This window comes from Dipteris shenzhenensis, chromosome 8, assembly GCF_047967505.1.
Source record: "Dipteris shenzhenensis isolate YYH24624 ecotype China chromosome 8, Dip_SZ_1.0, whole genome shotgun sequence".
In the NCBI taxonomy this organism is placed as follows: domain Eukaryota; kingdom Viridiplantae; phylum Streptophyta; class Polypodiopsida; order Gleicheniales; family Dipteridaceae; genus Dipteris; species Dipteris shenzhenensis.
Genome location: NC_141603.1, coordinates 44,847,234 through 44,919,322, shown reverse-complemented (window position 1 = coordinate 44,919,322; position 72,089 = coordinate 44,847,234).

Below are 72,089 nucleotides of genomic sequence, written 5' to 3'. Positions count from 1 at the left end.
AGGTTAAACGGACTTTCGTGCAAAGTGGAGCCCCCATCCGATAAGTACTTGTTTGATTAACACACTTAGGACCGTGTTTTTTCATGGTTGTGCATGACACTAAGGCAAAAACGTTGTTTCATGCTTGATCGACAATGCCAAGCATATCCGATGGGAACAATACTTTGCACACACCTTCAACTAGATGTAATTGACTTACATGCAAAGTGGCACTCCCATCCCATAAGTGCTTAATCGGATAACATACCTAGCAGCGTGTTTTTTTACGGATGTGCATGACACAAGCAAAAATAGTATTTATTGCTCGATCGATCATGCAAAGGATATCCGATGGGAACAACACTTTTTGTACGCCTCAACCTAGGTGGTATTTGAATGTTCTCAAAGAGGCACACCCATCCGATAAGTACTTGGTCAGATAACACACCTAAGGGCGTGTTTTTTTGCGGATGTGCATATCAGTCGGGAAAAAATGGTATATAATGCGTGATCGAGCATGCAAAGCATATCCGATGGTGACAATATGGTGACAATACTTTGCACACACCTCAACGTAGTTGAAAGAGACTTGTGTGCAAAGTGGAGCCCCCATCCGATAAGTACTTGTTTGAATAACACACCTAGGGCTGTGTTTTTATATGGTTGTGCATGACACTAAGGCAAAAACGGTGTTTTATGCTTGATCCACAATGCAAAGCATATTCGATGGGCACAATACTTTTCACACACCTTCAACCAGGTGGAATTGACTTACATGCAAAGTGGCATTCCCATCGCATAAGTACTTGATCGGATAACACACCTAGCAGCGTGTTTTTTTTATGGATGTGCATGACACTAGAGCAAAAATAGTATTTAATGCTCGTTCGACCATGCAAAGCATATCCAATGGCTCAGGGGGGTCACTATGTATAAACCCTCTATATCACGTGTGTTCAAGGCCTATATTTAAAATCCCTTATCTGTAAATTTTTTCATTAATAAAATGTACCCCTTTTCTATACAAATCTGTAAATTTTTTCCAAAACTATTTTAAATAGTCCCTTATGTATATTTATTTTTGTAAATTTTAGAAATAAAAAATATCCTTATGTTGAACTCACGTGATAGGGTTACATATGATGAGTGACCCCCCCGAGTCCAATGGGAACAATACTTTTCCTACGCCTTAACCTAGGTGGTATTGAAATTTTGTCAAAGAGGCACACCCATCCGATAAGTACTTGGTCAGATAACATGCCTAAGGGCGTGTTTTTTTGCAGATGTGCATATCACTATGGGAAGAACGTTGTATAATGCGTAATCAACCATTCAGAGCATATCCGATGGTGACAATACTTTGCACACATCTCAAACTCGTTGAAACAAACTTGCGTGAAAAGTGGAGCCCCCATCCAATAAGTACTTGTTTGATTAACACGTGTTTTTTCATGGTTGTGCATGACGCTAAGGCAAAAACGGCGTTTTATGATTGATCGACAATGCAAAGCATATCCGATGGGCACAATACTTTGCACACACCTTCAACTAGGTGGAATTGACTTACATGCAAAGTGGCACACCTATCCCATAAGTGCTTGATTGGATAACATACCTAGCAGGCTCGTGTTCTTTTATGGTTGTGCATGACACTAGAGCAAAAATAATATTTAATGCTCGATCGACCATGCAAAGGATAACTTGGCGTGTCCTTCTAATGAGTACTTGATCGGATAACTTCTCCCACCAATAAATTAAGTACTAATTAAAAATTAGAATAAATGAGTAGATTATTAAAAAGAGACTAATATTTATGTAATTGTTGTTACTGCAGCTGCTTGCTTGCGAAGGACTCTCACAAAGGAGATGGCTATAGATTTTGTTCCAGGATGGATATGATTTTATGTAGCAAAAGAGAAGTAGTTGTATTTGCTACAATCCATGATAGTGATCCCAATTCAGTTTGCCACTTTCGAAGACTTGGCGAAGATAAGGTGGCAGTTACTGTATCAAAGATTCTTAGTGCACATGTTGAGCTAAAGTATAAATGTGGAGATATGGAAACACTTGGAGATGTTATGCCCTACAATACATCCAACAAATCATTTATAGCATGGGACAAAGATGAGACTTATGCAACAGACATTATCAAGAATACAAAGTGCACCACCTTGGATTTTACTATAGGGGACATTTTACAAATGAGATCATTTGCAAATAAGACTGTAGCAGAAGGTGAAGTATTGGGATTTGAACAAGTGGAGCAATGGCCATTTGCACAGATGAGGATTCTAAAAGTCACTAATGATGGTATGGTTAATAACATAACATCCTTATGTGATCCCTACTATGAGGTAGGCAAGAATATGAGATGGAGCATGCCATTTTTAAACATGAGAAAGAGGCACGTGGTTTTCAATGATAAAGACAAGGTATACGACAATATCAAAGGACCTAAAAAGCATGCCCATGTGCCAAGATCTATCACTTCAAATGTGGATGATTTCAATATACTCAATTATAGAAGTGACATCTTATCTGGAGTGGATGAGTTCATTGGTTCCGAGAAACAATATGATTTTAGAAGCGAAGCCTTATCTAGGGTGGATGAATTCTTGCACAGTGAGAAGGGCAAAGGTTTCAATAGCGATGTCTTGTCAAGTGTGGATGAGTTCATGCATATTAACAAACTTGATGTCAATCAAGCTTGTGGATTTGTGAAAGCCATGCAAGATGTCCCAATGAGTGATGTTCTCTCAGGAGTGGAAGAGTTTCAAGGTTCTCAATACTCTCGTAGAATATTGAATTCATTGAATGGTCCTAAGATTTAACTTTGATTGTGATATGGACAAGGATGGAACGGCCAATCATGGATGCTTGTGGTTACAAACAAATGTTAGGAGAAGAAGTGCATAAATATAGATAATAACGTGCACGAGGAACGAAAACGGTCATACATATGCATGAAGAGAAAGCGAATCCAGGAAGATCCACAAAAGCAACCAAAGAGGAAGAGAGTAATGAAGGAGGAGAACATGTTAAATGCCTTGGGATATCTATGTTGCAAGCGAAGATGTATGTGCTTCATTGATCTTGCAGACATCAGGGAATGTAGAGGACACGTGTGGCAAAGAAGAGGAAGCGAAAGAAATGAATACCTTCTCACAAGTCTCTCTTGCTTTCTTCAAAATGGCAATAAAAGGCTAATTTTAAGACAAAAGGTAAAACCTCTCGTAAATGGAAAAAGGATTTGCAATACGGCATATCGCAATATTACTGTACATATTGGGATTTAGTCACCAAGGCAAAGGGCGGCAACAAATTTAGCATTCACGGTAATAGAGGAAGGTCCAAATCAAGAATCTCAACTGTTAGGGCAGCAGCAATTTTGCAAGACTTCATACATGAAAATGCTTTACCTCAACCCCATATATCTACCAAACTCTCTAACAATGCCGCGATCACTAAAATGCACCTTCCAATGGGCTTGACAAAGCTCGAAGTATTTGACTCTATTGCAGAAAAGCAAAGGCAAAGAGGGGATGCCGTAGCTTCTTCTCATACTTTGTATACTCTTTGGAAGAAGAACTTTGGATATGTTAAAATCCCAAGGAGGCAAAAAATGTCAAAGTGCAATGTCTGTGATCATTTAAAGCGAGCGATTGAGAGTGCAACATGTCCAAATCAAAGGGAATTATACAAAAAAAACCGAAAATCTCATCATGACCTTATTCAACATTCCAGACAAAAATATGGATTTTGGAAGGAGCAAGCTATTTCGCATCCCGACGACTACATGTGCCTTATTGTAGATGGCATGGATCAGAGTACAACAACATTGCCTCGTTTTGTTGCCACTCCACCTAAATTACAAGGAAAGCACTTTCTAAAGACACATCTATGTGGAGTGTTAGTGCATGGAATTAAGTTCTTCGCAGATATATGGATTGATTCCTTGCATCTACATGATAGCAATCAAGTTGTAACATCTATTATGAAGGCAATTCACAATATACATGCAGAAAAAGATCGCCTACCACCGACTTTGAGAATACAAGCTGATAATTGCTGGTGAGAAAATAAGAATGTACTCATGTTTGCATTCTGCTCCATGCTAGTTGCTCATCGAATCTTCAATGAGGTCGAATGTGGATTTTTGTATGTTGGGCATACACATGAGGATATTGATCAGGTTTTTAGCACAATCTCAAGGGAGCTTAAATGCAAGGATGTGGAGACAATAGATGACTTGGTAAGAAGATGTGCTAGGCAAGTTGGTGGTCGTAAGGAAAGTACAGTATGTGAGAGGCTCGAAAGAATGTATGATTGGAAGAGCTTCATTCTACCTTTCATACAAACGGGTGGTGATGCTGCATTGACAGGTCATACCAATCCACACTACTTTCGTTTTTTTTTTAAAGATGAAAAACCTATAATGCAATGGCAACAATATTCTCATGATAAAAATGGGAACCTGAAGAACCTTACAGTCTCTTAACTTTAATTCCCAGCAAGGAAAGGTATCCAACATGGGCTCCTATACAAGAATTCAATGAGAGGTCTAACTGTGAAATAGAAGGATTAAAAGCATTTATTACATACAAAGAGGAAATGCTCCGGAGATATCCTAATTTGAAGCCTACTTGGAGAGAACACACTACCACTGTAATTAACAAGACACAAAATTTAATAAAGGACCTTGAGAGAATGCGAGGCTCAAATGATGTCAAGGAAGAATGCAATATGTTTTGGCCAAATGTTCATAACGATTTGCGCCCAGCTCCAGTCTTTGAAAATGAATTTGTATCATTACTCCCACGTCCATATTGTGGACCAAAGAAGAGAGAGTTTATGCCACAAGTAGATATAGAGGTCGATTGTTTTGTTGTGGTTCGGCCATCGGATGATGAATATGAGAATGTGAAGTTTTGGGTTGCAAAAGTAGTTAATGTGCAAAGAGATGACCAAGGGAGAGCTACAACATTTACAACGGTATGGTATGAGCCAAAGGGTAGGAAGGAGAATATGGATAACAACACATTGTATACTAATTGTATAATGAAGGAGTGGGTCCCAAATGATGAAGCGGTCTCTCAAGTTTCGACGGAGACAATCATAGTGTCTTGGCATTCAAGGGCAAAGAAATCAAAGAAGCGCATTGGATATGAGGTAGAAGGAAAAATAAAAATACCACAGCAAACTATTTTGCATATACAGGAATTTTTAAGGATGCTCGCCATGGAGGAAGTAGAAGGAAACAGTGCAAATGAAGAATATCCATGATTAAAGCTTTGTATTGAAGTCCATTGAAGGATTTTATTTGGGTACTAGGCAAGAAGCCAATCCAAGACAATTATAATCAGAGTCATCACCTCGTATGTCAAATGAGAGTCAAAATATGCACTGGATGTCACCCAAGGGTCAAGGCTTGGCAAGACAATAGGGAGTTAATGCAGATGGCACTTGGCAAGGGACTATCACATTGAGCAATAAGACAATGGGGAGTCAATGCACCCAAGGGGCAAGGCTTGTGGGAGTCAAGACAACTTGTGGGAGTTAATGCAGATGGCACCTGTATTTTGCACTGGATGTCACCCAAGGGTCAAGGCTTGGCAAGACAATAGGGAGTTAATGCAGATGGCACCTGGCAAGGGACTATCACATTGAGCAATAAGAAAATGGGGAGTCAATGCACCCAAGGGGCGAGGCTTGGCAAGATAAGTGGGAGTCAAATTATGCAGATGGCACCTAGCAAGGGACTGTCGTGACATTGAGCAATAAGACGATGGGGAGTCAAATTATGCAGATGGCATGAATTGAGGCTCTTTAAGAGCAACAATTTAAATTGTAAACATATGTTCAATCTATATCATTTTGGATATAAAGACTCCAGCTGAGAGCAACGTCTCTCAATGCAATCATATAATAATATCTATAATTGCTATTATACCTCTTTGGCGCAATACAAAACTTAGGTCTTATGGCATCATGTCTTTTTTCTATTTATTAAAAGTTTTAAAAATTTTTTGCATATTACGAGTGACAATGTTATTTTCATGAAATATTTAGGTCTCCTTTCATGGATTTATAAATTTATCACATCAGGGAAAAATGTCAAGGAAAAATATTAAAAATAATTAAATTAACAAATAACTTAGATATAGCTAGAATTTCTAATATAGGATTATTTCAAATTCTTACATGTTGGTGCAAAAGTATAGATTGAAAAAACAATATTTTTATGTGAATATGATAGTGCCACAAAGTGAACTTTTGATTTGGGAAGAATATTTTTAGAAAGTATAATTTTGATTTGGGAAGGATATTTTCACAAAGTAAACTTTTCATTTGTGAAGGATTTTTGGGCTTCGTCCAAAAACAACAGAAAAAGTCCAAAATTAATGAAATAGGTGTTGTTAAGGTCTAAAACTTAAAGCCTCATCTGATAGTATCAAATTGATAAGAAAATCAAAATATAATTGCTTCAAAACTTAGTTAAGGTCTAAAACTTAAAGCCTCATCTAATAGTATCAATTTGATAAGAAAATCAAAATTTAGAATGATGTTTTGGAAAAAGCTCATTTTTGGGTATGACATTGATTTTAAAATCCAAATATTATGAAGATGTGTTAAAACAAGACCTGTTTTTTATTTATCAAACTGTAAAAGTTTGCAAATGTGGAAACATGTTTTTTGGAATCAAATTGAAGTTAAAAAAAAAAAAAGAGACTTCTCTCTGCGACGGTGTGGCGTATGCCATATGTAAGTCTTTATTCATTTATGCCATATGTAAGCTTTATTCATTTTTTTTTGGGGAATGAGATGCATATAAAGAAAACTAGAGATTTTGAAGTTTTTCCCAAAAATAAGAGTCTCTATATGTGAAGATGTGGCATACGCCATATGTTGGAGACAAATTAGAAACATGAGATTTTTAAAATTTTCTTTAAAAATAGGAGACTCTTTATGTGAAGGTGTGGCATATGCCATATGTTGAGGCATGTAGCTTTATTTTGAATTTTTTTTCTCAAAATATGTGGCGTACAACAGCAATTAACCTATTCCATTATTTTGGTTTCTTGCTAGAGAGTTATACATTGTAAGCTTGCAAAAGAAACTTGCACTGATGTAATGAAGGAGGAAGACGTCAAAGTCCTCTTATATAGCTATATATTTTAGCTTTTAAGAAAAAAGAAAAAAGAAAAAAACTCATCTAAAGAGACATATAGAGCTCTCCACTCCAATCATTCCCTTCCGTTTCCTCCCTTATCCTTTGCAACCTCTTTCTCTCCTCCTCCTCCTTTGGTGCCTCCCTAGGACTCTTTCTCCCCTCTTCTGCTTTATATTACCGCCTCTTCTTGGCCTCTTTCTCGTTCCTTCCCTCTTCCTCCCCTCGGGGCACCTTTTCCTCCTTGACCCCCTCTTCCTCCCTCCTCCCCACTTCCTCCTCCCTCCCCTCACTGTGCCTCTTTCTCCTTCCTTCCCTCATGGTAGTTGCCTACTATCCTCTTCCTTGTTCACAGTGCTAGCATCTTCCTCCCTCTTCCGCCTCATGTGGCCTCTTCCCTTCTTCCTCCTTGAGTCCTCTTTTGAGTCCTCCCTCCTCCTTCCCTTTGGATTCCTCCATAGAGGTCTTCACTTTGCCAAATTCGAAAAAGAAGTCATTACCAAAAGAATTTGAGAGCCCATGTGTTGCATACACCATGTGTGGTAAGGAGAGTCTTTTTGAATAAAAAATCATTTGCAAAAATAGTTAAGAGGCCACATTTGGAAAGGAGAGTCTTTTTGAAAAAGAAATTTCTGTAAAAAATTAAGGAGCCCAGATGTGGTGCACCCTAATAGTGGGGAGGAGAGTCTTTTTAAAAAGAAACTGTTTGCAAAAAACTTTGGGAGTGCACATGTAGTGCATGCCACATGTAGGGAGCGGAGTCTTTTCGGAAATAACATTGTTTTCCAAAAAAAAAAAGGAGCCTACATGTGGGGAGGAAGTTTTTGAAAAAGAAGAAAAAAAGTACCGACATGTGGTGCGTGCCACATGTCGGTGTTTTTAAAAAAATATATTCTCTTTTTTATTTAAAAAAAATTACTTCTATCCTTCTTCTCCTATTCTACCCTCTCCTCCTCCTCTGCAATGCCTCCTTCTCCTCTTCGTTCTACCCTTCTCCTCCTCCTCTCCACCTCCCCCTTCTACCCTTCTCCTCCTCTCCTCCTCTTAGGCCAAAAGAAAACAAGAGGCCCACATGTGGCACACCCATATATTTTAATGATGAATATTAACATCAAGACGATGTATAGGTACATGACTTGTCTATGAGAAATTATATTTTCATGTGTCCAAGGATCAAAAATTTACTTTGTGTAAGTGGGTGTGTATAGTATTTGGATTAATTATTTTGTTTTAATATTCTAACGGCAAATATTAACATTAAGATAGTGTATATGTACACCACATCATGCCATGTATCAAAGCACTTTGATTGTCTATCTCGGGTGGGGCACTATGTAAAAACCTCATAATCATGTGCGGTCAAGGGGTATTAATTAAAAAACCCCCTACCTATGGATTTTTATAACCTATACACACCCCTTCAATAAATTTTGGATTATTAAAGTATCCCTTATGTATGAAAATTTTTGCTTTTTGAAATAAAAAATCCCTTATGTATGTATATTTCCTGTAACTCCAAAAAAATATAACACCCCTTTCATTGATCACTCATACTATCTTACACATTTCTTAAATGACCCCTCGGATAGTCTATTGCCCACCATTTTTGCACCCTGAGATGCACATGTGATCTACTAGCTCCAATCTAGCATCACTCATGAGTTGATGAAATATTATCCAATTGCCTACATTTAGGTGCAATTGTGGCATTTGATCCCTTAGATCACCACCCTTAATGCATATCGACCATCCAAGGAGCCAAATATTGACAAATTAGCTCTACTGCATGAAATCCTTTCATTTATAGATCTACATTATCCAATGGCCTAAATTTAAGTTCCCTTTGTGAGCATTTGATCCCTTGGATCACCACCCTCAATGCAAGCATCATTTGTTTTCTAAGACAAGGAAAAAACCATGGGATTATGATATTTTAAACCTCTTCCTCCTCTCAACCTCCTCTCAGTCTCCTTCTAACCTCTTCCTCCTCTCAACCTCCTCTCAACCTTTCCTCCTCCCAGCCTCTTTATCTTTGCTTGCTCCCATTCCTTCTACAATGGTGAAGCACTCCCCTTCCCCTAGGCCAAAGCTATCAATTCAATCTTGTGTGGGTCGCATTTTGAAGGACAACAGTGATATTTGGATCCCTCAAGGGTTTAGGTTAATGTCATGGGTCACAATGCAACCATCTGCAATAGGTCCATTCAAGGTTTCTAGAGAGGATAGAGCAAAGAAAGAGAAGCATTGGAAGGGTTGCATTGTTGGGTTTTGTAATACAAAAAAGGACTTAAGGTGAAGGTTCAACACATGTACATGGCTTGAGACATGAACTTGGATCCTGCCAGTCAAACTTGCTTTCCTTCAAACTGTATCTCTCTTTTACATTAACTTTTTTTCATTTTCAATTCAATTGTGTATTCTAATGATTGTATGTGAGCATGCGTTTTGAGAGAGGGTGTCTTGTGGTGATAGTAGAGGGGGAGGGGGGAAGGGAGAGAGAGAGAGATGGAGGGGTTGAGGGGTGTTAGGGGGAGATAGTAGAGGGGAGAGATTTGTGAGTGAGGGGGAGAGAGAGAGAGAGAGAGAGAGAGAGAGAGAGAGAGAGAGAGAGAAGTGTGTGTGTGTGAGAGAGAGAGAGAAAGAGAGAGACAGAGAGAGGTAGAGAGTGAGAGAGACAGATTGATTGGTCCATTAACATCTTTCTTTTCTTTCTATGTAGATATCTTTCCCTCTACCAAAGCTGAAACCCAGCCTCTGGATAGTTTCATGGGAATATTTCAAGCTTTCCATTCAAATATTGGGGAATTAATGTTCTCAGGATGGAGTGCTACCTCCTTGACAAAGTCTAGTATTTTTTTCTATAATTCATGTTACCAAGTTCCTCGAAGAGAAGGCGCATATGGAAGCCTATGTCCTATTCCTCTCCCTAACTTTGATAGTCCAGAATGGCCTCTTCCTGATCCATTCTCTATAAATGCATTCAGAATGAAGATGAGATCAGATATTCAATCATCAATGAAGTTTACTTTCGGTTCAAAATCTGTGAGTGTATTGATATGTTCACTATCATAAAATAGGTGCTACTTATCATAAAATAGGTGCTAGCTATCATAAACTAGGTGCTAACTATTATCAAAGAGGTGCTAATTATCATAAAATAGAGTGCTAACTATGATAAAATAGTTGCTAAGTATTATCAAAGAGGTGCTAATTATCATAAAACAGAGTGCTAACTATCATAAAATAGGAGCTAGCTATCATAAAATTGAATGCTAACGATCATAAAATAGGTGCTTATTATCATAAAACTAAATGCTAACTATCAGCTTGCGGCTTTGTTGGGGTGGTGCTTCCACTCACGTCATGCGTGACTGAAGTACGAGCTTCACGTGCCAAGAAATCAGCAACTAGATTTCGAGCTCGAGGGATATGCTGAATTTTTACCTCTTCAAATTGGTTGCAAAGTTCCAATGCTTGTTGATGTCGTGGAAGCAAGCCTTTGCTCCGCACCTTCCACCTTCCACTTACTTGTTCACACACTAGTTGAGAATCTCCTTGCACTTCAAGTTGCTTGGCATGATGTTCTTGTGCCTTTTGTAGCCCAAAAATGAGCGCCAAGTACTCAGCTTGATTGCAAGTACTTGCAAGTGCAGACTTGCTGTAACAATATTCCTCACCACCTGGTGAAGTGAGCTTCACACCCACGCCAGTAGCCTTGGTCGAAGGTTTGTAAGCTCCATCAAATTGAAGGATCCAAGATGTCATCACACCAAGACTAAAATTCAGACATCCCAAGTTTCTCGGTAGTCCAAGATAGGTAGGAGAATTCAACACTTGAGCCAAACGTTCAGCACCAAATAAACTTGCAATCCTTTGTTGATAGTTTATCTTTAGACCAAAAAGAATTACAACTTGAAGCTCGAAATGAGGCACAAAAGGTTGATTAGGTACAAATGGATTCCTTGGTCGAAACATTACCAACCATAGCCGAGGCCTAGAAACCTTTGTAGTGAGATTGAGAATAAACCATTCAAGACGAGCTTATCCATAGGAATTAACAAGCAGATGTGCCAAATCTCCCCCCAAGCTTGGGGAGCATCCCACCGTTCGATGAAGGACACTGTTTTAATTACCTCTGAAGTAGCAAGTAGTTCGATCACTGCACAATGAGTAGAAGTAAAATCAAAGTTCTCCCAGCGTATCAGTAGTTCTTCACCATGAATCATCCATGGTGTATCATTCCACCCCTCATCTCCTTGAACAATGCACTGGACAATCAGTTGTTGAAGGTCGACATGAAGATCAAGGAAGAGATCTCATGCATTGGTAGCCGTAAGGTACGGAGGACCAGGAACCAAATCTTTAAACGCATCGAGAAGTGACATAAATATCCACCCTCCTCGTGTGGCGTGCCTCCGTGAAGTGAGCTTGGAGAAGTTCTGAATCGGAGATCTAGCAGGAGATGTGAATAGAGCACATGAAATGAAGCACTTTTGCTTTTTACAGCAAGAGCAAACCTCGAGCAAACTCCCCATGGTTAGAGAGTTACAGTTCTCGAGATTTCAATATATAAACAAAATTCATTACATTTTCACCACTTCCAACTTGTTGGCCCAATGATAAGTCTCCCTTTTGTGAAGGGGAAGGTCTTGGGTTCAAATCCTACTCATTAATAAAAAGAGAGGAGAGGAGAAGAGAAAGAGAAGAGAGAGGGGGGACATGGGATCTGCTGGAGAAGGAGAAGAAGAAGAGAAGAGAGAGGGGGGACGCGGGATCTGCTATTACAGTTTTGCAAAAACTCAGAAAACTGTCCGCGACCAGAAGATGCAGCAGCCCAGAAAACTGTCGCACGGGTGAACACAGTAGATGCATGGAGCGAGAAAACTATCCGCGACTAGAAGATGCAGCAGCCCAGAAAACTGTCGCGTGGGTGAACGCAGTAGACACGTGAAGTGGGAAAACTGTCCGCGACCAAAAGATGCAGCAGCCCAGAAAACTGTCGCACGGGTGAACATAGTAGACGCGTGAATTGAATATGCGCGTAGTAGCTTAGAAGGATCACAAATGGTACAATTTTGCAGATGCGACTGGTACGAGCATAAGATTCGCCACTAGCCGTGGAGATTTCGATCCCAGCAGCCACACCATTTCTATTAGCCGGAAAAGAAATCAAGACCAGAGGCTAGAGGCTAAGCATGGCGACGCTCGAGGGCTGTAGGGGAAAGGAGATCGTGAGGGCGAACCGTTATCATGGGCGAGAAAAAGGAATTAGAAGGGGAGGGAATGAAGAGGGAAACTATGACACAAGGGGAAAGGGAGAGGGGGGAGAGAAGCATGTACATGATTGGAGGAGGAATGTAAAGATGGAGACATCAAGGGAAGAGGACCATACTTTATTTGAAAGAAAGGATGAGAAGGAAATATCAAGGTACTAGCTAGGTGGCTTTACAAGAATGAGCCCCCCTCATCAAGGAATAGCCCCCTCCTTTTATAGCCAAAAGAGGGGGTCTCTCCCAATTAATGTATCCTCTCACATGCATGGTGTGTGTGGAAAAGTTTCCCATGTGGGCTAGGCGGTTACACACTCTCAATTGTGTGCGACAACCCTTTGCCTCAATTTTCCACATAAATCAAGCCCCATATCTCAAGTCTATGATACTCCCTTGGTCTCTTCCCAATTTTATAATATGTTCAAACCTCTAGGAGGACAAGTGGAGGGTTGGCACAAGGAATCTTGCCACCTCATCCTACTTCCCCATTATTTAACTTGCTCTCTTGGACCTTCTATACCTCCCCCACATGGGCCTATCCCATATGGAGGGAATAACTCAATATAATATCCATCTCCACCTATTTTATATTACTTCTCCCATGGACTTTGGGCCATATCTCACTAAATGCAGCCTAGGTGGAGGGGTGGCACATGGAGGAGCCATGCCACCTTGCATTTTATAATATTACTATCATGGATTATGTACAACACACCTTATGGGTCCTCTTACGTGGAAGGGTGGCACATGCTCATGCCCTGCCACCTCAACCTTGGGACCTATGCACACCATATTTTATTATACTATTGTCACATATACAAACACACACACATATTAATGCCTTTTTCCTTAAACAATTTTATCCATAATAGCACATGACTGGTCGAGGGCTATGTGCCCCTTGATAGGATGATGACTAAAATTTTCTTGGAAGATAAGCATGCCGATTGCAACTATTCTTGCTCCATGTTGACCACGGCAAGACTTTTTGTGTTAAGATCTCGTGACCTTTTTTTACATGGCTATTGGTTATTGGCCTTGCTCACCTTCAAATAGATTTTGAAATAGTACATAGGATAGCAAAGTTAGTGCACCCAAGAGTTATGGATTATTCCAAAAAGACAGTCTTGAGTTCCGTCTTGATTGCGAAAAGACTTTGTGTGTTACATGACTTTTTGGAGTTCCGTCTTGACTACGGAAAGACTTTGTGTGTTACGTGACTTTTTGGCCTGCCCTGCTGTAGGCCTTATTCTTTTTTTGTTAGTGAAGGCTTCAGCTTTGGAGATAGGCAAAATTCTGAATTTTTTAAAGTTTTTATTGTGAATTGTTGATTGTTGTCTCTCTTGTCTATTTCAAGGCAAGCCCCCCCCCTCCCCCTCTCTCTCTCTCCCCCCTCCAGTCCTTCACGCACATTGAAGTCCCCTCTCTCTCTCTCTCTTCAAGCTAAGCATTTGAGCAGGCCTTTTGAATGCTTTATGAGCATTCATCTTGTTACATGGTTGTGCCTTGCTCCCCTTTAAATAGAGTATGAAACTGTAGATACGATAGAAAAGTTAGTGCACCCAAGACTTATGGCTTATTACACAAGGTCAGTCTCGAGTTTTCTCGACGCTTCTACAGTCCATGCTCCTCCTTGGGCTATTCATGTGTCAGTGAGCTTTGACTTCGTGCATTCATTCTCGATCTCCTCCTTTGCGCGTTCGTTCATCTTTTTCATCGAGGGTCGATGGGTGTTGTGATTGGTGTCCTGCTCTTGCTAACAGAAGAGGGAGAGAGAGCGAGAGATAAGAGAGAGAGACATATATATATATATATATATATATATAGAGAGAGAGAGAGAGAGAGAGAGAGACAGAGATAACACACACACACAAACAGCTAGGAGAGCAAGAGAGTAAGAGAGAGAGAGAGACCGGGGGGGGGGGAGGCGGGGGAGATGTGGGGGTTAAAGGTCACTGTGCCTTTACCCCGGCTATGTACAATACCCAAACACATATATAAATAAATAAAAAAGAAGATTAGGGTGTTCTGCACCCACTAAAACTTGTGTGGCTCTCTGTTTCTCTCTCTCCCTCTTTCATTCTTGCTTCCGTTGAGAGTACTCTCAACTAGTATCAGAGCTCGGGTGATCTAGCTAAGGAAGGAGAAGCTTTGTGGGAAGCTTTGTGGGTGACCTTACTTGCATCCGAGTGTGCAGAGACCTTGAAGGAAGCTTTGGAAAAGCCACTTTGGTTTTGTGAAGTGGTTTTTAGAGCCTGTTAAGTGTTTTCAAAGAAAAAGTCATTTTTAAAGCTTTTCCATGTTCCGTTCGACGACAGAGACTCCGTATTAACTTGTAGAGGCAACTATTGCTTGCTTTTGGTGTCCATTTCACTTTAGGAGCTTGGAAACACCTTTATTCTTGAATCTGGGATCATTTCATTAGATTTCTGACTCACTGTGTCAGTTTCTACATTTTTCTGCTCGGGTGTTGGAACTCAAGTTTGGAGCAACCATTTGCAGATCTGTCAGTTCCGGTGGACTCAAGAGGTCCTAAAACTTCTATGTTGCTCATCATTCGCACTCCGGTGGAGTTTACAAACAGTTCTATTTCCAAAAACGTTTTTTAGTCTGTGTGTTGGACCCAGTGATTGGGACCACGGTTTCTAAACCATGATTTCTTGAGCATACCTTATGCAGATCACTATGGTTGCAGTTTGAGCAGTGTGCGCTCATTCGTGGTGTGCATTGGGTTGCAGTGGATGATTTATAGGCCATTTGGATGCATTGCGATCCTTATTGGATGCACTGATAGGCCCAGATTGCCTTGTGGGATGCTATTTTTTATGGACACTTTGCACATGGATGCTATTTTATGCTGAGGGACAGCTTTGACACATTGCAGGTGATGCACTTATAGTGTTATGCTCTCTTGGATGAGATATTGGTAATGCATATGCCCATGGATGGTGTTTATGCTTGAGCCATTTGGCACTTATTGGCATTTTCTTTTGGGCCAGATTTGCTCATATGGATGCATAGTATATGCACATGAGTCAGATGCATCTTTTGATGCTTTGAGCTTTGAGTTTTGGTGATATTTCACTCTATTGTGGCATACACATTTGGGTGTACGTGGTATTTGGTGTGATTCCCTCTTGCAGGCACTAGCATTTGGGATTTTGCTTCATTTGCATCATGGCATCCTCTTCGATGTCTGAAAAGGAGTTTTTCAGCATTAAAAAGTTTGATGGGATAAAATTTGCTTTGTGGAAAGAACAGATAAGGGATGTGCTTGTTCAAAAGAAGCAGATTAAACCCTTGGCAGGTATTGAAACTAAGCCTGTAGATATGTATGAGGATGATTGGAATGAGTTGGATGCATTAGCAAAGTCTACTATTAGACTTCATCTTGCGGAGTTAGTTTATTTCACAGCAGTAAATGAGCAGACTACAGAAGATTTGTGGAAGAAATTGTGTGCCACTTATGAGAAGGAAACTGCCTCTAATAAAGTTTACCTCATGAAGAGGTTGTTTGAGCTGCAGATGAAGGAAGGGGTCTCCATTGCTTCTCACTTGAATGAATTCAATATTATTTTCAGCGAGCTTTAGGCTCAGAAGATGAATTTTGATGCGGAGACTAAGGCAATATTTCTCTTATGTTCATTGCTATCCTCATGGGATACCTTTCGTACAGCTGTGAGTAACTTTACACCTGGTGGAGTACTAAAATTGATGATGTTGTGGGTAGCTTGTTGGTCGAGGAGATTAGACGGAAGTCTATGGATGGCAACAAGTAGGATGCAGCCTTAATGTGCAAAGGGGCAGATCACAGTTCAGGGGGAAGTCCCAAGAAAGAGGAAAGTCTCATAGCAAATCCAGGGCACGGAACATTGAGTGTTACCATTGTGGCAAGAAGGGCCATATGAAAAAGGATTGCTACAAGCTGAAAAAAGAGCAAAAGGATAAGAAAAAGATTGCAAATTGGGGTGCAAATCAGTTGGAAGAGAGTCCAAGGGAGGACAAAGGAAAAGTGAAGATCGAGGAGATCAACGCAATCACACATGATAGTGACAATGACATTCTCTTCATGTCTAGTTTATCTGCAGAGTTGCTTACCACTTCAGATGATGCATATTCCCAGGATTGGATTTTGGATTCTAGTGCTTCATTCCATGTTACTGTTAGCCCTCTCTACTCTGAAGACTAACTCGAAACGCACTACTGCGACAGATTTACATGCGTAATCGTACTTCAGAACTGCGTATGAAAATTCATAGAGTAGAATAGTGATCGACAGAATCATTCATGATAAAACAATAAGGTAGATGCAATAGAATCTCTGTATTACATTTCTCCGAGCAGTACAACACCGTACTCTCTGATACATAGCACTGATCCTTGCTCCGATCCTCATCAATGAGCCCCCTGAATGATCGCTCTCTTCTCTTTTATCTAACCGGCACACATAACTCCTTCACGGTTGCCGTGACGGTTGCCGTGACGGTTGCCGTGCCTATTCAGTTCTCCGCCTGGTCCTAGAACTTCCGTCTTTTCATATCTCACTATAAACTAGATACAACGTATTAATGATAATAATCTAAGGACTCCCCCCCTAGTTCCTCTTTGCTGTTGCTGCTTTTGCCCTTAACACTTGGCACTCCCGGTGAATCGGATTTCGGATCCGCATCCGAACCCACCGGTTCTCCGCTACGGTTCATCCTCGATGTCGCCACCGTCATCGTCCGCCGCCGTCGCTGCTGCCGCTGGAACTGCTGGAGCCGCCGGCGCCGGTACTTGTACTGCCGGAGCCGCTTGCGCCGGTCGAAGTAAAGGTAGCTGCTGCGGGTTGAGAGCATGGGCATCCACAAAAATTTGGAGCTGTCCATAGAAAGGTGGTGCCGCCGCCCCCGCTTGCTGAGCTACTGCCGCCATCCGATGAATATAGCGGCATGCTGTCCGCAGGTCGACCAACATAGCTGTTCTCTCAACATGACTCGTTCTCCGCAGCTGTTGTAGCTCCTCTTCATGCAGTCGGGTCTTCTCAGATAGAGCGAGTTCGAGATCGGTTACCCGCATACTGCGATCTGCTTTCTTCGCCACACCATCCAGTCGTTTCATTACCCGCCCCAATTCCTTGGTTTGGGCACCTGTTGATTGTTCTGCCGTAGTAGCTCTGATCTTCAGCAAATCTGCCATGAGGCTCTTCACCTCAACTTCATGTTGATGGTGCTCTTCTTTCCGGGCGAGCTTGAGTGCCAACAGCTGAGATCTGGCATCGTCACACTGCTGTTGCACCACCGCGACGTGTTCTTTCAGCTGCAAAAAGTGCCTTGCGTCAAAGGATTCCCCGTCCGCTGGCTCCGGAAAAGCTGCCACAAAAGCGGCTGCTACGTCCGCTTGGGGTCGTGGCTTCATTGCGGGAACCTGTGCGATCTCGGGTCTTTTTCCTCTAGCCTTCGCTCTTCGGAGGGCTTCTTCCAGTTCAGCGATCCGTTTGACATAGCCTTCGGAAGAATCCACCGGTCTCGCCGCTGTCTGCTTCCCGAGAGTATTTGCCGATGTAGAACTTCCACCCTCCAATTGTGCTGCAGTTTTCGTCACCGGTACTGGTGGTAAAAATGCTGTTCCTGCGCCCCCTCCCGCCGGATCATCCTCATCCCTCCGGGCCAACCGTTGATCGAGAGGCCTGCAAGCCCGCTCCAGCTCTACTCGCAATTGACGTTGATGATCAAGAAAAATACCCTGCATCTCTGCGACGAAGGCTTCCGATAAATCCAACAAAAGTGCCTTGTCCAGCATGCGTGTAGAGCTAGAGGGTTGCCGGTACCCCATCACTTCCGCTTCCAACAACTGCACCCTGGCGGTCGCAGTTGTAGCCTTCTCCGTCAATTGTTCCGTCAGCCGCAGGTGTTCTTGAGTTTGGGCGACAATCGCCGTCCTTGCTTCCTCCATATCCTGCTGTCGCCGTGCATCCATCTGTTGGAATTGTAACAACTGCTCCTGCAGCTGTTGATTGCGTTCGAGCAGCCTGGCATTTTCCTGGCGCAACCTCGCCTCATTCTCCTCCAGCTGCCCCTTCTGAAAACATTGGAGCAAGCGCTCCGCCAACCGTCGTGCCGTGACCAGATCATAGGTCTCCACCGGCGGAGATAGCTGCAGCTCACCACTCCCCCTTGGGACTACACGGGTTTCCTCCTGACATGCCTGTCTCCCCGAACTGTCCTCCCGAGTGTGGACTGAGCTTTCCCCTTGCAAGGCCTCAGCGTCCGGGCGGGTTTTCTTCAACATTGCTCCTTCCGGCACAAGAGCCAACTTTCTTTTCAATAAACTGGCCATGCGGCTCGATGTTGCTGAGACCGCGGGCCTACTCCTCTGGCTGCCCTGTGGAACTTCTGCCGGAACCACCACCGCAGGTACTACCGCCGTAACCTCCACCGCAGGTACTACCGGAGTCACCTGGTTCCTTGGCATCAGAGCTCCCTCCGTTGTTGATCTTGCTGGTTCCACCTCCTTGGACTCCTTGTCCGAAGCATCGTCTGTGGACTCCTCCACCTCCACATACGACCCTGGGACTACCGGTTCCGCATCTGGTCCGAACAAAAGAAATAAGACTTGCCCCATCCGGGATGTTGCCGTTGGCTTCAAGAGCTTCTTGGCCACCTCCAGAATTCTGTCCGCCATCAGCTTCACCCAGGGAACCGGTTTCCCTTGCTCCGCCCTCTGGAAATAGGTAAACTGGGCCTGTCCCAGTAGCTCTGCTTTCACCTTCTGCCAGAGTGCCTCCGCAATAAACTTGTAGCATGTCTTCTGCGAAGCATCCAGCTTCTTCATGTTGTACTCCCCCTTGCAACCTGCGCCGAGAGCTGCCTCCATGGCACTGCTGGTAAGCTTCGTGACTTTGCATGGACCATCCACCGGCAAGTGCAACCGGGCCGCTACCAGCTCCTTGCACAAGGTGAAAGTCTTTCCATACACCACGACCTTGCGCCCGCGTGCAAGCTGCGCCAAGATATCTTGCGCCAATGGATGAACTGGTGTCATAGCCCATGGCAAACCCGCGAACTCCACCAGACGAGCTCGTGTCAGCCAAGACTGCACAGCCTCATCCCCAACAGGTAACGGATTGATCAGATGGAAGACCACCATAGCGGCGAGAAGCTGGGATGCGAGGGAGAAGAGTTCTGGAAAACAAAGAGTCGGAAATAAGCCCCCTTTTGCTTCCAAATTGCCTTTTGGATGCCCGGGTGAACTCCTTGTTTGCATGCAACGATCAAGTGTCCCATCATCCTGATAAAAGCCCCACTTCGAAGATTCAGTAGATTGCATGGCGGCGTCCTCGCTCCGCAACACGAAGCTTTGCTCCCACCGTTTCTCGGAATAAAGTGAGTGATACCACACGTGCGTACTAATAGCCCCCATCATCGGTTTCTCCACCGAAATGGCTACAAATGCATTTGAAATGATCTTCACAGGTGGTATCTCCGGAAATGGGTAAGGTGGCATGGGCCCTGTATATGGTCGGAGACGAAATCCATTTACCGGCTTCTGCAACAGCTCCCCCTGTAGTGTTCCTAATCGGAACGTGCCGTCACCATAACGCTCCACCACCCAATACGGACCTCCCCACCGTAACTTCAGCTTACCCGGATGCGGACCCATCCGAGTGTTAAACAATATCACGGCATCTCTCCGTTTGAAGGTCTTCTTCTTTGAATGACGGTCCACCCAGACCTTCCGTCTGTCCTGGACTACCTGTGCAAGATACGCACTGTTGAACCGCTCCTCACCCAGCCGATCCAGCTGTTCAATCCTCCGGTCTACGGACTCGTCCCAGCCCAATTTCTCTGCCGCTGCAATCCGCAGACTCGGTACTAGGAATTCCATGGGGACCACTGCTTCAACTCCGTAAACCAACTTGAATGGCGTGAACCCCGTCGCAACCTTATAGGAAGTCCGAAACGCCCATAATGCGGAGTAAAGTTTTTCATCCCAATCTGTCCGATTTTCATTGACCAGCTTTTTCAGAATGACTAGCAACACCTTATTCGAGGACTCCGCCTGTCCGTTTGCCTGAGGGTAATACACTGTGGACTTCTTATGAATGATTAGGTGCCGGGTAACCAGTTCCCGTAACACCGCATTAAGGAAATGCCCACCTTGATCCGTGACAAGCTCAACCGGACATCCGTACCGTGTCATAATGGCTTCATAAAGGAATCTGGCCACAGCCTTTGCCGAATTATCCTTCAGTGCTCTGGCCTCCACCCATTTGGTACAGTAATCCGTCGCCACCAGGATATACCGGTTACCTGTCCTCCGCGCCGGCGGCGAAAACGGACCTACAAAGTCCAGCCCCCACTTCATGAACAGTTCGAGGGCCAGTATGGGATTATGCGGCATCCGGTCCCGACCTGATGGCTGGCCCAACCTCTGGCACACATCGCATCTTTTGACGAACCTATGCGCATCCCCCATTAATGTTGGCCACCACAGACCTCCTTGGAGTACCTTCCGTCCGGTTACTTCTCCTGCGAAGTGTCCACCGCTGATTCCTTGGTGAGCCTCTTCCAGGATGACCTCCTGCTCATGTGGGTACACACACCGTCGCAACACACCATCTAGCCCCTGCTTATACAATTGGTCAGCAATGATCCGGAAGTCTCTGCTCTTGAGCGCGAGCCGTTTCCGCTGGTCTCGCGACATTCCGTCGCGCATCTGGCCCGTGTCGACAAAGTGAAACATGTCGTCGTACCACGTCTTTGGAGCTGCCGGTACCACCGCCTCCAGTTCGAACAGCTGGGCATCCGGAAAATCGTCTTCCACACCCATCGGGTCTTCGCCAGATTCCAACCGGGAAAGGTAATCCGCTACGGCATGTGTACTTCCTGGTCGATGGACCACCGTGAAGTCGAACTCCTGTAAAAGCAGCATCCACCGGGCCAACTTTCCAGTGAGCTCGGGCTTGTGTACCAAATACAACAAGGCGGAATGATCCACATGAAACGTGAACCGATTCCCCAACAGGTAGTGACGAAACTTTGTTACGGAATAAATCATCCCCAATGCTTCCCGCTCCGTCGTAGAGTAATTTCGTTCGGCTTTTGACAACCTGCGACTTGCATAATACACCGGTCGGAACCACTTGCTTGTCGCTTCCTGCATGAGGACACTACCAATAGCCACGTCCGAGGCATCCACGAAGACATGAAACATCTTCGTCCAATCTGGCGGCTGAACCACCGGTGCTGTCGCCAACATCAGTTTGAGCCGTCGAAAAGCTAAGTCACAAGCAGGAGACCAGACTACCGGTACTTTGTTGAGTTGGTCATACAGTGGTGTCGCCACATCCGCCAGATACCGCAGCATTCGGCTGTGCCATTTAACCTGCCCTAGGAATCTCCCGAGCTGCTTACCGTTGCCAGGAACCTTTGCCTGCCGAATCGCTTCGACCTTCGCCGGATCTACCGCAATGCCTTCCGCCGAGACAATGCAACCCAGCAGCATAACGCTGCCCACGGCGAATGCACATTTCATAGGGTTCAGACACAACCGTGCCTCCCTACAACGGGTTAAGCATTTCTTCAGATGCTCAAGGTGCTGCTCGCGACTCCCAAAAACACTGAAATCGTCCAGAAATACCTGCATAAAGATTAGTAAATAATCATGAAATATTTCTTGGACCATGCGTTGAAATGTTGCCGGAGCATTCTTTAGCCCAAATGCCATCACCAGGAAAACAAATGCTCCCCACTCCGTGATGAAGGCTGTTTTCTCTCGATCTTCTGGTGCCATCTGCACCTGGTTATACCCACTGAAGCCATCCAGAAAAGAATACATCTCGTGACCTGCCACTGTATCCAGCATAGTATCATTAAATGGCAAGGGAAACGGATCCGTGATTGTCGCCGCGTTAAGCTTTCTGTAGTCAACACAGACCCGCAACTTCAAATTCTTTTTCGGAACAATCACTATTGGCGAAAGCCACGTTGCACGGTCAACCGGATAGATAAACCCGACCTTTAGCAGCCTGTCCAGCTCCTCCTTCACCCTCTGGGCATAGTTCGGGTTCATTCTATACCGTTGTTGCCGAACCGGTATCGCATCCTTCTGCAGATTGATCCTGTGCTGATAGAATTTGGGATCGATGCCGAGCAAATCTGTGTAGTCCCAGGCGAACACGTCTTTGAAGGATTTCAGCAATGTCTCCAATTTTCCCCGAAATCCTTTATCGAGCTTCGCACTGACACGGACGTTCTTTGGCTCCTCCTCCGTCCCGAGGTTAAGATCCAGCAGCTCGTCTTCTTTGACCCTCCGCGAGCGACGGAGTTCCTGCTCGAAAACTCTTTCCGCCTCCGCCACTCCCGCTTCGTCCGGCATGTCTCCTGTGCCTTCCGGTAGACTCCCTTCGACTGGTTCTTTCATGGAACTGGATGACTCCTGCGTAGCCGAGGGAATCTGATGCTGATATTGCTTTAAAACGGCAACCACATCGACCTCGAACAAGCTTACCAGCTCCGTATTCCTACTGAAGTAGTCATCCTCCTCTTCGACCCCCATTCCGTCCATCATATGGATACCTTCCGCCATCGTCGGTCGGAATGGTGTCCTCAGCCCTTGTTTGGTATGTACCGAGAGCTTCAGCTTCTTTTTTCCTTTCCGAATGGTGATGCGGTCTGATTGCCAGTCTTGTTTCACATGGGCCTGCCGCAACCACGGTCTTCCGAGCAATAACGGGTATGACCCGCTAATATCCTCCATCCGGAGAATCACCGCAGCGATTTCGAACTTCATGCCGCAAACCTCCATTTTCAATCCACGGAGCAATCCTAACGGCTGCACTCTCCGTTGGTCTGCCATCCGAACGGCGAAGGGTGCTGATTCCCATTTTGTGATACCCAATGGCACCAGCATTTGTTCGGACAGGATGTTGACCCCAGACCCTCCGTCCAGCAACACCCCTCCCACACGGCTGTTCTCCAGTGTTACGGAAATTACCGGGACCGCTTCGTCAAAAACAGGAGGCTGTACTTCCGCTTCAGGCTTTGCAGATCCGTCTGACGACACTTCCATTGTTACCGCTTCTATCTCCGACTCCATCGCCCTGACTGGTTCCGTCAATTGTTTGATGAGAGAACTCCGGAAATTGGGTACCAATGCTAACAATTGCTCCATTGTCATGTGTATTTGCTGTTTCCGCAAATCCTGCCATAAATCATATGGTTCAACACCCTCCTCGCCGGTCATCAGGCTGTCCTTCTGACTGGTAGGTAGACAAGTCGCTTCTGGCTGCTCTCCTTGCAGGCGCCTTGCCACCTTCGCACCATTCTCCGTCACCGAGACTGCCTTTTCCGTGCTCAGCCTAGGTAACACCGTTGGGGTTTGCTGGACCCATTCACCGACCGTCGACCGCACCTTTTGTTGTGCCTGCCAGTCCAACGCCGTAGGTCTCCCCTTCTCTTGCTGGGCCTTGTATTCCCGCACCTTTTCCTGGGATCGTGTGACCACGAGCACATCTCCGCTCGCACTTCCTCCCACTTTGCCTTCAACAGGGACACCCGCCGGTACTTCCGGTACTTCTTCGGACTTCGGACTAGGCTCCTTGCTATCCTGTTGCTGACTGGCATCATCGCATTCGATAATCAGAACCGCATTCACTGCTGGTGCGGACTTGCCTTCTCCGGATCCCCGGATTGCTTCCTTTTCCGCCTTGTGGCGCTTGAATAATTCGCAATCTACCTTTCGATGTCCGGGTTGATTGCAATAAAAACATAGGAACGTCCGTTCCCCTGCTGGTTCATCTGCACCTGTTCCAGCCGTTCTCGGCCGCCAAGGTCTTCTCGCCGGTGCGGCTGGTACCGCGGCTGGTGCCGCAACTACCGCCGCCACCGCTGGTGTCGGGGCTATTCGTGCGTTATAGCGGCAGATCTCCGTGGTATGCATCGCTGTTTGGCAAATCGCACACCACCGCTCATTCAAACCGCATTCCTCTGCTAAGTGTCCTGCATTCCGGCACCGATTACACCAAGTATCCTTGCGAACTTTTGAAGAGGACCCTATTCCACTATCCCGGCTTTTGGCTCCGGCAGCAGATCCTTCCGGAAATGACTTCCCTGCCGTTTTTCCAGCCTTCCGCCTCATGGAACATTTGTCCTCCTCCTCATCCGACTGATCCGACTCCTCCTCATTATCGGTATCGGGTCTCCCTCAGCCTCCTCATACTTCACTTTTCCTTTCCTTCCCTTGGAAGTAAACAGAACTTGTTCCGCCCTCACGGCTGCTTGGACGACTTCTTCCAATGAAAGAGCTTCCAGATCCAACGATGCCAGGGACCTTTTCAATCCTTTATTCAGCCCCTCCATGAAGTAAGCATTTTGGATGGGGACTGCCGGGGTAGTTGCTGCATCGAGGCGGCGGATCAACGACCGAAACTTGGCCGCATACGCCTCCACTTCTTGGTTCTTCTGTTCCAGTTTCCCCAGTTTGGCCAGGACATGAACACGGGTCTTGTCCTCCCGAAACCGGAGCAAAAAAGCATCCCGCAGTAGATCAAACGTGGTGAAATGGGTAGCTCCATATTGCGCGATCCATACTGCCGCCTGCTTCTGCAGTGTCGGGATGAAAGTCGCCATCTTCATAAGATCTGTCGCCTGCACTGGTGGAGCCGTATTCACCATCCATGCCATCTCAAATGACAGTATATGTGCATCCGCATCCTCCTTATCCCGTCCCGAAAACTTGGGGTACTTCACCGTCATCCTGGGTACCAGTGGTGGAATAGCCGCGCTACTTACCGCCGGAACTCCACCCCCGCCTCCGCCTCCACCTCCCCTACCGGGATCTGGTGACGGACCTGGGGCTCCGCTTCCTGCAGGCACACCACCCCCCCGTCTCCTGGGACTCGGTGGTGGGGAATTCCGCAACGGTGACGCTTCGTCTTCCGGAGGAGTACTTGTTAAATCGAACGGGCTACTGCGTCCGGAGGATTCGCCTTCCTCCTGAACACCGGAAACGACTGGACCTTCCTCTCCTGGGATCAGCGGAGGTGTGTCAGAGCGGCTACTACTCTCACTATCCGTGAAGAAGCCGAAGAGAAGATCACGTTGAGCCACATATCTGTCATGCCGTTCCTCGCGGGTTGTACGTGCCGATACTGGAGTTGCAGGCTCCCGAGGCCGTGCCGGAGAGCGCGATGTTCCCCCTGGCTCACTCCCAGCGTCATTCATGCGCTAGTCTACGCACCGAGGAATCAGAGTATTACAGATAGGGAGCATCCAACCTCTCCGGGGTATCCACCGCGACGAACATGGAAATCTTCCGTGGTCGCCAAAGTGTTAGCCCTCTCTACTCTGAAGACTAACTCGAAACGCACTACTGCGACAGATTTACATGCGTAATCGTACTTCAGAACTGCGTATGAAAATTCATAGAGTAGAACAGTGATCGACAGAATCATTCATGATAAAACAATAAGGTAGATGCAATAGAATCTCTGTATTACATTTCTCCGAGCAGTACAACACCGTACTCTCTGATACATAGCACTGATCCTTGCTCCGATCCTCATCAATGAGTCCCCTGAATGATCGCTCTCTTCTCTTTTATCTAACCGGCACACATAACTCCTTCACGGTTGCCGTGACGGTTGCCGTGCCTATTCAGTTCTCCGCCTGGTCCTAGAACTTCCGTCTTTTCATATCTCACTATAAACTAGATACAACGTATTAATGATAATAATCTAAGGACTCCCCCCCTAGTTCCTCTTTGCTGTTGCTGCTTTTGCCCTTAACAGTTACTCCCCATAGGGAATGGTTCTCCACTTATGACAGTGGAAAGACAGGTTGTGTGCATCTTGGAAATGACTATGCATGTGACATAGTGGGAGTAGGTGACATAAAGTTTTCTTTTTGGAAATGGGTCCTCATTTATTTTGAAAAATGTGAGACATGTGCCTAAGCTGACCAAGAGTCTCATTTCAACGGGTCAGCTAGATGATGCTGGTTTTTAGACCAACTTTGGTTTTGGAAGTTGGAAAATTCATAAGGGCTCTATGCTTTTGGCCAGGGGTGCCAAAGGAGAACTGTGTGTAGAGAAACAAATGCAATTGCCTAATGTCCGCCCAATAATCTATCCATCGAAACTATATCTCCTCTAACGTTGTAAGCCAGGCATCATGCAAACTCTCATGGCTATCCTGAGGCAACACAATAGAGCATGATGCAACAAAAGGTAGATAGAGGGCATAATACAGTAAAGGCTCAAAAACTTACTCGTTTTTAGAGGGGAGGCTTTGAGGTCCATCATTTTAGTGGACTCTATGTCCAAGCTTTTGTTCTCTCTTTTATCAGTAGAGCATTAGCATACTGTGGAGCTGCAGAGTAGTGAACAGGGAGCTGTGAGCCCTTAGAATGGAAGTTCTTGAAACATATATTCCTCCCATCATGCGTAGGAGGTGCGTAAAGATAAAAAGGAGAGCCTAATGAAAAAATGAATGGATGAAGGTCCTCCAAGTATGCACGAGTTGTGACCAAGTAGTAGGGGTGCATGAATGAAGAAACATTCCAATCTCTTGCCTAAAGTCCCCAACCCCTACGTTTGTGAAGTAGAGCTCGACGCTCTTCATATTTAGTGTGCAAATCTCAATAGCATGGTCTCACTAATGTGGTGGTGCCAAAGTTCTCAATACTTTAGACTTAGCTTAGTAGTAGAAGTGATCTGGTAGGCTATCGAGCCATTCGTCACTCCTTCTCTTATGATATACTGGGCCTTTACCAGCATCCATCATTCCAATCAGTGATCTCATAACAGTCCAAGAGACTCACCTATGGGGAATCTGAGGCAACAAAGGTCCGTGCTATAGATAATACCGATGGTAGCTCCATCAATATTCATACTTGTGTAGTAATAGGCTAATCAGTATTTCAATGTGTACATCCAAACCCAACTTCACTCTTCCCACTAGCTTTGTGCTATGATGCAGTAGATTTCTTCTTGTTCTATCGTGAGCTCGGTAGTAGTGTTTAGGCCCTCATTGATCTCACTAGTGGAAGAAGCATTGAATGCTGTCCTTTGGCGGTTGAAAGAAATCAGCACGTTGCAAAACCATCATGATAGTACCAAGGCTATCATAAATGTTGGAATAGTCTCCCATAGATCTCTAATATCATGTTCTATAGGGCTCCAATCTAATTTTCCTCTTGATGTTAATAATCTTATGTTCTGTCTCTATAGATAGTGATTTGAGACTGCCCGATGGCCCCTTAGTAGTTTAGATGAAGCATTGTCTATCCATAAAGTTTGTGGGTGCCTCATTGATAGCCAACCAATTGTTCAGCAGATCCATTTCCATCAGTTTCCTCCTAGTTCAACTCGGCGCAAGATCATCATCCACATGGTTTCATATAAGTTCTCTTTTTATACCATGTCTATTACATGGGATTAATCTAGTCCTCATCTTTTTAATTTATTTTCCTATGTATTATAGTATAACGCATCCAAGGGGGTACTTGGTTGGGATACTTAATCATGTGCCTTAAAAAAGGGCCAAAATGTAATTGCAGTTGAAAAAGATCCTATTTGATGTGATTACATAAAGAAGAGAGTGAGTGCTATTCATCACTTGTCTGATGAGCATCAAAAGCTTGGTTTGAAAGGTGGGAAGTTCAATGCAGATTTGGTGGTAGCCTTGTCACGGGAACCCCAACCTCCTGAGACATTGAAATCCAGTTTTACAGAGGCAGGCGAGCTAGCTAATACATGGGAGAAGGAGGTTGTGAAAGAGAAAGTGATTGAGAAACCCATATAGGAAACCCAAACTGGGAAGGTGATGAAGATGAGGTAAATGACACATATGGGAGAATTGAGTAGACTCTAGTTATGGAATTGTATTGATAGTTTTTTCAATTTGAATGGTTTCAATAGACAAGTGTTCTTAAGACATTTTAGAATGCATATGCTTTGAATGCTTTGAACATTTAGTTTTTCCCATTAATTTGTTGTTGGGGATGGTTTTGAAGATGATGTAGATGACACATATATTGAAGAAGTGAAAGGAAAGCATGAAGCTGAACACAAAACAAGAGAATGCTCATACAATGAAGAAGGGTGAGGTCCATATGTAGGCACCTCTACATGAGCCACCAAGCTCCACAGTCATCTCGGGGGGGTCACTATGTATAAACCCTCTATATCACGTGCGTTCAAGGCCGATTTCTAAAATCCCTTATCTGTAAATTTTTCATTAATAAAATGTACCCCTTTTCTATACAAATCTGTAAATTTTTTTCAAAACTATTTTAAATAGTCCCTTATGTATATTTATTTCTGTAAATTTTGGAAATTAAAAAAATCCTTCTGTTGAACTCACGTGATAGGGTTACATATGATGAGTGACCCCCCCGAGACAGTCATCTCCTCAATCAACTCCTAGAATCTCTCAATCATCCTATGTGGCATCTACCACCACCTAACAATGCTTATGGGCACCTAACTGTGCCTCTAGCACACACACATAGGACCCACGGTGTGCCTGGGGCATACACCTTGAGATATCCCATCAAACCCCCCCTCAAGGGAATGCCTCAGGCTATGTCAAGGATACATCTAGTCACATAGTGTCTCAAGCCATCTCATGGTGGCCAAGGATAAACCTATGGCTAGGATCTCATGCTAGCAAGGGTTCCCAAGGGTGTGAAGTCAAACAAAGGGATACATAAGACCCCTCAATGGTTATCTCCCCTGCATGTACATGCACACAATGTCTGCAGGAGGTATCATGGAGCAAAACACATACACATGGCCTACATCATATGGTGACCAGAGGTGTTTACAAAGAACACAATAGTTTATTCCATTCATTTTGGAGGACTATCCAGGCAGAGTACCTTGACTCAACATAAAAGAGATCTGGAGCATATGTGGAGCTAGTTCAAAAAGCATAATCATCATAAGAGGCCTCATCTTGTGGAGGCACATCAACTGAAAGTAAATTGGCACTTTTTGGTTTTGTAGTTGCTGTAAGAAAATAGTACGCAGCGGAAGATAACAACAAAACGCAAGTACACGATGGAAAGCTGGAGAGAATACAAAAAATTCTGATATACCAAACTGCTGATACAACTGATGGTTGGCTGTCCACCCGTGCGCTCTACAGACAGAGCTTCGATGGTGATCTAGACAGATGCTGGACGGAGGACTATGAGCGTGAAGAACTGGTGATATGATGATAGGGGGTGGCCACTTATATAGTGTAAGTGGTTGACGGTCGGCCTTGTAATAGGCAGTTGGCCTAATAGACAGTCGGCCTGAAAGACCAACCGACCCTTCAGAAAACATGCCGTCGGGCAGATGAAGGATCGCGCATAGGTCATACCGTCGGGCTTTGCCCCCAGACCCCCACCAGGGGCCTGCGCCCCTCGGACCCCCTGCTATCGGGGGGGCTATCGCCCCCCCGAACCCCCCCTTTGTGCAGACGGGTATCTACTCTTGGCTCCTAAGCCGTCTCATAACCATCTGGTCTACTCTAAGACCCCTTCCAGTGTCTAAACTGGGGATCCCTCCCAATACCCGATACCCATCATGGCTTCTCCTCATATGGGGGCCTTACAACATTGGGTACACAGAATATTGGTGGGTTACATGAGAGGTGGACATTTGAGCTAACTCTAACAGTTGCTTCCTTTTTGGCCTTACAAAACTTTTCATGGTGATTGTTTTTGCCACAATATTTGCAAGGATTGATCTTGAAGCAATCTTTTGAGAGGTGATTAGTCTTCCCACAATGTTTGCAAGGTGGAAACTTGCCCATTTGAGTTTAACACACTATTCAAAATTTTTGGACTTTCTCTCTTGGTTTGGACTTTTTTTTGGAGCATATCCTTTCCACTCAACTTCACTTAGTGAGCTAAAAAATTGGGTTTTTTGAGCACTTAATGGGTCACTTATATACAAATATGGCCTTATTAAGCTAGTAAAAAGTCAAGTGGTAACCTCTAAATTTAAAAAAAATGGCTCGCTGAAGCTATAATTCCCAAACTCATGCATGGTGCCTCCATCCAATAACTATAATAATAATAATAGTAGTCTCCTAACTCAAGTTCAATTTTAACACTATGAAGTGAAAATATGACACCATATGAAAAGAGTTTGTTGAATTCAACATATAAGTGGTGTATAGATACACCATTAAAAAAAAAAAAAAGAGTTTGTTGAATTCAATACATAAGTGGTGTATAGATACACCCTTTTTTAAAAAACAAACCATACAATAAATTATCTTATTGGTGGTGTATAGATACACCATTTGTATGGAAAAAAGCATACAAAACATTATCTTATGCATCTGAATCTCGTTATTGGTGGTGTATAGATACACCATTTGTATGGAAAAAAGCATACAAAACATTATCTTATGCATCTGAATCTCGTTCAGAGTCATCAGACTCATGTAATGTATTTGAGCTTGATGGGTCAAGTCTTGCCAAATGATGTTTAATATGGACACGACTTGGATCAGGGATTGTGATACATTTTTCAACATTGTATCCATGCTTCTTTTTAAAACTTCGTGTCCTCGATTTCCAGCAATGAATAATGCTACTGACTTCCACCTCTGTTAATCCCTCATTATTTGGAACCCATTCACGTTTCTTTTGCAAGCATCCCTCATAGAGTTGTTTTATTGTATATCTTCTTGGGAGATTTTTTAATGGCTTTGGTTCATACCATAAAGCTGTAAATGTTATAGGAGTTCCCTTGTCATCCCTTTCTATCTTAGTAACCTTTGCAACCCAAATTGGGCCACCTTGGTCATCCAACTCTGAACCTGGATCAGATGCCCAAACTGCAACAAATAGACCCTCTTCAATCTCATTACATGGTATAAACTCTGGTAAGGGTTTGTCTCCCTTCCTGCCACAATATTTTCGAGGTAAAAGGCATTCCTCTGCTTCCTCCATATCTACTAACATATTTATATCCAAAGGAAAACTTGGTGACCTAGCTTGTTTCGGCCAAAAGGATTCAGAGTATTCAATGCTCATTAAGTTTTCTTGTCTTTCTAAAGATTGGATAAGTGCTTTAGTTGATTTAATTGTCTCCAAATTCTTAGTTGATTGCTCAGGATATTTCTGCATCATACTTTGAAGATGTTTAATGAAGGCTTTCAAGCCTTTCATTTCATCTATGTCAAGTGATTTGTTTTTTGCAAGAACAAATCTAGTTTCCTCCAATGGAATTATTCGTTGTAATAAAGCATATGACTCACTCCATAAATGATCTCCATCTACTGAGTAGTGCTTCCATTGCATCACTGGAATATTGTTATGCATGTGAAACTGAAAGTAGTGTGGATTTGTGTGTCCTATTAGGGCATCATCTCCTGTTTGTAAATGTGGCTCTATAAATGCTCTCCAATCTACCATCCTCTCTAAGATAGCCACTTCTGATTCTTCCTTACGAGAACCTCCAATTTTTTTCCCAATTCGAAATAGCATATCCTCCATTGTCAAAACATCCATTGCCTTCAACTCACCAGAGATAACACTGAAGATTTGATCTATGTCTTCATGTGTATGGCCAACAAGAAGAAAGCCAACTTCCACTTCTTCAAATATTTTCAAACCAACCAACATAGAGCATAAAGCAAATATATATTTATTCTTGTTCTCTCTCCAACAATTATCAGCTTGTATTCGCAATGTGTTAGGCAAACATCTGCGAGTATCTCTAACCTTTCTTATTGCTTTCATGATTGATGTAACAACCTGGTTACTATCATGGTCATGCAAACTATCAATCCATACATCACAAAAGATTCGGTATCCATGTACTAATACTCCACACAAGTGTGTTTTTAGTCCACGTTTGCCCTCCAATGCCGGTGGGATACGTCTATATCGTGGCAAAGTGGTTGTATTCTGGTCCATGCCATCAATGGTGATGCACATGGACTTATCGACATGTGAAATAGCTTCCTCTCTCCAAGAAGCATACAACTTTCGAGCATCCTGCACATGACATAAATGGATTGATCGCCATTTAATATATCTTCCTCGCTGCTGGTCACATTTACTATGTTCAATGGCATTTTTTAATTCATCACATGTCTTACATTTTGACATCCTTTGCTTTGATGGTGTCTTGACATGGCAAAAATCTCTACGCCAAATTTTGTACAAGGTTGATCGTGAAATCATGCTCTCGTCTCTGTCTTGTAAAGTTTTATTGACAGTCTCTAGGACGACCTTCTTTGTCATTCCCAAAGGAAGATGTTGTTGGCATTCGACACGTCCATCTAGCATTGTTTGTTGAAGATGAGGCTGCGGTAATGCATGGTCTTCGAGAACTTGCTTTAATGTTGCGGTTGCATTTATAGTGCTTCCATGGCATTTAAGCTTGTAGGTATTTCCATGAATTGTATGAATAACTTTTTCTTTCACCTCTGCCCAGATGGTCCAATATGTGCCATGTGATAGTCCAGTTAACCATTGATATCCTCGATTGCAAATGGGTCTCCCATTAACCATGGGTTTCAATCTAGGTTTACAGTGTCCTGTGCTCAAATCTTGATTAGTGCCTTGATGAAGAAAGCATGAAAACTCTTGAAGAAGATAGTTATGTCTATTAGGCGCTGTCTTACTCCAAATACCAAGGCGTATGGCTGCACAATCATCTTTCCCAACTTTTCTAATGCAAAGTCTCTTGCAACAAACTCACATAAGCATCCTTTCCATATTCTCCTCGGATAGCATCACATGTCTCTTTGGTTCTGGAATTGATGCCATGATTCTTTGCCTCTTCACACTCACATACTTTCTTTTTGTAAATAGTGTCTTTTGCGTTTTCTAGTTGTAAGACCATCAAACCTCGAATCCATTTCCCTTGAATCTTCATCTTTATAATCAAATGCTGTGTAGGCTTGAGAATTATTTGATACCTTATAATATCTTGGAAATGGCAATCTGGTCGACATGTTCATTGATGTCAATTTGTTGCCAATGCCTCTTGAATTTTGTGGTTGAACTGTTTCTCCTTCGTAACTCAAGATTGTCCCATCTATATTCTCTGGCATGCTAGCAACAATATTCTCAGATTCTCTGCCCCTTTTGCCTTGTATTCGAGTGGTAACATCATGATCATTGTCACTAATATCATCAATTCCTGTTATTGCATCACTTATCCCATTGATCTTTGCGTGTATTTTTCTTTGTGGTCCCATCTTATTATTTTCAACACATCTTCTGTCTTTTATATCAATAAGCATGTTTGAGTCACTTGCAGCACAAGACAAGTCTTCTATACCAGTGAGCCTGTTTGAGTCACTTGCAATACAGGATAAATCTTCTATACCAGTGAGCCTGTTCGAGTCACTTGCAACACATGACAAGTCTTCTATACCAGTGAGCCTGTTCGAGTCACTTGCAACACAAGACAAGTCTTCTATACCAGTGAGTATATTTGAGTCACTTGCAACACAAGAAACCTTTTATGCATCAACATCTGTTACTATAATGTCCTCGATACCTGTGAGCATGCCACTATGATACTCTTGATTACTACTATAGCTTCTTATCAATTTGGATCCCATTTGTGTTATAGTCTTTTTCTTCTGATAATATTCTGTTGTGTCTTCCATGACATTGAAGGAAACTGTCTTGGGCAAACTTGATTTCAAGAAAGCTAACCCCCATTTACAAGTACTATGAACTTGTAGTTGAGACGTAGTATTATGGACGTCTAATTGTGAAGTACTATCCATTGCATTTTGAATGACACCTGCACTAGTCAACTTAATTATCTCCACTATACAGAGAAAACTCTGAGCATAGCCCTTAAAGTTGCCAATTGCTAAAACTTCTCCAAAGCGAGATAACATCTGTACTTTTTCCCCCTGGATATAAGTTTTCTTGATATCTTGAAAGTATGTCTTTGGAACAATTTCGTCTTGGTCCCAGAGTGTTCTGTGTGCTTGCATATCAAATATATCACATTGTAAGATATCTCCCAATGTTTCAAAGTCTCCATGTGGATATTTTAAATGTACTTCAGGATTTACAACGTTGGTGATTATCACTACACATCTTCTCTCACCACAACGTTGAAAATGACACACATTCATAGGATCAAGACTATGAATTCGTCCAAAAGCCACCACTTCATTCTTCTCATATAACACCACATCCATACCCTCTGTTAGGGTGAATACCTGTTTTATGTATAAAAGTAAATTAGCAACTCAAAATGAACATTTAATAAATAATCATTGAGCTTATTATTACTTAATAACTTCTATATCAAAACTAGCAGAGAAGGCATTAACCTAAACCCTACATCCTAAACTTTAAATAATTAATACCAAAACATCTTAACCACCGTAAATCCTAAACTTTAAACATTTAATTCTTAAACCCTAAACCCTAAACCCTAAATCCTAAACCCTAAACCCTAAAAATATAATCATAAACACTAAACCCTAAACACTAAATCTTAAATCCTAAGCCCTAAATCCTTAACCCTAAATACTAAACTCTAAACCCTAACCCTAAAATACAATCAAAATTTTATGATTTTTCTCGATTTGTGCAACATGTTAGATATACGCCCCAACCTGTTGCTCAAGCAACAGGTTGGGGGATATACCCGCAACCTGTTGCTCAAGCAACAGGTTGGGGGGTATATCCAACATGTTGCACAAATCAAGAATTTTCTTGATTTGTGCAACAGGTCGGATATACCCACAACCTGTTGCTTGAGCAACAGGTTGGGGGGTATATCCGACCTGTTGCATAAATCGAGAATTTTCTCGATTTGTGCAACAGGTCGGATATACCCCCCAACCTGTTGCTTGAGCAACAGGTTGGGGGGATATCCAACCTGTTGCACAAATCAAGTTGGATATACTCCAACATGTTGCACAAATCGAGAATTTTCTTGATTTGTGCAACAGGTTGGATATACCCCCAACCTGTTGCTTGAGCAACAGGTTGAGGAGTATATTCAACATGTTGCACAAATCGAGAATTTTCTTGATTTGTGCAACAGATTGGATATACCCCCAACCTGTTCTTGATTGCACAAATCAAGAAAATTCTCGATTTGTGCAACATGTTTAATATACTCCTCAACCTATTGCTTGAGCAACAGGTTGGGGGTATATCCCCCAACCTATTGCTTGAGCAACAGGTTGGGGGGTATATCCGACCTGTTGCGCACAAATCGAGAATTTTCTTGATTTGTGCAACATGTTGGATATACCCCCCAACCTGTTGCTTGAGCAACAGGTTGCGGGTATATCCCCCAACCTGTTGCTTGAGCAACAGGTTGGGGGGTATATCCGACCTATTGCACAAATCGAGAATTTTCTCGATTTGTGCAACAGGTCGGATATACCCCCCAACCTGTTGCTCAAGCAACAGGTTGGGGGTATATCTAACATGTTGCACAAATCGAGAAAAATCATAAAATTTTGATTATATTTTAGGGTTAGGGTTTAGGGTTTAGTATTTAGGGTTAAGGATTTAGGGCTTAGGATTTAAGATTTAGTGTTTAGGGTTTAGTGTTTATGATTATATTTTTAGGGTTTAGGGTTTAGGATTTAGGGTTTAGGGTTAAAAATATAGGGTTTAGGGTTTAGCTTTTAGGGTTTATGATTATTGTTTTAGGGTTTAGGATTTAGGTTTTAAGGTTTAGTATATAAGATCATGAGCTTAGAGTGTAGAATTGAAAATTAGGTTTTAGAATTGAAAATTTCTAGGGTTTAGAATTGAAAATTAGGTTTTAGAATTTAAGTTATAGGGATTAGGATTTAAGGTTTAGGAATTATAACTATTATATAAGTTTAAGAGCTTAGATTATATAACCTAAGATTTAGGAAACTTTAGGATTTAAGATTTAGGGTGTAAGATTTAAGATATATAGACTATATAAAATATGCATTCTAAAGTATTTAGTTTAAATATATATAGACTATATGTTATATGCTTTCCAAAGTGTTTTGTTTATAGGTATGATACATTGCAAAGGCTTTACTTTAAGTAAGTATAAGTCTACCTAGTCAAAGTATCCTACTGATTAGGGACAAGCACATAGGCTAAAAGCACACCGATTCATATTTTTTTACATTAATGCTGCATGGTGTATCAAAAGGTACGATCCTTTGCAAAGACTTTACTTTAAGTAGTTACAAGCCTACCTACTCAAAGTATCCTACTGATTAGGAACAAGTACATAGGCTAAAAGCACACCGATTTGAAGAAGTGATGTATGCACACTGATTAGGAAGAAGTGCATGGTGTATGAGAAGAAATGAAAAAGTATTTGATAAGAAATATTCGAAGAAATATATATTCCATATCATGGACATTCTAAGAAATATGTATTCCATATCATGGATACCATGGATATCTGGTGCTTGCTAAAGTAAAAAAAATGATATGGATGCAATGATACTGTAGTCTTCTAGATTCTATGGTTTTAAATACCTACCTTACAAATACATTATCTAATTTTGCATTCTTTCGACTAACTAACAAGTATTATACACATGGAATCATGGATATCTGATGGTTACTAAAGTAAAAAAATGATATGGATGCAATGATAGTGTAGTCTTCTAGATTCTATGGTTTTAAATACCTACCTTACAAATACATTATCTAATTTTTCATTTTTTGACTAACTAACAAGTATTATACACATGGAATAAAAGCATACATGCTAAAAGTAAGTGTGTAAATTTTAATATTTTCTAAATTTTAAAATTAATTTAATTCTTTTATTGACTACTTTTTAAAATTGAAAGGTTATTAGTATATAATCTACATAATTTTAAATGTTATTAATGTATAATATTAATTATTTATATATTTATTTAAATTTATATAATAATTAATTTATATTTATATTAGTTTTTAAGTTAATAATGTATAGAAGAGCAATATATTCACTAATTCTTCATTGTTTTAAGAGTAAGTATTATATAAAGCACATATGCTAGAAGATCTCCTTTCAATTTTTTTCTTAAATTAATGTATTTATATATTTATTTATATAATAATTATATAATATTTATATTAATTTATAGATTAATAATATATATTTTTAGTAAAATTATATTTTAACATTAGTTAATAAAAATTTAATTTATTATATTATGGGGTAAAAATATTATAAATGGATTTCTTATATTAATAAAGTGTAGTGAGAAGAGTTTTTTGAAAAGATTTATGATTGAATTTTGTTTTGAAGTTGTTGCGTACGCAATAGGTAGGACATTTGAGTGGTTTTGAGGTTGATAGAGATATTTGTAATAAAGTGTAGTGAGAAGAGTTTTTTGGAGGATTTGTGATAAAATTTTGTTTGGAAGTTGTTGCGTACGCAATAGGTAGGGAGGTTTGAGTGCTTTTGAGGTTGAGAGAGAAATGTGTTATAGATTTTTTTTTTTTTTAAAGGAGTTTTTTGGAGAGATTTATGATTGAATTTTGTTTTGGAGTTGTTGCGTACGCAATAGGTAGGGAGGTTTGAGTGGCTTTGAGGTTGAGAGAGAAATTTGTAATAGATTTTTTTTTTGGTTGATGAGTCTTTTTGAGAGATTTATGATTAAATTTTGTTTTGAAGTTGTTGCGTACGCAATAGGTAGGGTTTGAGTGTTAAATTTTGTTTTGAAGTTGTTGCGTACGCAATAGGTAGGGAGGGGTTGTGAGAGTTTGAGTTAAAGAGGAAAATTTATGGAAAAAAAGATTTAATGCTAAAATGGTTTTTTAAGTTGTTGCGTACACACAAGTTTTTTAGAAAAAGATCGGATTTGAAAAAAAATTCAAATTTATAAAAACTTGATTCTTAGAAGTTCTTGCGTACGCAACAACTCACCTCTTGCAACATTTTGAAAATTTTTGCGAATCCTGCAACAGGTTGATGAGAGGAGAGAAGCGTGGAGTGTAAACGAATGATCTTTGAATGAAAGAGAGAATGAAGAATGTTCTACTTATATTGAACCTAAAAGAACTAAAAAAACCTTAAAAACTAAAAAAAGCTCACTTGACCTAAAAGCTATCCATTTCCTATAAAACTCTACTTCTCCTCATTCTGTCTCACAACTCTCTTATTCTCTCTCACAACTCTCTCCTGGAGCTCCACCACCTCTCCACTCAGGTACTCCCTCCCTCCCTCTTCTCCAACTTCCTCTCTCCCCTCCCCTTCTCGTCCCTTCCCCTCTCCTCCCGCTTCTCCCCTCCCTTCCCTTCCCCCTTCTCCTCTCCTCCCTCCCCAAGGCCCCTTCCCCTCCCCTTGCCAGCTCCCTCCTCCTTCCGTCCCCTTCCTTCCCTTCCCCCTGCCGCTTGTCGTCGCTCCTCCCTTCCCTCCGCCCCCTCCCTCCAACCTCCCTCTCCCTGTCGTCCCTACCCCCGCCCCCACCCCCCCTCCGCCCCCCTTCCCTCCCCTCTGTCCTTCCCACCCCCCTCCCTCCCTCCCGCCCTCCCGCCGTGCCCCCCCCTCCTGCCCTATTGTTGACCCCTCTACCCCCCCCTTCCCTTCGCCCTCCCCTCCGCCCCTCCCTCCCTCCTGCCCTCCCCTGCGCCTCGGCCTTCCCGCCCTCCCCCTTCCCTCCCCTCCGCCCCTCCCTCCCGCCCTCCCCTCCGCCTCCCCCTTTCCTCCCCTCCGCCCCCCAACCCCCCCCCCTCCCCTCCCGCCCTCCCCATGCCCCCCCCCCCCCGCGCGCCCGCCCCCTTCCGTCGTCGGAAGGGGGCGGGCGCGCCGGGGGGGGGCGGGAGGGGAGGGGGGGCGGGCGCACCGGGAGGGGGGGCTGGGGGCGGGGGGCGTGGCGAGGGCCGAGGGGGGGGCGGGCGAGCCGGGAGGGGGGGCTGCGGGGGGTTGAGGGAGGGGGGGGGTGTGGGGAAGGGGAGGGGGGGCAAGGGCGCCCCCCCCCACCTATTGCGCACGCAACAGGTGGGTGGGGGGGGCCGACCCCCACCCCCACCCACCTGTTGTGTGCGCAACAGGTGGGGGGCTTCCCCCCGCCCGCCCCCCTCCCCTCCCGCCCTCCCCACGGCCCCCCCCGCGCGCCCGCCCCCTTCCGTCCGGAAGGGGGCGGGCGCGCGGGGGGGGGGCGTGGGGAGGGCGGGAGGGGAGGGGGGGGCGTGGGGGGGGCGGGAGGGGAGGGGGGGCGTGGGCAGGGCGCGGGGGGGGGGCGTGGGGAGGGCGGGAGGGGAGGGGGGGCGGGGGGCGTGGCGAGGGCGGAGGGGGGGTGGGCACGCCGGGAGGGGGGCTGCGGGGGGCGGGGTGTGGGGAAGGGGAGGGGGGCGAGGGCGCCCCCCCACCTGTTGCGTGCACAACACAGGTGGGTGGGGGGGGGGCCGACCCCCCCCCCACCCACCTGTTGCGCACGCAACAGGTGGGGGGCTTCCCTCCGCCCGCGCCCCCCTTCCCTCCCCTCCGCCCATCCCTCCCGCCCTCCCCTCCGCCTTCCCCTTCCCTCCCCTCCGCCCCCCCAACCCCCCCCTCCCGCCGTCCCCACGCCCCCCCCTCACGCGCCCGCCCCCCTCCCCTCCGCCCCCCCTTTCCCTCCCCTCCGCCTTCCCAACCCTCGCACACCCCCGCCCTCCCCACGGCCCCCCCCGCGCCCGCCCCCTTCCGTCGACGCGGGGGAGGGCGGAGGGGAAGGGGGGGCGCGCACATCGGGAGGGGGCTGGGGGGCATGGGGAGGGCGGAGGGGAAGGGGGGGGGGCGGGCGCGCTGGGAGGGGGGGCTGGGGGGCGGAGGGAAGGGGGGGTGTGGGGGGAGCGTGGGAAGGGGAGGGGGGGCGAGGGGGGCATCGATGCCCCCCACCTGTTGCGCACGCAACAGGTCCCCCTCGCCCCCCTCCCCTTCCCTCCGCCCGCCCGGCCCCCCGCTCCCCCCTTCCCTTGCCCCTTCCCTTCCCTCACCACATGTGTGCATGTGGTGAGGGAAGGGGAGGGGCAAGGGAAGGCACACGTGTGGCGAGGGAAGGGGAGGGGCAAGGGAAGGGGGGGCGTGGGGAAGGAGCAAGGGGGAGGGGGGGCGGGCGGAGGGCGTGGGGGCAGGGGCAAGGGAGACGGGGGAGGAGGGGAGGGCGGGCGGATGAGGGCGAGGGGAGGCGGAAGGGGAGGGGGGACGAGCAAGCGGGCGAGGGCGAAGGAGGAGGGGCAAGGGGAGGAGGGCGAGGGGGTGGGCAAGGGGAGGGGGAAGGGGAGGGGGCGAGGGAGGCGGGGAGGGAGCATCACCCCCTCACCTGTTGCGTGCGCAATAGGGGACAAGGGGAAGGGAAGGGAGGGGGTGGGGAGAGCAAGGGGTGGGCGGATGGAAGTGGGGCGTGAGGCGGGCGAGAGGCGAGGAGGGCAAGGGGGCGGGTGAGGGAGATGACACCTGTTGCGTGCGCAACAGGTGCGGGGCGAGGGCAAGGGGAGGGGCAAGGGGAAGGGAAGGAGGTGCGTGGGGAGGGAAGGGGCGTGGGGAGGTGCGTGTGGAGGGAAGAGGTGGGCGTGGAAGGGCAAGGGGCGGGGAGGGGGACATGGCAAGGTGACGGGCAAGGGGTGATTAAAATAAACTAACTAATTAAAATAAAATAATTTAAAAAAATATTTTATTTTAAAAATTAAAAATAAATAAAACTTAAAAGAATATTTAATTAAAAATTTATTTAATATTTTGAGTTTGAAAATCATTGTATTTCTCATTTTTTATTTTTGATTGTTTTTCAGAAAACTATAGCTTTCATGGCTTCCAGTTTTGGTTCCAAGGTGTCTTTCAAATACCTTCAACATGCTTGGTATTTTATGGAGCGGAAATCAAAGTATTTTTTGGTGATCACTTCAGAGAACATATCAAGCCCGAAATATTCTGCAGAGGCAGTAAGAAATGGTGGCATGGTATCAAACATCAATATTAAAGAAAACAATTTGATAGAAATTGTGTGCCAAGGAAAGAATGACGAGGTGGTTTACAAGTTACGAGTTACTCCGAAGCACTTCTTGAAACTGTTACCAGATTCAATTGAGGGATCCCAAGAATTACTTAATGCCTTAGAAGCATTGAAGAAAATGTGGGATGCATTTCCAAGTGGTGGTGTTGAACCTTCAGGGGTACTAATTATGCCATCTATAACATACAACCCTCAAGTACCGTCAATATCTGTGGCGGTAACTCCGATAACTCCAACAAGTGTAACTACAGTATCTCCAACTATACCTACGCCATCGACTGCTGCAACTACAGGAACAAGAAGGAGTGATCGTGGAGTAGACTCAAGTGCTATAGCTATTCCCAGAAAGAGAGCAAAAATAACTCCTACTCCACGTGGAGATCGCTCAAGTGCAGGCTATTTAAAACCAGGCGAAAAATTGGATAGCGATGAAGAGAAAGATCAGCAAGAAGAAGATACAAGTCTCGAAGACTTTTCTATAAGTGTGGCGGACTTACATCCTCCAGAGGATGAGGGATACATTTGGGGATTTTCACAATTCAGCGTGGCCACAATGCTTATTGATCGAGCTTCATTGTTCACAAATCAAAGAAAGCTCGATAAGATATTTGCATGCAAATTGTATGAAGATACAAGGAAAACAAGAACTCCCGTTGCCACTAATATCACTCTTCGTCCTATGGCGTTTAAGAGACTTCAAAAAGATGATCCTACATTGCCTGATGTCACATTTCAAAAGCGCGTGGACTTTCTTGATGCTTTTGAGAACTTTAGAAAGAGTGACTTTGTTCGTGGAGAGGCTTTGTATCAAAGCCGATATGGGAGTGACATCGAGAAGAGATACATGCTTGGCAAAGAATAGATTCTTAGAAAGATGTAGGTTTGAGCCCATTGATGGGCAACACTTTTGTGAGGCTTGCAGGATCGCCCTTGATGAGGGAAGAAAAGGAAACTTGCCACAGATTGAGTGGATGGAAAAGTTTCAACGGGTCATTTGTCATATATGCATATTTAATGATCACTCGAAGTACATTCTAGAATCAGAGAGGCTGAATTCTGCTCCATTTAGGTTGAAAAAAAGCTCTTCTCTTTCTGAGATCTTGATAAAGGCAAGGGAGTTATGGATGGGCTGTGGAAAGCCACAAACAGTGAAGGGCAGGAGACCTACATCGGAGTACATGACAAAGAGGACTCGGTTCTATAGATGCTTGAAAGGTGTTGTAAGCAATACGCAAGGCATACCAGGTAATAAGGTTGAGGCAAAGGATTTGAACACCGCTGTTGCAAGATACAGGGATGTTACCTGCATTCTCTTCCGTGAGGAATCAGTGTTTCAGAGCATCGTGGATGTTTGCCAAGCATATGAAACAGGAAAGATATCCTTTGAGGCACCAGAGCACATTGCAACTCAGAGGAAAGAAATAAAGAAACCGATGTCTATTGTTTGGTGGAGAGCTTTAAGGTTTGTTCCAGATGCAATAACAGAAGAAGTATGCAAGAAGATCCTAAGTGGTGACTGCTTCTTTGGAAAGAAGAGCAAGCATAGCAACTTAGATGAAGTGGTCACCCGAATGATTCAAAGTGAGGCTGCTCTCTCGGCACTATTATTTTTATTGAAATCTGATGATGAGTTAGCTGGCAAGTCAATTGATGTGGATAAGAAGAAAGCACTTAGCCTAGGTCAACTCCTTGATAAAACATGGGCTAGAAAGTGGTTGGCTTCAATGGATGCAGATGCCACACCAACAAAGGATCTAAGAGCTAAAATGCCAAAGATTGTTGAGACAGAATATATGGACATTAAGAAAAAGGCCTTGCAGTCCAGTACCCAAGGTAGAGCAATTGGTGGTTTAGATGATGGTTCTTCATTCAGCTTCTCTTATGATATCCTGCTATCAGAGAATGATACAAAATTTGCACACATCAATGGCATTGATACGGAGCATTTCATAACAATGAGCGGTCATGCTTGGGAGAAGCCATGCGTATTTTTCATAAATGAATTGCAAGACCTTGCAGTGTCACAGATAGTTGAACTTGTGCGGTTTATTGTTGAAGGTCCTATGGCAGATAAGAAAAGATCAACGTTGGTCCTGTTCGTGACAGAATCACAAAGGGATGCCCTATATGCGAGTTTGACATCTTCATTTGGGTATTTACTTTCAAAAGTATACCATGGTATAGTCCTGCGTAATCATATGACTGTCTTGGAAGGCACTGCCATTCAAGTCTTGCAGCCTTTCTTGATGTGCTTCTTATCGAGGGGTGGTGGTAATCTAATCCAAACTCCTTTAAGGACTCTCGAGCTTCATTACTTTGAGGACCATAAGGTTAAGCTTGATGCAGCAATGGTGGATTACAGAAAGCCGATGGATCCTGATGTGATACTAGAGATGACAAAGAATTTATAGAATGATGGGTGGGAAGTAGCATTGTATCGAATGGGTTTTGCTGCTGAGAAATTGCTACGGCAAGGTAAAAATGTAAATGTTATTGATACCCCCCATCAAATTGAGTTCTTTGACACATATTACAGTTGCACTACTTTCTTTGAGGAGGAAAATGTCAAAGAAGAGGGTAGTGAGTCTGAGGGTGATGATTCTAGCTCAGGTGATGATGAGGATGAAAGCTCTGAAGCTCTGCATCCGATGACTTACGGCAAGAAGAAATCCGCACAAAGAATAAGGGTGATCAATTGTCAACTAGAGTCAAGGAGGTTCCACTCATCATACGGGAAGGTTCACGGCAACAAGAAGTTACAGTAGTACAGCACGTCACAGGTAAAGGTAAGGCTAAAGAGGTGGAAGCACTTCCCTTAAAATTAAAAGTGAGGAAGGCACCCTTGATCTTGGATGAAGGACAGGCAAGTGGATCGATCTTGGGTGAAGGACAGGCAAGTGGATCAAGCAAGGAAGACTTACTCAAAGAAGGTATGGACGAGGCAAAGCATGACCAGGAGGAGTTACCAGGAGGCATAGATGGTTCTTCAACCATGACCTTACAGACTCCAGAGCAGCCTACTAGTCAGGAACCTAGTAGCCAGGTCCCTACTTACCAAGAACTTGGTCATGAGACTCTAGAGCAGCCTACTAGTCAGGTGCTTGGAACTGAAGAGCAAACTAGTAAGGACCTTGCTACTGAGACTCCAGTCTTAGAGCAGCCTATTAGTCAGGACCCTAGTAGTCAAGGGCCTGGCATTGAGGACATTGGTACTGAGTAACATGTTGGCTAACGGCTTTGTAATCACAAGTTTTGAACTTCTATGTAAAGCTAATATCTAATGAAAAGTTTACTACTTTTTTGATTTCTTTACTCTCATTATTATGTATAAATATTGTTTATGAGGGCCATTTTATACTTAACGGTGTTTTTTAACACCAAGTGTGGTGTATATGTACACTACTTACACATAAAAGGATTTATCTACACTACCTTTCTAAGGGCTTTATGTACACCACCTTTCTAAAAGAAATGGTCATAAAGGTGTGTGCACACCACTTATACATAAAGGTGTTTATTTACACCACCTTTCCAAGAGAATTGGTCATCTATTGGTCATCTATTGATGTTCTTACGTGATTATGAAGATGTTTATGTAGACCACTTTGTAAGAGAATTGGTCATCTATTATTGGTCATGTATTGATGTTCTTAGGTGATAGTTGCTCAATTCACAAGAAGTTATGAAGATGTTTATGTAGACCACTTTGCAAGAGATTTTTGTGAAGTTATGAAAATGTTTATGTAGACCCCCTTTGTAAGAGATTTGGTTATGCATTGATGTTCTTAGTACTTAATCATTAAATCTTTTGTTTTGAGTTGGCAAATCTAGTTCAAAATCATTAAATCTTTTGTTTTGAGTTGGCAAATCTAGTTAAAAAACAACATTACTAGTATATTCAAAATTTTTGGACTGTTTTTTAGTCCATTTCTCAAATTGGACTTTACACAAGTCCAAAAATTTTGAATAGTGTGTTGTTTTTATGGCATAGGCTAAGTCATTGCCTCTCTAGAGTTCCTTGTGCCTTTCTTCTTCTTGAAGGGTAGTAATGAGACTTTCAAGAGTAGGATCAAGAAGATTTTTCAATGTGGTGACAACATGATCATAATCTTTAGGCATACTTTTGAGCAATACTATCATTGCATCATCTGTAGTGATTGGAGAGTTGATAGAAGCAAGTTGAGTCATGAGACTCCGCATGTGATTGACATGGGTAGCCAAGGGAGTGCCACTAGACAAAGCAATCTTAAGTGACAATTTTGAGATGTGAGAGCTAGCACCAAAAAGAATATCAAGCTTTTGCCAAGCTTCAGAAGGAAACTCCATATTAGAAATATGACGAATATAGTCATCTCCTAAGCCAAGAGCAATAATGCCATAGGCTTTCTCCTCTCTAGCAGGATCTCATGCCGGGTGTGTAGGAGCTGAGGATTCTCTAGCATTAGAGGCTGTTGAAGAAGAAGTTGAAGCAGGTTTGACAAGCCCCCAGAGGTTTTCCCTCATCAATGCAAACTTAACTTTCATGTGCCATGTGTGAAAGCCTTTACCATTGAACTTATCAATATTCAAGAAGGTAGCCATGAGAGGGTCTAACCCAAAATGGGCAGTGTCTACTCTCTTACAAGGCTAGAAAAAGCTAAAAAGCTTCAAAGTACAAGCATTTGGTGTAGCAAAGACTTGTAACCAAATTCCATAATAAAAATCATAATGAAAATGATACTTCAACTTGCATGCTTCATAGAGGTGGCTAAATGAAAGTATTCAAATCAAATCTAGGTATAACAACCTAAAGGAAAGTTGTAGCCACAATTGTACTGATGCTATTCAGCACTTTAAAACATCAGAAATGCCAAAGTAGTATCTAATGTAGCACCAAACTCACAACACTGTCAAAACTGTCCAAAACAGAGGCCTGATCTTGGAGGGCTTGTATCTCACTCTTCAAGGCGAAGAAAAGAGGGATTTATAAGTAGAAATAAATTTGGTATACCAAAGAAGAGCCACTGAAGAGGAAAGGTGAAATGCCATGTCACATCACCATAGCCAAGACGTTCATCGATTAGATTGTGTTAGGTTGTTCTCTCATGTTGGGTTAGCAGACGGAGTTGCATCTCAAGTTTGTGGATCAGAATCTGGACATTTCAGTTGGGTAGAGGAGCTTTGAGGATTGTAAGCCTTGGTATGTCATGAAACTCAAAGACAGGAATGTTTGTTGTTGCAAAACACGCATTGGCCCGACAAGCTATGAATGACTTGAGACTTGGTCGTGTTGGAGCATTGCTCCATGGGGATCGATGCCCATGCTTCCCTAATGAATGTGTACTCTGTAGGCCACTCGGATCCTTACCATGTGTTGCAAGGGAGGGCAAGTTTTGTAGCCTGAGGTCTCTATGGGAGCTAGTGGTTTCTCCAAAGGGAGACCGTGAGTGGCACATGATTGAACATTCACGGCGCATTGTAGCTTGAAGCTGAAGAAGAAGACATTCAATGTCTATCTAATGGAAATGAAGACAACCATGTTGCTCTAAAATGGAGGAGATTTGAAAATGTCAATGTTGAAGGATCGGATAAAAAGAGATGGCTACTATCATATAAGAGCACCCAGCCAAGGGAGCTTGTAGGTCACGTGGCTCAATCCATCCCAAATATGTGCTTCATAATTTCACGGCTAGCTAGCAAGATAAGCAGTTCAGGATGTGCCTTGCCAATTTTCCTGGTGACACTATTGTATCTGTCATAGAAAATTATTCTTTTCAAGGACAAGATGAGATACAAAGTGCTCACTAGTACAACAAGCAGATAACTATTCTTGTGCATATCACGTACATTCATTTGCTTGATTCTTCCATGCATGATGCCAATTTGCTTGCTGACTCACAAGAGTCTAGGTCAGAATGCACTTACCATTTCTACATTTCAGATGATAGGGAACATGACACCCTATTTGTGCAGCATGCTTTTCTGCTACATTAGGAATGGCTGAAAAAGGAAAATCCCCATGCAAAAAATATAAAACAACATTGGGTGTGGTCAGATGGTGCTGCCTCTCAATTTAAATTAGCACATGGATTCTACTTCGACTCAAGGTTCAAATCCCTGACCAGTCTAGACATGATGTGGAATTTCTTTGGGTCTAGCCATGGCAAGGGTGAACATGATGGATGCGGTGCTATTATTAAACAAGCTCTATTTAAACACCAATTAGCATGCCCTCAAGGAAAACTCGATGATGCCCATGATCCTGTAACAATGCTTATAGCCAACCTCTCCATAGGCGTGCATTCAACATTCAGTAAACAAATCCTTAAGAATACTGTAGTACGTAGAGTGTTCCATGAAGTGAAAGTGGATGAAGTGCAAAGGAGAATCCGGCACGATTGTGATAAAATTAAAGGATTTTGTGGTCCGCACAACATATGGGGCTTTCACCAAGCATTGCTATACTTGGTAAACAAGCCTTACATGATTGCACGCATCACCAGGCAGATGTTAATCCTCTTGGAGTTCGACTTCATAGTTGATGTACATAAGGGGAAAACCCATGTCCTTGCCGGCCACCTATTGAGAATCCCAAATGGCAAAGCCCTAAAATGGGAGTAGAAGATGACCTCCCTGATGCTTTCCTCTTCTTCATCGACATCATACCTTGAATGGGCCGACAAGATCTCAGTCACTACCTGGCCAACGACATACCCCTTGGCTAAGCTCTTAAGAAAGATAGAGCTCACAAACTTATTAAGGATGCAGTGTCGCATCAACTAATTGCAGGCCAACTATATCCTGCGAAGATGTGTGTGCGAGCACGAATACATGGATGTGCTCGAGGAATCCCACTCAGGAATTACAAGAGGTCATTTTGCCACTAATGTTACAGCACGTGAGGTGCTCCAAGCTAGCCTTTGGTGGCCGACTCTCTTTGGAGATGTAGCCAAATTCATCAAGCGATGCGATCCTTGCCAGTGTATCCAAATCCCACACAAGTTGGACATGATTCCCCTAATCAGAATCTTAATCAATCAGCCCTTCGAGAAATGGGGCATCAATTTTATTAAACCCATAAGTCCAGCAGCTAAAGGAACTAGGGCTAGATACATCACCTTGGCCACAGATTACCTCAGCAAGTGGGTAGAAGGGAGAGCCACCATGAAGTCGACCACCAAATTCTTATATGAACAAGTTATCATGCGGTTTGGATGTCCCTTAGAGTTAGTCAGCGATCAAGGAGCTCATTTCCTCAATGAAACGATAGCAATCATGACTAGTGAGTTCATGATCATACACAGGAAGTCAATGCCATACTACCCTAGGGAAAATGGCTTGGCTTAGAGCTCTAACAAAACTTGTTGTTAGATCATAACTTGTATAGTAGAGGCGAGTTGTACTGACTAGGAGCACAAGCTCATAGAAGCATTATGGGACTACAGAACATCCTACAAGGTGGCCACACACTATACCCCCTTCAGTCTATCCTACAGGGTGGAGGCAGTGATGCCAATGGAGTATGTAGTACCTAGCCTCTGTGTTACCGTCAAGGAAAGGATTACAGAGAATGCATTGGAAAAATGGCTAGTTGACCTTGGAAGGTTAGAAGAGACAAGGTTGTGTGCAACCTACTCTCTCTGGGTGAGAAGGCCTGATGCAAAAAGTGGTTGGACCGCAGCCTCAAGAACAAAGACTTGGTAGAGTGATATTTGGCACTCCTCTACAACGTCCGCAATACCAAGCACAAGATTAAGTACCAAGGTATGGGTCCCTACCATGTGGTTGAGATCACTCCACAAGGGGTGTGCCAAATAGCCACCCTTGATGGAACAAAAATGGATGGCTACCCTAACGAGAGAAAATGAAAAAGATACTACGGACCACTCTACACTGCCTACCCTTCAAGCCATCCATAGAGAAAAAGAACTCAAGGCCGAGGTAGCCTGGATGAAATGCCAAGCCATCAAAGAAGCCAAGGCATGTAACGCTAAGCTCAAATAGCATAAGCAAATGGCATTGCTTTAAGGCAAGGCTTGAACAGCAGGAACTAATGGATGAGCTAACAGTAGAACTAGCTAGGTTTCTTGCTCAACTGTAGGGCCCATGCATGCACATCAGAGCACTCGTAGATCCGGGGGCAAGCCACAACTTCATCTCTCGCAAGGTATGGGAAAATCTACAGGTACCCCTAAACCTCACCCTCATTTTAGTAAGGGCTATCAATGGCCAACTATAAGCACCTTCGGTTTTGTGAATTTCGGTTTTGTGAATTTAAGTCTAACAGTTGTTCGCTCGGCAATATAAATACGCTTTTATGTTCTCCCAATAGAAGCAATTGACGAAGAGATTATCTTGGCTATGTCTTGAACTGTCAAATTGATTGGTGCACCTGAACAACTTCTCTCACAAATGGTGGTAGAACTATGGTAGTCCCACTGTGTGGACCAAGGCCTGCTCCTTCAATTTCACCTTCGCTAGCCCACAACAAAGAAGTTCTATAAAAGGATAGACGCGAAGCCCATCCACCTCCAACCCCTCAAAAAGAGTCCAACACCGAAGGGAGAAGAAGGCCAATCGGAGTGGCAACCCGATGCCATTGTCATCCTCCACTCAAGAAATTCATGAGCAGCAAGTACAAGAGGCTATCCTCTATGCTCAATGGTACTTCAACCAAAACCAACAACTAGAGGGAGTCCAAGTAGCACGAGAGTCCCTAATTGCTCCAAAGACTTCTCTATTGAAAGCATCTGTGCCAAGAAGAAGCACACTGCCACCCCGCACTTTAGACTCCAGGCTCCAATCCACCTCCTCAACCACAGCATCCCCCCAAACGATGGGTCCCTAGGAAGTGACTGAGGCAAGCAGGTTGTTTGGGTGCCAAAATGTAGGTTACAAACTGCAAAGGTTCTGAAGGTAGCAACACAAGAACATGTGTCAACCCGAGATGTAGAACCACAAGAACCCACCGATGAACCAATCGTAACAAACCAGCCTCAGAATCCTTAATGTGCTTTATTACCACAAATCATCCAGCTCCACACAAAAGTCACCGAAGGTAGTGAAGGAGCAACATAAGAACCAACTCCTACAATACGGGGTGTTACACAAGAACCTCCCCCCAAATCCGAAGGCGAACCCTCAAAGGTAGTTGCAACACTAACCTCACAATCTGTCCCACTCCTCACCAGTACACCCCACCCGTTCCTTTCTCCCTCCCACCTTCCCACTCCTTCCCATGTTTTCTCCTCTTTCCCTTTCCCCACTCTTCTCAGACAGTATTGCATCGACCATCACCATCCAGAGATCCCGCCAATTGTCACCATCCAAAGATCACGCCGATCGTGATCCCACCAACTATCGCCATACATGTCATCTCATCAATGGTTGCCCTCTGAAGATCCTATTAACTGTGGGGATACACAAATCTATATAAAGGACCCCTATCTGGCTAGGTCATCACCATAGTAGTTTCCCCCAAACTCTGCCAAAATTTTATTAGAATTCTCATAGCCCCCTACCCTCTTCCATAGCCATCCAGCACAGTCATTTTATGTCCTCCCACTCTTCCTCTTCTACTGATTCCCTCATCACTCAATTACCTTCATTCTTCCCCATGGATGTCGAGATTGAATTATTCAAATTTGAAACCGAGTTAGGACTCCACTCCCAGCCTCCTATTCCATAGGCTATCGGCCCCTTTGATTCTCAAATCATGCCCTCGGCAACAATCTGCATGCCCTCCCAATTTCCCATTGAAGATTTGCAAGGGGAGGAAGATGTGTCTATGAGACAGGCCACTTAGGAGGGTCCAACAATAGCAAGCATGCCCCCCTCAAGGTCAAGGAAGCACACCCCAGCTCCTACAAAAGGAGAATACAAAGTCGTGCACTCCCAAATGCACTCACTGCTCGGGGAAGCCTGGCTCCAAGAATTAGATGAATGTGCCACTAACTCGTGCTTCACCTATGAGGGTAAGGATTACACCCTCCGTTACCACATAGTAGTAGCTTATGCGGCACTAAAGGAGCCAGATGTGGAAGAAGCACTAAGAGTTGCAAGCCTGAGCAAAGTGGCAAACTGCCTTTTATGCCACCTGGACATGAAGCTCTTGGGAGAGTTCCTCCAGGCGTACAATAGCAATACCAATGTGGGCATCCTACGAGATGCAATGGGCACTCCCCACTTCTACCACCTCAATTAGGATGTGGTACTATGAGCTGCCTTTAGGCTACTGGTCGTTAGCGATAAGTATGCAATGAATAAGAAGCTAGAGGTCCTCAGCAAAGTCTGCCACTACGACTGAAAGAAAACCAAAGGGTGAATCCACTTCATCAAAATTCTATGCGACCTCCCTACCCATAGTTGCCCCATCGAGGACGAACGCCTCCACAATCTGACCAATCAGATTTTCTTCAATATTGACATCGATCCTACCCAATTTCAAGACCTCTGCCTCTACGTCTGCATCCGCAATCTCCATGGACACCACATCCACAATCTCGATGGACATCGCATCTGCACGAACGAGGATATGCATGCCACCCATTTTTGGAAGTATTGTTCGTACCTCACTCGGCTCACTCCACACCAGTTGGAATGCTATTCAATCCTATAGATGGTCCTCACCACACACCTCCTCCAGTGCGGCTGACCCAAGGGCGGTGATCAGCAACAAAAAGGGGGCATGTTAACATCCACAGAGTACAGTCGTCGAATGTAGGGTAATTAGTGATTAGAGGTGATTAGGCTTCATGATTTACTTCAACGGTTACATCAATGGAAGGAGGATAGTACAAGCTTAGGGAGTTTGAACAAGTTGCAGGTTCCAGCTTACAAATTGCAGGTTCTAGCTCATAGGTTGTAGGTTCCAACTGCAAGCTACAGTTAAGTATCTCATGGGAATTAAGCCTTGTCATCTAGGTTTTGACCCTTGTGTAGGGGGTTTGAACCCCAAATAGCTTAAGTCTTGGAGGCGCGAGGCTAACAAAAGCGCTATTTGGGAGCCACCGATTAGGAACACCTCCTAATGGTAGGCATGTCCCAAGTGCTATTTCTGCTAGTAGGGAGAGATGGAAAGAATAGCAATATGCCTTGGCACCCTACGGGCCCAAGAGCCTTTTAATGTAAAGAGAGGGAGAGTGCTAAAAGGATCATAAGGGTTGGCCCTCCCTTCAAAAGGTGCCATGTATAAAAGGCCAAAGGGTTGACTTTGTTCTTCATTGTTGTTTGCACAAGTTTGAATACAAGCTCCCTCTTCTCTTCCAAGAGTGTTTTGGGTGTTCCCTTGTTTCTATTGTAGTGCCCTTGTGTTATCCACTCCATCCCCCTTCACTCTCCTCTTCCCTTCTCCTTCTCCCTCCCTTCTCCCCTCCCTTCTCCCCTCTCCCCCTCCCCCCTTCTCTTGTGGAACACATTGCAACAATCTGAAGTGCGCTTGAGTGACACATGTGGATGGTTCATGCCTTGCATTTCTCTCACAAAGGAGTAGCTTGGAGTGGAGGCTCCGTCAACATCTCTTCAAGATCCCCACGACATGTGAGTCATCATTAAGACTACATAGGTCGTTTGCCTTGTGGCTTAGGCGACGACCATCAGGGTGTGGCTATCGTGCATGGAGAGATGTGCCTAGAGGAGGGTTGCTGAGAGCTGTGAGGTCTACCTCCTTTAGAGAATTATTTGTGCCACTTGTGGGAGCTGTGCCATTGCTTCAAATAATTTTTTCTCCATCTAGTCGACACGAGAGAGCTATTCTACTGTCGTGTGGGTATAGCCATTTGGTGCCCGATAGTGGAGAGCACTCCAAAATTATAGGGCCTTTGCGAGGCTTGCCCATGGAGAGGAGGAGGTGCCGAGGACAAAGGAGGTGGTGTCTTGAGGATGGGTCGTTGACTTGGGGTGCAGCGGGAGTTTCCATGATAGCTTGGGCTCTTGGGTGGAGGCCAATCGTGATTGTTCATCAATTGGGATGATGGGCCCTTGTTATACACTTTTGCCCTTATCTTGAGGATCCAGTTGCTCGAGGCATAGTTGACGGCATAGGAATGCTTGCATTTCACGATCCTCATATTGTGTGAGCAAGTGACTTGGGTCCAGTTGCACAAGACGGAACCTCAAGCCAGCATGAAGTTCAAGACCACCACAAAAGGGAGTTTAGTTGGACATTGCAGCTGACACAGTCCGTGATGAGGCAGAAAAGGTATGTAGCTTTGCCAACTTCATCAAGTGATCCAATATCATCTGTATAATTCTAGGTTCCATTTAGCAACAAAAATCCATGCTTTGTCTTCAACTGGTAGGGAATAAAAAATATGGTTCAGGGTTTAGTGGTCAAACCCCGACCAAATTTTTGTATTTTAAGCCTAGGCTATCATGCATGCATACCAGGCATGTATATGGATTTTTAGCTCAAAATATGCCATGGAAGCATGATATCCGACATTGTGCGACTAGGGCCCTAGTCGCATGATGTTGGATTTAGGATTTGCAGGGGCTTTTTTTGCGTAAAAATCATGCACATGGTAACTTATGTCTCAATGGCATCCCAGAAATGATTGTTTTAATAGATTATTTTTCGTGTGTGAGAAAGCCCTAATTCTTATTAATTCCTAAAAAATGATGTCTACTTAATTTATATAATCATGATTCATGGTTTAGCATTTTGATGTAATATGTTGGTTGCATGATATCTTATGGGTTGATGAATATGTTGGAAGCAAGGGTGGAACCAGAGGATCTTCTGGTGGGGGCTAGCTTCAATTGTCCACTATATCAATAGAGTGGCTCAACAAATTTTGGTCTTCCATCGACAATTATCGCCAGATGGAAAGTTGAATATTAAGAACTTTAGGGTCCTTAGTCAGATGGTGAAGATGGGGACCATCCATCCTACTGCATATTGTGTTATTTTGGTTAGGTGTAGTGTAGCTTTTTTTGGGTTCTTAGACACACGATCTGGCCCTCTCCCTAGCATCATAGCTATTGCAAGGCTAGCTAGTGTTACCGATCCCTAGGCTAAAGAGAATGAAATTGTGCAACCCTCTCTTCTTCAGTAAATAAAAAAGGGTTCTAAACCAAGCAAGAAGAAGCATAGGCTAGAGTAACTTGTGCCCTAAAGTGGATGCTCTTTGTAATACCACTCTATGTCAATAAAGAATTATATGCTTCCAAACAACTCCAAGTCTATTTCAAACCATCTTCTGTAAAAACCCTCAATTGTAAGAGTGTATCTTTTAAAACAAACAAATCTTTATTCCCATTAGGGAAAAAGGGAACTCATTTTGGGGCCCTGTAAGAAATTCACTATTTTTTGATTTATTTCTCTCCTAAAAGACCTCAAAAATAGTAAAATACAGAAACGTGGCTCAGAATTGTCAGTAAGGACTACAGAACTGTCAATTCAAAAAGGAATAAAATAATCTTTTGTCTGACTAACACGATTTTGTATTAAATATCCTCTTAGATTTTTTTTTGTTTACCAAAGATTCCGCATCTCTTTGGCCGACGTGTGCAGGCCTTTCATAAAGAGTCCATCATTGAACTTAGTGATTGCAAGTTTTCAAAATATTCACATGGATATTGCCACACTTCCACGATTCATGTTACAAAACGACTATGAGATTGAAAAACAAACTTCGCAACCTGAGAAGCACAAAAAATGGCCAATACTAGTGAGTCACTATCTGAGAAGAAGCGATTACACCATCTTCACATCGACTTAGAAGAACAATATGCTCCAGCACAAAAAAGACGAAAGGATACGGTGCTGAATGCTCAACAGCAGGAAAATATGAGAAGAGAAGGGCTTCAACATATTGACTTATGGTGCGATGGAAGCATATATCCAAAATGTCAAGTAAAAAACTCTACACCTCCATTTGTCAATCCCACCACATTACTGAGGTTTGCCGGCGATGGACAAAATGGACTTGTTGGTTATATTTCAGCGCAGTCTGCATTTGCAAAAACGTATAAAATGATGTACCTACAAGAAAAGGGGGCCAAGATGGAGGAGATAGCCATTCGTGCAAAATTGGAGCAGCAGTTGCAGAATGAAATTGAGGAGCATTCAAAGAGTAAAAAAGAGTTGACAAGAGCAAGAAAGAAGAGAACCGTGCTTGGAGACAGACTACATAGCAGGAAGATTAAAAACATTGCAAATTTGAAGGCTGGGACTGGTGGATGCAAGCGACGAATTCAGGAAGCAAGGTTAGATTGAAATTTATCATTTTGTATACTCAAAAAGGCTCTCTTCCAGACTATATCTATTTTGTTGATTGTCGCAAAATAAGAATGGAGGTGCTGAATGATATAGTCATATTGTGTTGTTACTACAGGAAATTATTGGAGCCTGCAAAAGAAAATATGGACCCGAACCTTCTTCCTGTTAAACAAATGAAAGGATTGCTTTCTTGCGGTGTAGCAAAAGGTTTGATTGAGGAAAAAAAATACAAAACAGTCAAACGCAATGTTGTAGAGGACTTTGTATCCAATAATCAAGTTGATGGCACTATAATCCAAGAGGCTCTTGATGTTAGTGGAGTTAGCAGGAAGGGATATAGTTCGATTTTCCATGCGATATCCTCAACTTTGAAAGATCAAAGGATTAAACGAGTTTTACTGCCAAATCCAGCAACCGTGTGGAGGATAAGAGGTCATTTGAATGAAAGTATAGATGAATTTATTGGGCAATATATCGGTGTTAAAGGAACCACTGTGTATGATCCTTGGAACAATATATTTTTAGATCTGCAACAACTTCAAAAAAGAATGGTCGAGTTTTATGGAATAACATTTGAGGAGTGCAAAGGCATTTTGAAATTTGTTATCAAACTGGATGAGTGTGAGGTTGTAAAGGAAAAGAAAATGGAAAGAGTTACTATTACATTGATGAATGGAGCAATTGATACATCATTGACTGAAGCGAGTTCGAAGTATTTTAGTGTGCAGTCAGAGAAACACATATGGTGGTTAGGCTCGTTCCAGGTATGATCATGGGTTGTTTTATACTTGATTTTGGTCATTGTTTTCAAATCTGATATAGTAATACTTTTGTTTTCTATAATCTCACAGGTGAAGACCGAAGACCATGAAACACTAGATTGGGTGTTTCACCACACGGAAATACCAAGAATAATCAAAAGACAAGTGCAAGGCGAGAATCTCCATGTTGCAGGAAAAGGTGATTTTCAAGTAGAGTGGCACATGGCCGGGGATCTTAAAACACTTAAGTGCATGTATAACATTAGTAAAGGAGGCAACTCAAAGTATCCTTGTCTTTACTGCAAAGAATCAGCTCAAGTAATGGATTCAAAATGGTGGAAGAGAGCACCTAATAGAGATAAATTTGACCCTGACTTCAAGGCCATTCTGGACATTCCACTATGTAATGTTCACATCTGCACATTGCATGGTCTATGTCGAATTATTGAGAAATTGGTATTTTTATATATTGGATTTGCTTGGAAACTCCGTCCCGAAAAAAATAGAAAGGATGCTCTTCAAGCATTGGAAAAAGTGTTATCCGATATAGGTCTGCATGGAGGAGATGTTCAAATCACAAAGGATTTTAAAAAGTCTACCAATGGCAAGGAGGTACCAATCAAGCCCTCTATTGGTGGTGTTAAGGCAAGAAGATTCTTGTCTCGACCCAAACACAGTAAGCAAGTAAGGCAAGGTAGAGCAGTTTCAAAGATTAATTATGGATTGTGGAAGCAAGTCCATAATGCTGTGAAAGATCATGAGGCAGATGGGGAAGCACGAAATAGGAAGGCAGAGGTGTGGAGGTCTCTTGATCAACTCTTCATGTTCTGTGACAAAGTAACATGGACAAAGAGTGATTACAAGAACTTTGAGGAGGCAATTAAACATTTTGGAAAGTCAATGAAAGACGCGTGGACAGCCTGCAATATAACTCACTACATGGTACGGTTATGTCTTTTTCTTTTACTTAAGTGTGATCCTCTTTTTTTTTATTACTTACTATGCATTCTTATGTCTTACAGCATATCATATACAACCACCTTCCCTATTTTGTCAAAAAGTATGGATGCCCAGCTATTTGGTCTACCCAAGGCATGGAGAAGTCTCACTACATGGCACATAATGCATTTTTTAGACACACACAACACTATGGAGGGAGTCAGAAGGCGAATAGTCTGAAGGAAGTCTTCCAATGGTTTTACTGAGACATACTACAGAGGCTGCATGCTAAAAGAAAAGTTGCTAGCTCCAAAATCAAGCTTGCTTTTCTTCTAGCCCAAAAGCAAAGACGAAGACAACAAGCTCTAGACAATTCAATTGCAGCAGAGAGAAGACATAGACAATGGAGGGAATCGAAGATATTTAGAAACCATAAATGGACAAGTAAACATGAATAGGACTCATTTGTAACTTATTGGTGTTATGTCCACATGTTTTCAAACTCATTCAATAGAAATTTTTTTAGTGGAACAAGTGACTCTTGGTGTTATGCATGAAAAGTATTTCAATGTGAAACATATGATCTGAACTTAATACAATTTGTTTACAATTTCAATATATTGTTCATTTAATATTTAACGACACCACTCTATGTAAATGTACAAATCATTTCATCATCAACTTATTAATCATTTATACAAGATCATACCAGATATCAAAGACTTTATACAAATCAGTTCAAATTTAATATAATGTTTGTGCTATATTCGATGACTAAATCCTATTTCTCCCAGGGCTTGCCGATCGGAACTCTCTTTTTGATCTTGATTGGAGTCTTTTTCTTCTTTATTGGCTTGATGTCGACTGTCTCTTTATCCTTTTCTTCAGCTCTCTCCACCTGTTCCTCTTCTTGGACTATGTGGCCTGATGCAATCATGGGTGGCTCTCGAAACCTTACGAGCTGGTGTTTTCCATAGCCCTCCAGATATTTGGGCTCCTTAACACCACATGCTAATGCATAAGAAGTGTAAGACAAAAAGTAAGCAGCCCTAGAGGCCTGCTTATTCACATAATCTCCAAATATATCTATGGCAGACAACCTCTCTATCAAAATGATCTTTTCCTTTTGCCATGAAAGAACATGTCCACCTAAAGCCCTGGACAAACATTTTAGGAAGTAAACAATGGCTTCTCCATTGTTGCTCAACTGCCTATGGTAAATCAAGATCTTGGCACTGCCTAGATCATGAATATAATGAGCTAGGCCTGACATTTTGCGAAACCCAACCTGCCTGCTTCCACTTGATCTCTGGAGGAATGTGTCATCCTCAATTTGTAGCTGCAACATATCAAAGGATTGGAGTGAGACAATACACAACCTACAAAAACAAAGTTAAGTAGAAGTCAAAGTATATGATTTGAAGTACCTTCTCATTTTCATCAGCAACAAGCAGTTCATCTTTCCAAAGATTTATCCCTCTCCCTTCTTGTCCAGCCTCTTCTTTAGGCTTTTCTGTGTATAGTGCTGAGAGATTCATAGCTTCCTGTGTGAGCTGGAAGGCAGCTTCATCTGGCTCTTGGAACTTTTCAGCCTCTTTGAAACAAAATGAAAGGGCCTCTACAGGATCAAACATTGTTTCCAAAGCCAGTAGTGAATGGTCATCCTCTATGCCAACCTCCTTGTCAAGCCTTGAAGCCTGGGCAATAAGGGAAATGGCATAGTCCTCCCTCAAATCAAACATACACTCTATATCATGGAGGAAAACATAATCCTTTCCACCAATCAACACACCTGGAAGCATGGGCACTGCATAGTTGCTGCTCTGAACATCAAAATCTTCAACTGGCTCTGCTCCCCTTAGAGTTTTTGTCCTCAGTTGAACAAGGTCAAGAGCAGCCACTTGCAGCCCCTCATCCTGAAGGTTGATATCTTCTTCTTGCTCTGCCATTTCTGTGACCAACGAAACATCCTCCTTTTCCTCTGCTTCAGATGTGTCTTCTTCTTCTATTTCCTGCCCTTGTTCATCCAAAGACTCCTGACTGAAGACAATGTACATAAGAAATGCCATGCTCTCCTCCAGCACTCTGCACTTTCTGGTGTGCAAAGTACAGTTGAATTTATAGTGATCAGGCAGGCTGTCAAATCTTCTGTTCACATGGTACCTCAGCCTGTCATTGGAGACAATATGATTTATGTGCACAAAAACCTTTTCTCCTCCCACAATTCTTCCTGCCTCTGTCAGTTCTTTGAAGGCATCCCAATAGTCTGAAAGAAAATCTTTGTGCTGCTCCAGTACAGATCTCATTGTGAACTCCATGTTGAAAATATTGTGGTATATATGGAAGTTACTCTGAGCCTTGCATTTGTGAAGAAACTCAAATAGGAGCAAATCTGGAGAATTGTCCTCTTCTGGTTCCATTTGTTTTTTGATGGAAGAATCAGCACTCTGCTCCAGCCTCTTCTTTTTGCCTGTTCAAAAACTTATATACTATGAATTCTATATGCTGACATATGCAATCAGTGAATGCATTGTATATCACTAGATAATTCCTTCATGACATCTCATGACTCACCTGGTGATTGCTGTGGTCTAATAATAGCAGCAGAAAAGTCATTTTTCTAGCTTTCCTACAGTTCTTTGCATTGTCTATGATTATCTGAACAACATTATGCTCCCCAACATCCAAGATTACAACCTCCAATTGTTCAGCAATGTATTCACTTTCTTGGCATTACCACTTGTGTCAATGGATTGAGATGAAAAGCCTCTCCCTTAAATGTCACGACCATTATATTGATCAGAGGCCTCTTGGTGACATTTTTCCATCCATCACTAACAATGGTACATCATGTTCTCTCAATACCATCGTATACTACTTGCTCCATATCTAGTTTCATCCTCTCATAGTATGCATCCTAGCAGTTGTTGTGGATAGCATTGTAACTAGGCAACATAAATCCTGGACCTGCCTTTGCTACAAAGGCCATGGCTCTTTTCCAATGCAGATTTTGAATCATGCTTAGTGCGTAACCGGTGTGACAAATGGCCTCAAAAACATCTTGTTGCACTTTCTCTATATGTTGTTGTCTAAAGGACTCTTCCAAAGATCTTTGTTGCAGACGTGCAAGTGATTGTGTATGAGAAATGTCACTACATTGTCCACTATCCATATACCTCAGAGAGCAGCTTGCCATCTATGTGAACAAGGCCACACCACTGCTTTGAGGCGGCACATCTACAAATTGACTAGCTGGAGATGTGAGTAAATCATCAAGCATATGTTCTTGCTGGGATTGGTGACGTGCGACTATACCATCTACCTCGTTGTTTGTACTTTTAGGAATTTGTCTGCCTAGAGTGGCTATAACTCTCTCAACTCCTGGCCCCTTGCATTTTCCAATCTGTGTGTTGCTATCACCCAAGAAGTGCTTTTGGAGTCTTGTGCAGGAGCCTAAGTACTCTTCATAACAAAAGTTGCATTTCCACTTCTTATTAGGTAACATCGTAACGTAATCATGAGCCTTTGTTGTATTTCTTCCTTGTTCTTCCAATAAAGGCTGTAAGAGAAACATACAAAAATTTATATAAGTACTATGTATATTCACATTAGTTTTCATGTTTTGGATACTACCATATCATTTAGGTTCTAGGACACATAACAATATTTTGAATTGTTTACAGTTCTTCATCCAAAATCAATGTGTCTATTTGGGACACTAACTTAGAATACACCATGCAAGCTTGCAGCTAGACCTCGAGATAGAGAAATCATCCAACTGTTTTGCCCCTCCTGATGTAATTAGATAATTGTGGACGTGGTAATCTACTTATTGAAATAGGCGTGGGATGGCAAATTGCCTTTTCCCACATTCTTCTCTCTCTTGACTAAGCATGTATCTGCACCATGATCATCTGCAACATCATGATCTATTGATGAATGTTGGTATTTTACACACACCAGTGTAGTAGCTAGCATTACTTACACAAGTAGTTATAAACAATTTTTCTACTACTTTCTCTAAGCTAGGAGAAGAAGTTAACCTAATACCCTCAATCCTCAATATTATTTTTTTCTATGTATATATGTACTAGCATCTGGTTCTTCCCTTCGTAGTTATGCCATCACTTGTATCTAGCTTTGCCTATCTTTTCCCTTCTTCCTAGAGCATTAGACTCTCACTTTGTACCCCCCTTCTTGCTTTTCATGTTTTGAATAAAGTTCATGCTTCCTTTTCCTCATCCTTCTTCCATCTCCTCTCTCCTCGCTTTAAAGCTTAGTGCACCCACATGAGTGAGTCATTTCTAGATCTATGTTAAGAGTATTCTCTACTCCCCTGGGCAACCTCAATCTGCCATATATCTCGGAAGCTACTTCTCGGAGATCGTTGCCCTTTTTATAACTACAGTCGGGTATGGACAGTTTTGACAGTCTTCTGTAAAATGGTCATAACTTTTTACTCCGAGCTCCGTTCTGAATGAAACTGATATTAGAATCTTCATCTTTTCAAGATATATATATTGATGTATTCATATATTTGTTCCATTTAGTAGAATAAAAGTTATTGTTGTTTGACTGGTCGGGTCTATTGTTTGGAGCAATTTTGAGAACCTTTCGCAAAACCATCATAACTTTCTGCTCCAAGCTCCGTTTTGAATGAAATTGATATCAAAATCTTCATCTTTTTGAGATCTATGTTTCATCCCAACCGTTCCATTCAGCCCAATCAGCCCTATCAATTCAGGCCTTTCACATCAGTTCACATTGTGTTGAGTCAAAAGATGTTTTTCCAACAATAGCTCGCCCTTACTTTTGGGGCTGACCGATTAGCTCAAATCAATGCTTCCCCTCAGCCTTTCTTATTTCCAATACTAGAGTACAACCTCACCTTTGACGTCTATATCTTTGTTTTGATCTGAGAAGATAGAGAGTGAGTGTCTCTTTAAGCTTCATCTAATGCCCAAATCTCTCTTTCCTCTTCTTCAATTTGTGGGTTGAGACGTGACCAAAACCAAAACCCCCAGTTTTGTGTCACATCTTTTGGTGGAGACACCGGGTAGGTTTTGCCTAGGATTTTTCTATCATAACCTCATGATCTCATCTTGTCTACAAGTAAAGATTTTCTTCTTTGTGCTCATTTTCTGTGCAAGATGTATAACATTCCAGTGTTCCATGGATCAGAAGGAGAAGACTCGAGGAGTTACCTTTGGGAATTCAATCGAGCATGTCGCTTGACTGATTGATCTATCAAGGAACGTGCTGAGATACTTCCAGATTTCTTGGAGGGTGTGGCCTTAACTTGGTACAGGGCCTTGCCAAAAGATACCAAGGATGATTGGGAAAGCTTGATCGAGGCAATGAAGGAGAGATTTGGGACAGTGGAGTCACCAAATTCCTTGTTATTGCAGTTGGAGAAGATTTTCCAAAAGGAAGAGAGTCATTTTTGACCTTCGCTATGAGATATGAGGATTTATTCATCAAATACCAACAAGCTGCTTTGCATGTGGTTGAGTCTTCTTCATCTTCTATGGGAGATTCTAAAGGTTCATTGGTAATGGAACATCTCAAGGTGAGCAAATTTGTTTATGGTTTGGTTTCTACCTTGCGTGGAAAGGTTCTAAGCAAAAGACCTAGTAATTTCAAAGAGTCTCTTTGCATTGCTTTGAAGAAGGAGGCGGCCCATCAAATTGAGTTCGCATTGTAGCCATCTACAAGTGTTATGACTCTGGCACATCAGGTAGAGGTAGCCTCACCATCCTAGGTATCTGCTCCCGCACTGGATCATAATATTACACAATTGATGGCAGAATTTGCTGATTTGAAGTTGCACTTAGTGAATGCCAAGCCACCTAGGGCTCCACGAACTAAGGATAAGCCTAGGGATAAAAGCAATGTTACATGTTATGAATGTCAAGAGAAGGGACACTATCATCCCAAATGTCCAAAATTGAAAAAAAAAGAAGACAAGAGTGTAGTACTCTTAGAAAGAACATGTTCAGAGGAGGAAGATGAGGAAGAAACTTTGATGCCATTCATGACAAGAAGTCGTAAAACTAGGAGTGACGAGGAAGAGGAGGAAGAGAAAGAACAGAAACATAAGAAGAAAAAGTCATCCCGAAGAAAGATTGGACAATCTGATTTTTGTCTCAGACAAGGGACTCTTAGCTATGATCTATTGACAAACCTTAGAGACAAGACTACACAAATCACATTCGGGCAGCTTTTGGCACTCTCTCCAAAACTTAGGAAGGAATAGAGTAAATTGGCCAGCACTAGGGAGTCTAAGAAAAAGAAGAAAAAGGATAATGGGACACCTATGGCACAAAAGGTAGACATAGATGTGGGAGATGATGTACCTATTGTTGATGTTATCATAGATGGCCAAACTATTTCTAATGCATACATTGATGGGGGTGCATCGATAAACGTCATGAGTCAAAAGACGATGAAAGATGTTGATTTGAAGTTATCTTCTCTTAACTCTCCTTATCATATTAAGTTGGCTGATAATACTAGAGTGAAAACTCTAGGAGTTGTGAAGAATTTGGCAGTGGATGTGTGTGGAATTTCTGTACCTACAACATTTTAGGTCCTACAAACCAGATGCTAGGGCTTACCCATTGATCTTGGGAAGGCCTTGGCTTTGTCAAGTGAAGGTAGTAAAGAAGTGGGAGATAGGTGATCTTATTCTCCAAGGAAGGTTTGCTACAACATCAAGAGTCACCACAAGAAGGTGGTAAAGGAGGAAACTTCAACTTCTGAGAACTCAGAGTCCGAGTCACCCGATCACAAGACAAGTGGCACCTCCGAGGAGTCCATCTCAGAAGGAGAGGTGAAAGGAGTGGTGTTTGGTCTTTGCCTTGGTGTTGATTGGGGGGACAATCAAAGAAATGGAGCTTCAGAAGGAGAATCATCTTCAACCATGTATGACGAAGTGGTGGATCGCACTAGTCTTTGCCAACAAAATGAGATTCTTCTTGATGAGACTATAACAGGTACCAAAAGGGATGAATACCTAGAAATGCTTGATAGGTTTCCTAATCTGTTTGCAAATAGTTACTCACAGGTGTGCAAAGTTACCTTAGTGGAGCACAAAATTGACTTGAAGCCTCAAAGCAAGCCAATGGTGCAATGACTTAGACGGTTGGGAGTGGTACAAGTAGAAGTGATCAAGAGGGAGGTAACTAACTTGCTCTAAGTTGGGTTTATTTTTCCAGTTGAGAATTCAGAGTGGGTTTCTCCAATAGTGGTTACTCCCAAGAAAGGAAAGAAATGGCATGTTTGTGTGGACTTTCGCCCTCTAAATGCATGCACAAAGAGGGATTATTTTTCTCTACCATTTTAGGATGATATATTGGATCAAGTTGCAGGCCATGAAATATATTTAGTATGTGATGGGTACTCCAAATACTTCCAAATTCGGATTTGTGAGGAAAATGAAAGGAAGACTTCATTTGTTACACCATGAGGGGTGTATGCATATAGGGTGATGCCATTTGGTTTAACCAATGCACCAGCAACTTTCCAACATTTCATGAGCCAGGTATTTGCACCCTACTTGGGGAAGTTCATAAGAGTGTCTTTTGATGATTTTTGCATTTATTCGAGCCGTGTGGATCACTTGGAAAAGTTGAGGATTGCATTGAAAAGTATTGACGACACAAAAGGTTGCCTTAATCCTGCAAAATGCCATTTGGCCAGGAAGAAGGTGGCTCTATTAGGACATGTTATCTCAGAGGAAGGTATAGAAATGGATCCTAAGAAGGTACAAGCAATCATGGCCCTTCCACCACCTAGTAATGTCAGAGAGGTGAGGGGCATTTTGGGAAAAACAAAACTGTATTACCATCACTTTGTTGATATGTTCTCTGAAAAGATGTATCCTCTAAATTTATTGACAAAGAAAAATGTATCTTTCCAATGGAGACTAGAGCAAGATGAGGCATTTTGTTTGCTTAAGGAATGCATGATCCAAAGGCCAATTGGTGGGAGGATGATTTCTATGTGAATCCAAGTGTGTCAACTCATTCAGTGGGAGCTATACTACTTTAGAAGGGTGAGCAAGGATGCATGCAACCAGTGTATTATGCAAGTCGGCAACTCATGGAGGCTGAGGAGAGGTATGGTGAAATGGAGAAAGAAGGTTTATTTTTTGTCTTTGCAGTGAAGAAGTTTAGGTCATACTTGCTGCCTCGCCCTTTTTTCTTCCTTACGTCTCAACTTGCTAAGTGGATTTGTGAGCTTCAAGAGTTCTCTTTCACTTTAATTACAGAAAGCACCACTAGAGCTTCTCTGGCAGATTTGCTTACAGGTAAGGAGGAAGAAGAAGTAACAAAGGCAAAGGAAGACTTAGATGAAGAGTTGGAGACCCCACCAACTGTTGGGATATCTCAAGGTGTATGCCTCAGGCACACCTTATGTTTCTATGTGTGAGTGCTAGAGGCACAGTTAGGTGCCCACAAGCACAGTTAGGTGGTGGAAAAGCCACATAGGATGATTGAGTGAATCTAGGAGCAGATTGAGGAGATGATTGAGGAGCTTTGAGGTCATCAGTGATGTCAGTGACCTTGTATGAGGTGCCTACTTAAGGACCTCTTTCTTCTTCATTCTATAAGCAAGTATTCTGAGTTTGTGTCCACTGTACTCTTTCTTTTCAGTATTCCAACATGGTATCAGAGCCCTTTGATCCCCCTTGAGCCCATTTCTGCCACATCATCATCTTCTTCTTCATCTTCTTCTTCTCCATTTTCCTCTTTCTTCCCAAAATCTTTGAGAGCTTGGTTCTCCATCTACAAACAGCCATTGCCCAAACCCTCTGAGCTGGAAACTCCTCTAGTATGGGCGAACTTCCACCTGCAAGCAATTGAAGAAAAAACGTCTGTGGTGGCTGCCATTCTTCAAACATCGAATTTCTTCTGTTGCTCAATACTCCCTGCATACTTCGCCATTGCCTGAGCCCTCTTAGGAGTAGATGGGCGACCTCAAGACAAAGATTTTGAGCCATTTTTCAGGTCATTTGGTTCAGTAACGAGGGAGAAATCGTCAAAACTCAGTTTCAGCCTGTAGCAACTCTCCCGGGCAAAAGTGCGCACCATTTCGTCCAACCTCTGTGCTGGATCTTCTCTGGTATATGAGCTTTCTTTTGCTTCAGAAAGCCCTCTTTTCCTTGCTTTGAAGAGTGAGCTACAAGCCCTCCAAGTTCAGCTTTTCAATTTTGACAGTTTTGGACAAGTTTTTGAAGATGATGCTACATAAAATGCTACTCTAGCATTTCTGGTTTTTTGAAGCTTTCAATAACTTCAGTACAAGTGTGGATTCAGTTTTGTTTTGACTTGCTAGACCTGGTTTTGATTGGAAAATGTTTATTTCATCCACTTCTATGAAGCATGTAAGAAGAAGCATCATTGTTTGAAATCTAGTCACTACTATTTGCTACATTAAGTGCTCATATTTTGGAAGTCTTTCAGTTATTTTTGCCTTGTAAGAGAGATAGAAACTGCCCAATATCTGGGTTAGACCCTCTCATGGCTACCATATATAATCTTGAGAAGTTCAATGGAAAGGGGTTCCATACATGGCAAATGAAGGTAAAATTTGCATTAATGCGGGAGAACTTATGGAGACTTGTCAAATCTACTCCTACCGCTTCTTCTACGGACTCAAATGCTGGGGAATCTTCAGCTCCGACACGACCGGCAAGGGATCCAGCAAGAGAAGAAAAAGCATATGGTATAATTGCTTTAGCTTTGGGTGATGATTACATACATCATATATCTGACTTGGAGTCTCCATCGGAAGCATGGCAGAAGCTAGATTTGATTTTTGGTGCAAGCTCTCATATTTCTAAACTATCACTTAAAATCTCTTTCTTTGAATTAAAGATGGCAAGTGATACTACTTTAGCTGCCCATGTCAACTATATGCGGAGTCTTATGACTCAGTTAGCTTCTATCAACTCTCCTATCACCCCTGATGATGCTATGGCAGTACTACTTGAGAGTATGCCTGAAAGCTTTGATCACATTGTAAGAACTTTGAAGAATCTTCCCAATCCAAACCTTGAAGGCATTATCTCAGCTCTCCAAGAAGAAGAAAGACACATGGAGTTAAGGAAAGGCAATGACACTGCTTATGTTATGAAATTCCAGAAGGGCAAGTACTCTCCTTGCAATCACTGTGGAAAGACAAATCACCTTTCAAAGGACTGCTTCAAAGTTAATCCATGTAAGCACTATGGCAAAAACAACCATAGTGAGAAGTTCTGCAGAGCCAAAGCAAAGACAGAAAATGCAAATCTACTTACAGTTAATGAGCCTCCACAAGATGAGGCATCCTTTGAAGATTATGCATTTTAAATTATCTCTATGTATGCTCCAGATCACTCTTTTTATGTCAAGGTACTCAGCCTGGATAGTCCTCCAAAATGAATGAAAATAAATTATTGTGTGTTGTGTTTTGTGAACACCGCTGGTCACCTTATGATGTAGGCCATGTGTATGTTTGTTCCATGGTACCTCCTACAGACATTGTGTGCATGTACATGTAGGAGAGATAACCATTGGAAGGTCTGTTTGTATCCCTTTCTGTTTACCTTACACCCAAGGAAACCCTTGCTAGCATGAGAACCTAGCCATAGATTTATCCTTGACCACCATGAGATGGCATGAGAAACTATGAGACTAGATGTATCCTTGACATAGCCTGAGGCATCTCCTTGAGGGGGGGTTTGTTGGGATATCTCAAGGTGTATGCCTCAGGCACACCTTATGTTTCTATGTGTGAGTGCTAGAGGCACAGTTAGGTGCCCACAAGCACAGTTAGGTGGTGGAAAAGCCACATAGGATGATTGAGTGAATCTAGGAGCAGATTGAGGAGATGATTGAGGAGCTTTGAGGTCATCAGTGATGTCAGTGACCTTGTATGAGGTGCCTACTTAAGGACCTCTTTCTTCTTCATTCTATAAGCAAGTATTCTGAGTTTGTGTCCACTCTACTCTTTCTTTTCAGTATTCCAACACCAACAGCTTTCAAGCTGCATTTTGTTGGAGCCTTTAGCCCTTCTAGGAAATGTGGGGCTGGGGGAATAATTCTATTTGATCGAGAAGGAAAAGAGGTATGGCCAAGGGTAGGCAATTTCCTAAAGCAATATCAAATAATGTGGCTAAGTATAATGCATTGATCTGTGGATTAGAAGATTGCCTAAAGGAAGGAGTGAAAGAGGTAGAGGTTAAAGGAGACTCTCAGCTGGTCATTAGGCAAATGAAAGGTGTTTATAAGGCAGTTGAGAGTTTCCTTTAACCCCTACAAGATCTTTATAAAAGAGCGATGGAGTTAAAGGAAGATTTTGAGTTTTGCAAGTTTGTGCATATTCAAAGAAAAGATAATCATCAAGCTGATGAGATGGTTACTAAAGCTATGGCTTCTTTCACTGAAGCTACTCTTGCATGATAGATACAGGTTGGCCAGAGCTCCAAGATGTTCAATATTACTTAGATGAAGGACATTTTCCTCATGGATTGACCCCTCAACAAAAGCAGAGGCTCATAGGGAAGGCTCGTCCTTATACAATCCTTGGGGATGTTCTATACAAGCACGGTAAAGATAAGGTTCTTAGGAGGGTAGTGAGCTTGGAATAATCTAAAAGGATTATGGAGCTATGTCATGAATTTTTAGGTCACTTTGCTTCAACTAGCACTACTCGAAAGATCCTTAACACAGGGTATGATTGGCCCTGACTCAACAAAGATGTCCATGAGTAGTGCCTAAGTTGTGAGGTATGCCAAGCATATGGATGCAAGCAATTGGTCCCTGGGCCCTTGAATCCCATTCCAGCATATGGTCCATTTGAGAGGTGGGGTTTGGATTTTGTTGGCCCCCTTCCTCGTTCTTCACAAGGGAAGCATTATATATTAGTTGCAATTGATTATGCAACTAGATGGGCAGAAGCAAAAGCTACTGTCAACAACAAAGCAACAATGGTGGCATCATTTCTCAAGGAGTTTATATGTGCCCATTTTGGTTGCCCTTTGGAAATCCTTACAGATGGAGGGAGGTATTTTAGGAATGACTTGATTGAATCTTTGGTGCACAAATTGAAAATAAATCATGTCATATCAACTCCATATTATCCCCAATGCAATGGTCTTGTGGAAAAAAGTAATGGTTTGCTTTGTGGGTCCTTGTCTAAGCTAGTAGACACCATGAAAAGGAAGTGGGATGTGCATATACCAGAGGTTTTGTGGGCTTATAGAACCACTCATAAGCTATTCATTGGTTTCACACCTTTTTATCTAGTTTATGGAGTGGAGGCCATCTTGCCAATAGAATTGGAAATCTCAAGCCCTCGCACATCCTTTTCTCAATTGTGCAACGAAGAAGAAACACATGCCCAATGTCTAGTACAACTGGAGACCTTAGATGAGAAGTGACTTCAAGTGCTTCAACATTTGGAGGCAGCACAACAACGTCGCAAAGCAAGGTATGATGCTCTTACCAACAAGAAGAAGAAGCCAAAAGTCAAAGAAGGAAGCTTGGTCATGAAGTTTGATGGTCATGTGGAGAAGCGGCTAGACAATAAACTCCTTCGGCGTTGGGAAGGTCCCTTCAAGGTGAAGAAAAAGTTCAAAAATAACACTTATCTTTTGGAAGATGCAAATGGTCCGTGGACGTGCCAATGAGTACTTTTAGCTGGAAATGTAATCGAGACCAGAGGCTATAGACTAAGTATGGCGACACTCAAAGGCCATAGAGAAGAGGAGAGCATGAGGGCGAAGGGATGACATAGGGGTGAAAAAGGAATTAGAAGGGGAGGGAAGGAAAAGGGAGACTATGACACAAGGGGAAAGGGAGAGGGGGAAGAGAAGCATGAACATGATAAGAGGAGGAATGTTGAGATGTAGACATCAAGGGAAGTGATCCATACTTTATTGGAAAGAAGGGATGAGAGGGAAATATCAAAATACTAGCTAGGTGGCTTTACAAGAATGAGCGTGTCTCATCAAGGAATAGCCCCTTCCTTTTATAGCCAAAAGAGGGGGTCTCTCCACATTAATGTCTCCTCCCACATGCATGGTGTGTGTGGAAAATTCTCCCATGTGGGCTAGGTGGGTACGCACTCTCAATTGTGTGCGACAACCCTTTGCCTCAATTTTCCACATAAATCAAGCCCCATATCTCAAGTCTATGATACTCCCTTGGTCTCTTTCCAATTTTATAATAGGTTCAAACCTCTAGGAGGACAAGTGGAGGGTTGGCACAAGGAATCTTGCCACCTCATCCTTCTTTCCCCATTATTTAACTAGCTCTCTTTGTCCTTCTATACCTCCCCCACATGAGCCTATCTCATATGGAGGGAATAACTCAATATAATAGCCATCTCCACCCATTTTATATTGCTTCTCCCATGGACTTTGAGCCATATCTCACTTAATGCATCCTAGGTGGAGGGGTGGCACATGGAGGAGCCATGCCACCTTGCATTTTATAATATTACTATCATGGATTATGTACAACACACCTTATGGGTCCTCTTACATGGAAGGGTGGCACATGGTCATGCCTTGCCACCTCAACCTTGGGCCCTATGCACACCATATTTTATTATACTATTGCCACATATACAAACACACATACATATTAATGCATTTTTCCTTAGACATTTTTATCCATAACAGTTCCCCCCCCCAGGCAGGGAATGCACCGCATTTCCATGCCTGGGACCATCACGCACAAAGAAAGGCTTGAGGTAGCGCTTGTTGATCACCTTCTTGTCATATGGTTCATGCAGCTCCTGAACTTGTACAGACCCATTGCTACGTTCTTTGATGACTTTGTATGAACCAGCCCACAGTGGCAGAAACTTCTTATCCATTTGGTGGTCCAATCTATTATCAAAGCATAGCACAACATCCCCCTCAGCAAAGTGTCTTTCCCATCCCTTGCGAATCTTAGCATCCAATCGGGCCTTTTGTCGATTCTTTTGGATCTCTGTTTGATGTAGTGCAAGGCGTCGGGTCTCATCTAACTTCTCAAGTTGTACCAATCTGGCCTCTACATGTTCATCTTCTGTCATCCTCTGTTCTTGCGCCAATCTCAAGGCCGGAATCTCTATCTCTAGTGGTAAAATTGCCTCAGTACCATACACCAACTCAAAAGGGGTGTGACCTATAGATGTTTTATGAGTGATGTTGTAAGCCCACACGGCTTCAGTGACCTTCTGATCCCATTGGCTCCTATTCCCTGCGGCCATTTTTCCCATGGTTTTACAAAGGAGGCCATTGGTCCGCTCTGTTTGACCCATGGATGCTGGGTAATAGATGCTAGAAGTGTGATGATCAATGCCCATGCGATCCATGAGTAACTCCACTGCTTCATTTAAGAATGGACTCCCATGGTCAGAGACTATCTCCATGGGTGTCCCAAACCTTGTGCAAATGCGTTCAAAGATGAAATTTGAAACTTCCTTGCCATTTGCAGCAGAGAGGGCGATAGCTTCAGCCCACTTAGTGACATACTGAGTGGCTACCAAAAGATACTTCTTTTTGCGGGCAGTCATGGGCAAGGGTCCGAAAAAATCTATGCCCCACTTCTAAAACGGATGGATGGACATCACTGGGTGATGTTGCCCGGGACGCAAATCCTTCCTACCGAAGAATTGACATGGTTCATAGGTTTTGCAATACAAAGTGACATCCTTGAACAAGGTCGGCCAATAGTATCCAGCATGTAAAATCTTCTTAGCTGTATAGTCACTGGCATAGTGGCCTCCACAAAATCCATCATGATAATGCTTCAATACCTTAGGCACTTCATCTGCATCAATGGCCCGTCTGAGCACCCCATCCATGCCTTGACGGTACAAC